The sequence below is a fragment of the Hypanus sabinus genome, chromosome X2 (genome assembly GCF_030144855.1).
Source record: "Hypanus sabinus isolate sHypSab1 chromosome X2, sHypSab1.hap1, whole genome shotgun sequence".
NCBI classification, from domain to species: domain Eukaryota; kingdom Metazoa; phylum Chordata; class Chondrichthyes; order Myliobatiformes; family Dasyatidae; genus Hypanus; species Hypanus sabinus.
This window is the reverse complement of record NC_082739.1, coordinates 20,931,623-21,003,711: the sequence shown is the minus strand read 5'-3', so window position 1 is coordinate 21,003,711 and position 72,089 is coordinate 20,931,623.

Below are 72,089 nucleotides of genomic sequence, written 5' to 3'. Positions count from 1 at the left end.
CGCCCTTGTTGGAGGTTAATGGTTCCAAGTGAATGGGGTTAACTGTCTACATTTCTGAGAAAGTTTGAGTTTGGCCATTAATGACACTGACCCACACACAATCAATGCAAGATTTGAAAGCAAATTTCATACTGTGCCATAGAGAGCACTCATGTTAGCTTGGAGTAAACATGATTAACACAGACTGATACCAGAGTTTTAAATTAGTATTGTTGGATGGGAGACAAGTAAACAGCGTGCCCATAAATCTTTAGAAGCATAAAATTAGGTAGATAAATTGCAAGGTACTTAACTGCTGTGCATTAAATGTAACACGATTATTAAATCACAAAATACCTTCTATCTTTTCAATTCAATGAACAAAGTAAATGAACACTGGCAAGACAAAGACTAATCGAGTTCAAGAATTTTAAATTATTGAACAACTAATCCACAGAGCTGCCTTACCCAGCAGTTCAAACCATTCATTACTTTTGTTACGTACTCGTGACATGTGACAGTGGTACCCTTGTCACATGACTGGGGTTGAAGCTGTACTGGACGAGGTAATGGTTTTGTGATGGTGGAGTGATGTCATTTTCCCGCCAGTAGAGGTCATGTGACAGGTTTTTTTTACAGGGTATAAAAGGAGGACCCCTCCCTGTGAGGGGGGGGCAGTTCGTGGCTGCATTTGCCATGTTGACTTCATGCCACTGCGTGATTTAATGTGATGACGTAGTTTAGTTGAAAGATGAAGTTTTATCTAATGCCTAAAGTTTAAAAGGTCATTGCCAGCAGTTTCTTTACAATGTTGCTAGTTGAGAATCAGTGGAGAGTGAAGATTGGAGTTCGGGAGTTAAAGATCGAGGAGAATCGATTTCAACGGTGAAACGGGTTTGACCTTGTTCGGTCCTTATTCAGAAGGAATTCGTTGACTGTTCTCGTGGTAATCCCTGCGAAATAGCAGAAAGTATTGAGGATAGTGTGGTAAAGGAAAGGTCAGTGCCTTTAAGCTGTTTCTTTTCATAAATTCTTCGTGGGAAAAGTTCGATTTTGGGAACCGAAGCAACATGACGTGAAAGAGAATTTAAATCGTCTTAAAAAGTCTCTCCCTTAAATGGACTGTGAACATTTTAAACTTTTGGCAATACTACTTTAAAGAACCATTTTTGCAACATCGCTTTAAGAACTGTAAGCTTCATTGCTTTAAGAACAGTCTAAGCTGCCGCACAGCAGCTGATTTCCGGTTACATTAGTGATTTGTTTACTTTATGGGGGTTTGTTTTCAGTGTTTAATAAACATGTTATTTGTTATAAAAACCCTTGCCTAACTCATATATTTGTTGTTGCTTGAATCCGTAACACTTTGCTTTCCAGGAGATTATTCATTCATTCATTCATCCATTTATTTGTTTGTTTGTTTGTTTGTTTATTTATTTACTAGTCCAATCACTTGAATCGTATACAATATTCTCCTGAGGGTTGTCTATTGGATCCAGGATGTTACGGTGGTTTTCCTCAATGAAGAATGCCTGTGCATGACTTTGTTTAACATGGGAAGGCTGCTGCATGGGCAGTCCTTGACAGATCGAGGTCAGGGACCAGTGACATGGAATGCAAGACATCTGGCGATCCTTCACTGCTGTGTGATGCATCATCATCTTCCAGCAGCTCCACTCTTGAGCTATTGATTGGATTTCCCTTTGTCTGGAACTTCTTCCTTCACCTCGGGTGACCCTACCAGGAGCTAAGTGGCAGATGGCTAAACTTTGGGTGGCTCACTCTCAGGATCTCAGCAACTTACAACCTCTCCATGAAGAACAAGATGATGAACTTTGGGGTAAGTCTTTTAGGCTAAATTCCTTTCATCTGAACTCATTTCATCTTCATCTTCCTTAGTCACTCCCTCTTCTCTCTCTTGCCTTCAAAGAGAAGATATAGGAGATTGAAAGTCTGAATCTGCAGACTCAAAAAAAGTTTTGTGCATGCAGCTGTACTTATTGTTGTTTATTTATTTACTTATTTAAAGACACAGCAGTGAAGCAGACCCTCTCAACCCAATGATACCCAGGTTGTCCCTCCCTACTCAATTATACCCATGTGGCAATGTATGAAAACTGTGTGTCTTTGTAAAGTTGGAGAAAAATGGAGCCCCTGGAGGAACTGATGTCTGTTTGAATGCAGAAGAAAGAAAAGGGAGTGACTCCAGACCACTAATCCAGAGGAAAGAGAAGATACATTGAGTCTGGACAAAGGAACTTGACTGTTCATTTCCTTCAGTAGATGATGCCTGACAGGCTGAGTTTCCCCAGAACTTATTGAGTTCGTCCACATTCCAGTTTCTGTAGTTTCTGGTATCTGCCTATCATAACAAACTCCTTACAGACAACAGCAGAGTTAAAACCACGTTGCTGAAGCTGGAAAAGGTAAAGGAAACTGACAGGAGAGGAGAAGAGAGTGGACTGAGGGAGAAAGGGAAGGAGAAAGGGACCCAAGGGGAAGAGACAGACAGGTGAGAAGAGGTAAAAAGACCATGAGGAGGACATAGTCTGACATGGCGGAATGGCAAAGGGAATTAAAATGTTTCGCCATCAGGAAAATCTGCTTTCATTGGATGGAACAGAAGTGCTTGAGGAAGCAGTGCCCCAATGTACGATGGATCTAACTAATGTAGAGGAGGCCACAACAGGAAGACCAGACACAATAGATGACCATTGCAGATTCGCAGGTGATGTGTTGCCTCATGTGGAAGGATGGTTTGGGACCCTGCATGGAGCTGAGGGAGGTGGTGCTGGGGAAGTTGTAGCACTTTGGCCATGCGTAGGGATCAATGCAAGGAGGGAGATTATTGGGGAAGGATGGATGGACAAGAAAATCGTACAAGGAGTGATCACTGCAGAAAGCAGTGAGAGGGGGGTTAAAGATATATTTGGTGGTAGGATCCCAATGGAGATGCTGGAAGTTCTGGAGGATGATATGTTAGATGGGTTAGATGATAGGTTGGATGTGGAGGATGATGTGTTGGATGAGCAAAATGATGTGTTGGATGCGGATATGATGCATTCTTTGTAGTAGATGGAGTGTTGAATGCAGAGGATAATATGTTGGATGTGTAGGTTGATAGGGTGGATATGGAGGATGATGTGTTGGATCTGGAAGATGTGTTGGATGAGAAGGACGATGTGTTGGATGTGAAGGATGATGTGTTGGATGTGAAGGATGATGTGTTGGACGTGCAATATGATCTGTTTGAAGCAGAAGATGTTGTGTTTGATGTGAAGGATGACATGTTGGATGCAGCGGATGAAGTGTTGGATTTGGAGATGTGTTGGATATGGTAGATGATGTGTTGAATGCAGAGGGTGATGTGTTGGATCTGGAGGATGATAAGCTGGATGCGCTAAATGATGTGTTGGATGCAATGGATGACAGTGTGGATGCAGTGGATGATGCATTGTATGCGGAGGATGATGTGTTGGATTTGTTGGATGATGCATTGGATGTGGTAGATGATGTATTGGATGCAGACGATCATGTGTTGTACGTGCAGGATGATGTGATGGATTTGGAGGGTGATGTGTTGTATGAGAAGGATGATGTGTTAGATGTGGAGGATGAGGAGTTGGATGCAGAGGACGATGTGTTGGATGTGGAGGATTATGTGCTGGATGTGGAGGATGATAAGATGGACGTGTCAAATGATGTGTTGGATGCAGAGGATGAAAACGTGAATGTCAAGGTGAAGGGAAGTGGAGGTTTGTAGGGCGGATGTGGAGGATGATGTGTTGGATGTGAACGATGAAGTGTTGGATGCGGAGATGATGTGTTGGATGTGAAAGATGTGTTAAATGTGGAGGATGATGTGTTGGATTTGGTAGATGATGTATTGGATGTGGTAGATGATGTATTGGATGTGGAGGATGATGTGTTGTACTGCAGGATGATGTGTTGGATGTAGAAGATGATCTGTTGGAAGCAAGAATGACATGTCATTTGCAGCAGATCACATGCTGGATGTGGAAGATGATGTATTGGATGAGGAGGATTTTGTGTTGGATGCGAAGGATGAAGTGTTGTTTGCTGAAGTGATGTGTTGGATGTGGTTGCTGATGTGTTCAATGCAGATGATGATGTGTTGTATGTGCGGTTTGATAGGGCGGATCTGGAAGATGATGTTTTGGATATGGAAGATGATGTGTTGGATGCGGAGGCTGATGTGTTGGCTGAGAAGTATTTTGTGTTGGGTATAGAGAATGACGTGTTGTTTGTGGAGGATGATGTTTTTGATGCGCAGGATGATGGTTTGGATGTGCAGGATGATGTGTTGGATGTAAAGTATGTTCAGTTGGATGTGAAAGATGATGTATTGGATATTGTGGGTGATGTGTTAGATGCGGAGGATGTGCTGGTTGTGAAGGATGTTCGTTTGGGTGCATGATGTGTTGGATGCGAAGGAAGATGTGCTGGATGCGCAGGATGAAGTGTTGGATATGGAGGATGATGTTTTGGATGCGCAGAATAAGATTTTGGAGTTGCAGGATGATGTGCTGGATGCGCATGATGATGTGTTAGTTGTGGAGGATGACGTGTTGGATGTGGAGGATGATCATTTTGATGCGCAAGATAATGCTTTGGATGCGCAGGATGATGTGCTGGATGTGGAGGATGATGTTTTTGATGCACAGGATGATGGTTTGGATGTGCAGGATGATGTGTTGGATGTGCAGGATGATCTGTTGAATGTGGAGGCTGATGTGCTGGATGCGCAGGATGAGGTGTTGGATGCGGAGAATGATGTTTTGGATCCGCAGGATGATGTTTTGGATGCGCAGGATGATGTGTTGGATTTGTTGGATGATGCGCAGGATGATGTGTTGGATTTGTTGGATGATGCATTGGATGTGGTAAATGATGTATTGGATGCAGACGACCATGTGTTGTACGTGCAGGATGATGTGTTGGATGTAGACGATGATGTGATGGATTTGGAGGGTGACGTGTTGTATGAGAAGGATGATGTGTAAGATGTGGAGGATGAGGACTTGGATGCAGAGGATGATGTGTTGGATGTGAACGATAATGTATTGGATGTGGAGGATGATCTGTTGGAAGCAAGCATGACATGTCATTTGCAGCAGATCACATGCTGGATGTGGAGGATGATGTATTGGATGTGGAGGATTTTGTGTTGGATGCGAAGGATGAAGTGTTGTTTGCTGAAGTGATGTGTTGGATGTGGTTGCTGACGTGTTCAATGCAGATGATGATGTGTTGTATGTGGGGGTTGATAGGGCGGATCTGGACGATGATGTTTTGGATATGGTAGATGATGTGCTGGATGCAGAGGCTGATGTGTTGGCTGAGAAGTATTTTGTGTTGGGTACAGAGGATGATGTGTTGGATGGGAGGGATGTTGGTTTGTATGCGAAGGCTGATGTGTTGGATGTAAAGTATGTTCAGTTGGATGCGAAAGATGATGTATTGGATATTGAGGGTGATGGGTTAGATGCGGCGGATGTGCTGGTTGTGAAGGATGTTCGTTTGGGTGCATGATGTGTTGGATGCGAAGGAAGATGTGTTGGATGCGCAGGATGATGTGTTGGATGTGGAGGATGATGTTTTGGATGCGCAGAATAATATTTTGGATTTGCAGGATGATTTGTTGGATGTGGAGATGATGTGCTGGATGGGCATGATGATGTGTTAGTTGTGGAGGATGACGTGTTGGATGTGGAGGATGATCATTTCGATGCGCAGGATGACGTGTTGGATGCGCAGGATGATGTGTCGGATGTGGGGAATGATGTTTTGGATGCGCAGGATGATGTGTTGGATGTGGTGGAAGATATTTTGGATGCGTATGATGATGTTCTGGATGCGAAGGATGATGAGTTGGATGCGAATAATGATGTGTTGGATGTGGGGGATGATGTTTTGGATGCGCAGGATTATGTGTTGGATGTGCAGGATAATGTGTTGGATGTGGAGGATGATGGTTTGGATGCGCAGGATGATGTGAAGGATATGGAGGATGATGTTTTGGATGTGCAGGATGATGTGAAGGATATGGAGGATGATGTTTTGGATGCACATGATGATGTGATAGATGTGGGGGAAAACGTGTAGGATGTGGAGGATAATGTTTTTGATGCGCAGGATGATGGGTTGGAGGTGCAGGATGATGTGTTGGATGTGGAGGATGATGTTTTGGATGTGTAGGATGAAGTGTTTGATGTGCAGGATGATCTGTTGGATGTGGAGGCTGATGTGCTGGATGCGCAGGATGATGTGTTGGATGCGGAGAATGATGTTTTGGATCCGCAGGATGATGTTTTGGATGCGCAGGATGATGTGTTGGATGTTGAGGAAGATATTTTGGATGCGCATGATGATGTTTTGGATGCGTAGGATGATGAGTTGGATGCGAAAAATGAGGTGTTGGATGTGGAGGATGATGTATTGGATGTGCAGGATGATGTGTTGGATGTGCAGGATAATGTGTTGGATGTGGAGGATGATGTGTTAGATGCGCAGGATGATGTTCTGGACGTGGAGAATGATGTGCTGGATGCGCATGATGATGTGTTGGATGTGGGGATTGATGATTTGGATGTGGCGGATGATGTGTTGGATTCTCAGGATGATGTGTTGGATGTGGAGGAAGATATTTTGGATGCGTATGAAGATGTTTTCGATGCGTGAGATGATGTGTTGAATGTGGAGGATGATGATTTGGATGTGGAGGATGATGTTTTGGATCCGTATGATGCTGTATTGAAGTAATGAATGTGGAGGATTATGTGTTGAATGAGGAGGAGGATGTGTTGGACGTGCAGGATGATGTGAAGGATGTTGAGGATGACGTTTTGGATACGCATGATGATGTTTTTGATGCGCAGGATGATGGTTTGGATGTGCAGGGTGATGTGTTGGATGTGGAGGATGATGTTTTGGCTGCGCAGGATGATGTGTTGGATGTGGAAGCTGATGTGCTGGATACGCAGGATGATGTGTTGGATGCGGAGAATGATGTTTTGGATCCACAGGATGATGTTTTGGATGCGCAGGATGCCGTGTTGGATTTGTTGGATGATGCGCAGGATGATGCGTTGGATTTGTTGGATGATGCATTGGATGTGGTAGATGATGTATTGGATGCAGACGACCATGTGTTATACGTGCAGGATGATGTGTTGGATGCGGAGAATGATGTTTTGGATCCGCAGGATGATGTTTTGGATGCGCAGGATGATGTGTTGGATGTTGAGGAAGATATTTTGGATGCGCATGATGATGTTTTGGATGCGTAGGATGATGAGTTGGATGCGAAAAATGAGGTGTTGGATGTGGAGGATGATGTATTGGATGTGCAGGATGATGTGTTGGATGTGCAGGATAATGTGTTGGATGTGGAGGATGATGTGTTAGATGCGCAGGATGATGTTCTGGACGTGGAGAATGATGTGCTGGATGCGCATGATGATGTGTTGGATGTGGAGGAAGATATTTTGGATGCGTATGATGATGTTTTCGATGCGTGAGATGATGTGTTGAATGTGGAGGATGATGATTTGGATGTGGAGGATGATGTTTTGGATCCGTATGATGCTGTATTGAAGTAATGAATGTGGAGGATTATGTGTTGAATGAGGAGGAGGATGTGTTGGACGTGCAGGATGATGTGAAGGATGTTGAGGATGACGTTTTGGATATGCATGATGATGTTTTTGATGCGCAGGATGATGGTTTGGATGTGCAGGGTGATGTGTTGGATGTGGAGGATGATGTTTTGGCTGCGCAGGATGATGTGTTGGATGTGCAGGATGATCTGTTGGATGTGGAAGCTGATGTGCTGGATACGCAGGATGATGTGTTGGATGCGGAGAATGATGTTTTGGATCCGCAGGATGATGTTTTGGATGCGCAGGATGCCGTGTTGGATTTGTTGGATGATGCGCAGGATGATGCGTTGGATTTGTTGGATGATGCATTGGATGTGGTAGATGATGTATTGGATGCAGACGACCATGTGTTATACGTGCAGGATGATGTGTTGGATGCGGAGAATGATGTTTTGGATCCGCAGGATGATGTTTTGGATGCGCAGGATGATGTGTTGGATGTTGAGGAAGATATTTTGGATGCGCATGATGATGTTTTGGATGCGTAGGATGATGAGTTGGATGCGAAAAATGAGGTGTTGGATGTGGAGGATGATGTATTGGATGTGCAGGATGATGCGTTGGATTTGTTGGATGATGCATTGGATGTGGTAGATTATGTATTGGATGCAGACGACCATGTGTTATACGTGCAGGATGATGTGTTGGATGTAGACGATGATGTGATGGATTTAGAGGGTGATGTGTTGTATGAGAAGGTTGATGTATTAGATGTGGAGGATGTGGAGTTGGATGCAGTCGATGATGTGTTGTACTGCAGGATGATGTGTTGGATGTAGAGGATGATCTGTTGGAAGCAAGGATGACATGTCATTTGCAGCAGATCACATGCTGGATGTGGAGGATGATGTATTGGATGTGGAGGATTTTGTGTTGGATGCGAAGGATGAAGTGTTGTTTGCTGAAGTGATGTGTTGGATGTGGTTGCTGATGTGTTCAATGCAGATGATGATGTGTTGTATGTGGGGGTTGATAGGGCGCATCTGGAAGATGATGTTTTGGATACGGTAGATGATGTGCTGGATGCGGAGGCTGATGTGTTGGCTGAGAAGTATTTTGTGTTGGGTACAGAGGATGATGTGTTGGATGTGAGGGATGTTGTGTTGGATGCGAAGGATGATATGTTGGATGTAAAGTATGTTCAGTTGGATGTGAAAGATGATGTATTGGAGATTGTGGGTGATGTGTTAGATGCGGAGGATGTGCTGGTTGTGAAGGATGTACGTTTGGGTGCATGATGTGTTGGATGTGAAGAATGATGTGTTTGGGTGCATGATGTGTTGGATGCGCAGGATGAAATGTTGGATGCGGAGGATGATGTTTTGGATGCGCAGAATAATATTTTGGATTTGCAGGATGATGTGTTGGATGTGGCGATGATGTGCTGGATCCGGATGATGATGTGTTAGTTGTGGAGGATGACATGTTGGATGTGGAGGATGATCATTTCGATGTGCAGGATGATGTGTTGGATGCGCAGGATGATGTGTTGGATGTGGGGAATGATGAATTGGATGCGCATGATGATGTGTTAGATGCGCAGGATGATGTTCTGGATGTGGAGAATGATGTACCGGATGCGCATGATGATGTGTTGGATGTGGGGGATGATGTTTTGGATGCGCAGGATGATGTTTTGGATGCGCAGGATGATGTGTTGGATTTGTTCGATGATGCATTGGATGTGGTAGATGATGTATTGGATGCAGACGACCATGTGTTGTACGTGCAGGATGATGTGTTGGATGTAGACGATGATGTGATGGATTTAGAGGGTGATGTGTTGTATGAGAAGGTTGATGTATTAGATGTGGAGGATGAGGAGTTGGATGCAGTCGATGATGTGTTGTACCTCAGGATGATGTGTTGGATGTAGAGGATGATCTGTTGGACGCAAGAATGACATGTCATTTGCAGCAGATCACATGCTGGATGTGGAGGATGATGTATTGGATGTGGAGGATTTTGTGTTGGATGCGAAGGATGAAGTGTTGTTTGCTGAAGTGATGTGTTGGATGTGGTTGCTGATGTGTTCAATGCAGATGATGATGTGTTGTATGTGGGGGTTGATAGGGCGCATCTGGAAGATGATGTTTTGGATACGGTAGATGATGTGCTGGATGCGGAGGCTGATGTGTTGGCTGAGAAGTATTTTGTGTTGGGTACAGAGGATGATGTGTTGGATGTGAGGGATGTTGTGTTGGATGCGAAGGATGATATGTTGGATGTAAAGTATGTTCAGTTGGATGTGAAAGATGATGTATTGGAGATTGTGGGTGATGTGTTAGATGCGGAGGATGTGCTGGTTGTGAAGGATGTACGTTTGGGTGCATGATGTGTTGGATGTGAAGAATGATGTGTTGGATGTGAAGGAAGATGTGTTGGATGCGCAGGATGAAATGTTGGATGCGGAGGATGATGTTTTGGATGCGCAGAATAATATTTTGGATTTGCAGGATGATGTGTTGGATGTGGCGATGATGTGCTGGATCCGGATGATGATGTGTTAGTTGTGGAGGATGACATGTTGGATGTGGAGGATGATCATTTCGATGCGCAGGATGATGTGTTGGATGCGCAGGATGATGTGTTGGATGTGGGGAATGATGAATTGGATGCGCATGATGATGTGTTAGATGCGCAGGATGATGTTCTGGATGTGGAGAATGATGTACCGGATGCGCATGATGATGTGTTGGATGTGGGGGATGATGTTTTGGATGCGCAGGATGATGTTTTGGATGCGCAGGATGATGTGTTGGATTTGTTCGATGATGCATTGGATGTGGTAGATGATGTATTGGATGCAGACGACCATGTGTTGTACGTGCAGGATGATGTGTTGGATGTAGACGATGATGTGATGGATTTAGAGGGTGATGTGTTGTATGAGAAGGTTGATGTATTAGATGTGGAGGATGAGGAGTTGGATGCAGTCGATGATGTGTTGTACCTCAGGATGATGTGTTGGATGTAGAGGATGATCTGTTGGACGCAAGAATGACATGTCATTTGCAGCAGATCACATGCTGGATGTGGAGTATGATGTATTGGATGTGGAGGATTTTGTGTTGGATGCGAAGGATGAAGTGTTGTTTGCTGAAGTGATGTGTTGGATGTGGTTGCTGATGTGTTCAATGCAGATGATGATGTGTTGTATGTGGGGGTTGATAGGGCGCATCTGGAAGATGATGTTTTGGATACGGTAGATGATGTGCTGGATGCGGAGGCTGATGTGTTGGCTGAGAAGTATTTTGTGTTGGGTACAGAGGATGATGTGTTGGATGTGAGGGATGTTGAGTTGGATGCGAAGGATGATGTGTTGGATGTAAAGTATGTTCAGTTGGATGTGAAAGATGATGTATTGGATATTGTGGGTGATGTGTTAGATGCGGCGGATGTGCTGGTTGTGAAGGATGTACGTTTGGGTGCATGATGTGTTGGATGTGAAGAATGATGTGTTGGATGTGAAGGAAGATGTGTTGGATGCGCAGGATGAAATGTTGGATGCGGAGGATGATGTTTTGGATGCGCAGAATAATATTTTGGATTTGCAGGATGATGTGTTGGATGTGGCGATGATGTGCTGGATCCGGATGATGATGTGTTAGTTGTGGAGGATGACGTGTTGGATGTGGAGGATGATCATTTCGATGCGCAGGATGATGTGTTGGATGCGCAGGATGATGTGTTGGATGTGGGGAATGATGTTTTGTATGCGTAGGATGATGGGTTGGATGCGAAAAGTGATGTGTTGTATGTGGAGGATGATGTATTGGATGCGCAGGATGATGTGTTGGATGTGCAGGATAATGTGTTGGATGTGGAGCATGATGTGTTAGATGCGCAGGATGATGTTCTGGATGTGGAGAATGATGTACCGGATGCGCATGATGATGTGTTGGATGTGGGGGATGATGTTTTGGATGCGCAGGATGATGTGTTGGATTTGTACCATGATGCATTGGATGTGGTAGATGATGTATTGGATGCAGACGACCATGTGTTGTACGTGCAGGATGATGTGTTGGATGTAGAGAATGATCTGTTGGAAGCAAGGATGACATGTCATTTGCAGCAGATCACATGCTGGATGTGGAGGATGATGTATTGGATGTGGAGGATTTTCTGTTGGATGTGAAGGATGAAGTGTTGTTTGCTGAAGTGATGTGTTGGATGTGGTTGCTGATGTGTTCAATGCAGATGATGATGTGTTGTATGTGGGGGTTGATAGGGCGCATCTGGAAGATGATGTTTTGGATATGGTAGATGATGTGCTGGATGCGGAGGCTGATGTGTTGGCTGAGAAGTATTTTGTGTTGGGTACCGAGGATGATGTGTTGGATGTGAGGGATGTTGAGTTGGATGCGAAGGATGATGTGTTGGATGTAAAGTATGTTCAGTTGGATGCGAAAGATGATGTATTGGAGATTGTGGGTGATGTGTTAGATGCGGAGGATGTGCTGGTTGTGAAGGATGTACGTTTGGGTGCATGATGTGTTGGATGTGGAGGATGATGTTTTGGATGCGCAAAATAATATTTTGGATTTGCAGGATGATGTGTTGGATGTGGAGATGATGTGCTGGATCCGCATGATGATGTGTTAGTTGTGGAGGATGACGTGTTGGATGTGGAGGATGATCATTTTGATGCGCAGGATGATGTGTTGGATGTGGGGAATGATGAATTGGATGCGCATGATGATGTTTTGGATGCGCAGGATGATGTGTTGGATGTGGGGAATGATGTTTTGGATGCGTACGATGATGAGTTGGATGCGAAATATTATCTGTTGGATGTGGAGGATGATGTGTTAGATGCGCAGGGTGATGTTCTGGATGTGGAGAATGATGTACTGGATGCGCATGATGATGTGTTGGATGTGGGGGATGATGTTTTGGATGTGGCGGATGATGTGTTGGATTCTCAGGATGATGTGTTGGATGTGGTTGCTGATGTGTTCAATGCAGATGATGATGTGTTGTTTGTGGGGGTTGATAGGGCGGTTCTGGAAGATGATGTTTTAGATATGGTAGATGATGTGCTGGATGCGGAGGCTGATCATTTTGATGCGCAGGATGATGTATTGGATGCGCAGGATGATGTGTTGGATGTGGGGAATGATGAATTGGATGCGCATGATGATGTTTTGGATGCGCAGGATGATGTGTTGGATGTGGGGAATGATGTTTTGGATGCGTAGCATGATGAGTTGGATGCGAAAAATTATCTGTTGGATGTGGAGGATGATGTGTTAGATGCGCAGGATGTTGTTCTGGATGTGGAGAATGATGTACTGGATGCGCATGATGATGTGTTGGATGTGGGGGATGATGTTTTGGATGTGGCGGATGATGTGTTGGATTCTCAGGATGATGTATTGGATGTGGAGGAAGATATTTTGTATGCGTATGATGATGTTTTCGATGCGTGAGATGATGTGTTGAATGTGGAGGATGATGTTTTCGATGCGTGAGATGATGTGTTGAATATGGAGGATGATGTTTTGGATGTGGCGGATTTTGTGTTGGATGAGAAGGATGAAGTGTTGTTTGCTGAAGTGATGTGTTGGATGTGGTTGCTGATGTGTTCAATGCAGATGATGATGTGTTGTTTGTGGGGGTTGATAGGGCGGTTCTGGAAGATGATGTTTTAGATATGGTAGATGATGTGCTGGATGCGGAGGCTGATCATTTTGATGCGCAGGATGATGTGTTGGATGCGCAGGATGATGTGTTGGATGTGGGGAATGATGAATTGGATGCGCATGATGATGTTTTGGATGCCCAGGATGATGTGTTGGATGTGGGGAATGATGTTTTGGATGCGTAGGATGATGAGTTGGATGCGAAAAATTATCTGTTGGATGTGGAGGATGATGTATTGGATGCGCAGGATGATGTGTTGGATGCGAAGGATGAAGTGTTGTTTGCTGAAGTGATGTGATGGATGTGGTTGCTGATGTGTTCAATGCAGATGATGATGTGTTGTATGTGGGGGTTGATAGGGCGCATCTGGAAGATGATGTTTTGGATACGGGAGATGATGTGCTGGATGCGGAGGCTGATGTGTTGGCTGAGAAGTATTTTGTGTTGGGTACAGAGGATGATGTGTTGGATGTGAGGGATGTTGAGTTGGATGCGAAGGATGATGTGTTGGATGTAAAGTATGTTCAGTTGGATGCGAAAGATGATGTATTGGAGATTGTGGGTGATGTGTTAGATGCTGGTTGTGAAGGATGTACGTTTGGGTGCATGATGTGTTGGATGTGAAGAATGATGTGTTGGATGTGAAGGAAGATGTGTTGGATGCGCAGGATGAAATGTTGGATGCGCACAATGTTGTGTTGGATGTGAAGGATGATATGATGGATGTCAAGGGTGATGTGTTGATTGTGAAGGATGTTGTACTGTACGCGCAGGATGATGTGTTGGATATGCAGGCTGATGTGTTGAATGTGGAGGATGATGTTTCCGATGCCGAAGATGACGTGTTGGATGCGCATGTTGATGTATTAGTTGTGGAGCAATACGTGTTTGGTGTGGAGGATGATATGTTGGATGGGAAGGGTGACGTGTTGAATGTGTAGGTTGTCGTGTTGGATGCGCAGGATGACATGTTGGATGTGGGGGATGATGTTTTGGATGTGAAGGATGATGTGTTGGATGCGCAGGATGATGTGTTGGATGTGCAGGATGATCTGTTGGATGTGGAGGCTGATGTGCTGGATGCGCAGGATGATGTGTTGGATGTGGAGAATGATGTTTTGGATCCGCAGGATGAGGTTTTGGATGCGCAGGATAGTGTGTTGGATTTGTTGGATGATGCGCAGGATGATGTGTTGGATTTGTTGGATGATGCATTGGATGTGGTAGATGATGTATTGGATGCAGACGACCATGTGTTGTACGTCCAGGATGATGTGTTGGATGTAGACGATGATGTGATGGATTTGGAGGGTGATGTGTTGTATGAGAAGGATGATGTATTAGATGTGGAGGATGAGGAGTTGGATGCAGACGATGATGTGTTGTACTGCAGGATGATGTGTTGGATGTAGAGGACGATCTGTTGGAAGCAAGGATGACGTGTCTTTCTTTCTTTCTTTCTTTTTCAATCTTTTTATTAAATTTCATATATAAAAAAAACAACACAAAATAATGAATAGATTACAGATTCAATAAACTTGAGATTACATTAGTAATAGGATAATAATATCCTATTAAAACATCCATCAACAAAAGGTGCATAAATCAATCAAGTCTATGTAAATATATATGAAAAACAAAAATAATCGTCAAAAAAAGAAAAAAAAATTGAAATTATATATGAGAAAAAATATATAATGAAAAAAAATACTAAACTAACACTAACATGGGCAATAATAACACTTTATAAATATATAAAGGTGTCAAGAAAAGAACTCCAGAACTCCATACCTGAACAAGTATAAGTAGAGAAAAGGATCTGAAATAAGCCAAATTAATTCATATGAAAGTGTCGAATAAATGGTCCCCAGGTTTCTTCAAATTTAATTGAAGAATCAAAGATAGTGCTTCTGATTTTTTCCAAACTCAAATAAGAAATAGTTTGGGAGAACCACTGAAATGTAGTAGGAGGATTTACTTCTTTCCAGTTTTGTAATATAGACCTTCTGGCAATTAATGTTACAAAGGCAATCATTCGTCTGATTGAAAGGGAAAGTTGATTGCCATCTTCATTTGGTATACCGAAAATTGCAGTAATAAAATGGGGTTGTAAATCGATATTCCATACTGAGGAAATGACATCAAAAATGTCCTTCCAATAGTTATGTAAAGTGGGACATGTCCAAAACATGTGAGTCAATGAAGCCACTTCTAAGTGACATCTGTCACCTTGAGGATTGATATGCGAATAAAATCGGGCAAGTTTATCTTTAGACATATAAGCTCTATGTACAATTTTAAATTGTATTAAAGCATGTTTAGCACAAATAGAGGAGGAATTAACCATTTGTAAAATTTTTTCCCATTTATCTGTTGATATATTACATCGAAGTTCTTTTTCCCATTCTTGTCTAATTCTATCCGATATTTCTGGCTGTATCTTCATAATCATGTTATAAATAAAAGCTACAAATCCCTTCTGACAAGGATTAAAAGTAAAAATCAAATCTGAAAAATCCGATGGAGTTGAATTAGGAAAAGATGGAAGAATTTTATGTAAGAAATTTCTAATTTGTAAGTATCTAAAAAAATTAGATTTAGGTAATTCAAATTTGTTGGATAGTTGATCAAAAGACATCAAAGTACCTTCAAAAAAAAGATCACGAAAACATTTTATACCTTTCCTTTTCCATATACTAAAAGCTTGATCTGTCAATGAAGGTTTAAAAAAAAAATTACATAAAATAGGACTGTCCAAAGCAAAGTTTTTCAGATTAAAGAATTTGCGAAATTGAAACCAAATTCGTAGTGTATGTTTAACAACAGGGTTAGATATCTGTTTATTGAATTTGGCTAAATCAATAGGAAGAAAAGAACCAAGAACGGAAAATATAGAATATCCCTTAACCTCACTACATTCCAAATTTACCCACTGTGGGCACACAGGTGAATCCAAATCTAGTTTCCAGTACATTAGGTTACGAATATTATTCGCCCAATAATAAAATCTAAAGTTAGGTAAAGCTAGACCACCATCTTTTTTAGACTTTTGTAATTGCCTTTTGCTTAACCTAGGATTTTTATTTTGCCAAACAAATGAGGAAATCTTTGAATCAATATTATCAAAAAAAGATTTAGGAATAAAAATTGGTAAAGCTTGGAATAAATATAAAAATTTCGGTAAATTGCGCAGGATGATGTGTTGGATGTTGAGGAAGATATTTTGGATGCGCATGATGATGTTTTGGATGCGTAGGATGATGAGTTGGATGCGAAAAATGAGGTGTTGGATGTGGAGGATGATGTATTGGATGTGCAGGATGATGTGTTGGATGTGCAGGATAATGTGTTGGATGTGGAGGATGATGTGTTAGATGCGCAGGATGATGTTCTGGACGTGGAGAATGATGTGTTGGATTCTCAGGATGATGTGTTGGATGTGGAGGAAGATATTTTGGATGCGTATGATGATGTTTTCGATGCGTGAGATGATGTGTTGAATGTGGAGGATGATGATTTGGATGTGGAGGATGATGTTTTGGATCCGTATGATGCTGTATTGAAGTAATGAATGTGGAGGATTATGTGTTGAATGAGGAGGAGGATGTGTTGGACGTGCAGGATGATGTGAAGGATGTTGAGGATGACGTTTTGGATACGCATGATGATGTTTTTGATGCGCAGGATGATGGTTTGGATGTGCAGGGTGATGTGTTGGATGTGGAGGATGATGTTTTGGCTGCGCAGGATGATGTGTTGGATGTGCAGGATGATCTGTTGGATGTGGAAGCTGATGTGCTGGATACGCAGGATGATGTGTTGGATGCGGAGAATGATGTTTTGGATCCGCAGGATGATGTTTTGGATGCGCAGGATGCCGTGTTGGATTTGTTGGATGATGCGCAGGATGATGTGTTGGATTTGTTGGATGATGCATTGGATGTGGTAGATGATGTATTGGATGCAGACGACCATGTGTTGTACGTCCAGGATGATGTGTTGGATGTAGACGATGATGTGATGGATTTGGAGGGTGATGTGTTGTATGAGAAGGATGATGTATTAGATGTGGAGGATGAGGAGTTGGATGCAGACGATGATGTGTTGTACTGCAGGATGATGTGTTGGATGTAGAGGACGATCTGTTGGAAGCAAGGATGACGTGTCATTTGCAGCAGATAACATGCTGGATGTGGAGGATGATGTATTGGATGTGGAGGATTTTGTGTTGGATGCGAAGGATGAAGTGTTGTTTGCTGAAGTGATGTGTTGGATGTGGTTGCTGATGTGTTCAATGCAGATGATGATGTGTTGTATGTGGAGGTTGATAGGGCGGATCTGGAAGATGATGTTTTGGATATGGTAGATGATGTGCTGGATGCGGAGGCTGATGTGTTGGCTGAGAAGTATTTTGTGTTGGGTATAGAGGATGATGTGTTGGATGTAAAGTATGTTCAGTTGGATGCGAAAGATGATGTATTGGATATAGTGGGTGATGTGTTAGATGCGGAGGATGTACTGGTTGTGAAGGATGTACGTTTGGGTGCATGATGTGTTGGATGTGAAGGATGATGTGTTGGATGTGAAGGAAGATGTGTTGGATGCGCAGGATGAAATGTTGGATGTGGAGGATGATGTTTTGGATGCGCAGAATAATATTTTGGATTTGCAGGATGATGTGTTGGATGTGGAGATGATGTGCTGGATCCGCATGATGATGTGTTAGTTGTGGAGGATGACGTGTTGGATGTGGAGGATGATCATTTCGATGCGCAGGATGATGTGTTGGATGCGCAGGATGATGTGTTGGATGTGGGGAATGATGAATTGGATGCGCATGATGATGTTTTGGATGCGCAGGATGATGTGTTGGATGTGGGGAATGATATGTTGGATGCGTAGGATGACGGGTTGGATGCGAAAAATGATGTGTTGGATGTGGAGAATGATGCTTTTTATGCGCAAGCTGACCTTTTGGATTGAAGGATGTTGTGTTGAATGAGAAGCATGTTCTGTTGGCTGTGGAGGATGATATGATGGATTTGTAGGGTGATGTGGTGATTGTGTAGGATGTTGTATTGTATTCGCAGGATGATGTGATGGATGTGTAGAATGATGTTTTGGAGGCAACGGATGATGTTTTGGATGCGCAGGATGATGTGTTGAATGTGGGGAATGATATGTTGGCTGGGAAGGGTGACGTGTTGAATGTGAAGGTTGTGTTGGATGCAGAGGACGATGATTTGAATCAGGAGGATGATGCATTCCATATGAAGTATAATGTGCTGGATGCGCAGGATGACATGTTGGATGTTGGGGATGATGTTGTGGATGTGAAGGATGATGTTTCAGATGCGCAGGATGATGAGTTGGATGTGCAGGATGATTTGTCGGATGTGGAGGCTGATGCTTTGGATGCGCAGGATGATGTGTTGGATGTGGGGAATGATGTTTTGGATGCGCAGGATGATGCATTGAATGCGCAGGATGATGGGTTGGATGCGCAGGATGACATGTTGGATGTTGGGGATGATGTTGTGGATGTGAAGGATGATGTTTCGGATGCGCAGGATGATGTTTTGGATGTGGAGGATGATGTGTTGAATGTGAAGCATGTTGTGTTGGATGTGGAGGATGATATGATGGATGTCAAGGGTGATGTGTTGGTTGTGAAGGATGTTGTACTGTATGCGCAGGATGTGGTGTTGGATATGCAGGCTGATGTGTTGAATGTGGAGGATGATGTTTCCGATGCCGAAGATGACGTGTTGGATGCGCATGATGATGTATTAGTTGTGGAGCAATACATGTTTGGTGTGGAGGATGATATGTTGGATGCGCAGGATGACATGTTGGATGTGGGGGATGATGTTTTGGATGTGAAGGATGATGTGTTGGATGCGCAGGATGATGTGTTGGATGTGCAGGATGATGTGCTGGATGTGGGGGATGATGTTTTGGATGTGCTGGAAGATGATTTGGATGAGGAGGAAGATGTTTTGGATGCGTATGATGAGGTTTTGGATGCGCAGGATGAAGTGTTGGATGTGGAGGATGACGTTTTGGATGCGCAGAATAATATTTTGGATGTGGAGGATGATGTTTTGGTTGCAAAGGATGATGTTTTGGATGTAGAGAAAGATGTTTTGTATGCGTATGATGCTGTATTGGATGCGCCGGATGACGTGATGGATGTGGAGGATTATGAGTTGTTTGAGGAGGATGATGTGTTGGATGTGAAGAATGATGCGTTGGATGTGAAGGATGATGTGTTGAATAAGGCGGATGATGTTTTGTATGCGCAGGATGATGTGTTAGGTATGGAGGATGACGTGTTGGATGTGGAGGATGATGTTTTTGATTCGCAGGGTGATGTGCTGGATGTGCAGGATGATGTGTTGGATGTGGAGGATGATGTTTCGGATGCGCAGGATGATGTGTTGCATGCGCAGGTTGATGTGTTGAATGTGAAGGAAGTTGTGTTGGAGATAGAGGATGGTGTGCTGAATGAGGAGGATGATGTGTTCGATGTGAAGGATGATGTGTTGAATGCAGAGGATGATGTTTTGGATGCGCAGGATGACATGATGGATGTGGGGATGATGTATTGGATGTGAAGGATGATGTGTTGGATTCGCAGGATGATGAGTTGGACGTGGTGGAAGATATTTTGGATGCTTATGATGTGTTTTGGATGTGTGGGATGATGTGTGGATGCGCATAATGATGGAGATGTGGAGGATGATGATTAGTTGGATCTGGAGGCAGATGTGTTGGATGTGCAGGATGATGTGCTGGATGTGAGGGATGATATGGTGGATACGCATAATGATGTTTTGGATGCTCAGGATGAGGTGTTGGATGTTGAGGAAGATGTGCTGAATGTGAATCATGTTGTGTTGGATGTGGAGGACGATAGGTTGGATGTGAAGGGTGATGTGTTGAATGTGAAGGATGTTGTATTGTATGTGCTGGATGATCTGTTGGCCGGGCAAACTGATCTGTTGGATGTGGAGGATGATGTTTTCGATGCGCAGGATGATGTGTTGGATGTGGAGAATGATGTTTTGGATGCGCAGGATGAAGAGTGGATGGGCAGGATGATGTGTTGGATGTGGAGAATGATGTTTTGGATGCGCAGGATGATGTGTGGATGCGCAGGATGATGTGTTGGATGTGGACGATGAACAGTTGAATGTTGAGAATGATATGCTGGATGTGAAGGATGATGTGTTGGATACGCAGTATTATGTGCTGGATATGGAGGAAGATATTTTGTATGCGTATAATGATGTTTTGGATGCGAGGGATGATGTGTTGGATGTGATGTGTGATGTGTTGGATGCAAAGGATGATGTGTTGAATGCGCAGGATGATGTGTTTGGCGTGCAGGATGATGTGTTGGATGTGAAGGATGATGTATTGGATGCGCAGAATAATATTTTGGATGTGCAGGATGATGTGTTGGATGAGGAGGCCAATGTGCTGGATGCGCATGATGATATGTTGCATGTGGGTAATGATGATTTGAATGCGCAGGATGATGTTTTGGATGCGCAGGAGGATATGTTGGATGCGCAGGATGATCTGTTGGATGTGGGGAATGATGTTGTGCATGCGCAGGATGATGTGTTCGATGTGAAGGATGATGTGTTGAATGCGGAGGATGATGTTTTGGATGCGCAGGATGACATGTTGGATGTGGGGATGATGTTTTGGATGTGAAGGATGATGTATTGGTTTCGCAGGATGATGAGTTGGATGTGGTGGAAGATATTTTGGATGCGTATGATGTGTTTTGGATGTGTAGGATGATATGTGGATGCGCATAATGATTTGTTGTATGTGGAGGATGACGTTTTGGATGCGCAGGATGATGTGTTGGATGTGCAGGATGATGTGTTGGATGTGAGGGATGAGGTGTTGGATGCGCATAATGATGTTTTGGATGCGCAGGATGATGTTTTGGATGCGTAGGATGATGTGTTTGATGTGAGCGATGATTTCTTAGATGTGCATAATGATGTTTTGGACTGAAGTATGATGTGTTGGAGGCGCAGTATGATGTGTTGGATGTGGACGATGAAGTGTTGTATGTTGAGAATGATACGTTGGATGGGAAGGGTGACGTATTGAATGTGTAGGTTTTTGTGTAGGATGCGCAGGATGACATGTTGGATGTGGGGGATGATGCTTTGGATGTGCAGGATGATGTGTTCGATGTGAGGGATGATGTGTTGGATACGCTGGATGATGTTTTGGATGTGGAGGAAGAAGTTTTGAATGCGTATGATGATGTTTTGGATGCGCAGAATAATATTTTGGAAATGCAGGATGATATGTGGGATGTGAGGGATGTTGTGTTGGATGCGCAATATGATGTGTTGAATGTGCAGGATGATGTGTTGGATGTGGAAGAAGATGTTTTGGATGCGCTAGATGAAGTTTTGGATGCCCAGGATGAAGTGTTGAATGTGGAGGATGATGTTTTGGATGCGCAGAATAATATCTTGGATGCGCAGGATGTTGTGTTGTGCGTGGAGTATGATGTGTTGGATGGGCATGATGATGTGTTAGTTGTGGAGGATGACATGGTGGATGTGCAGGATGTTATGCTGGATGGGAAGGGTGACGTGTTGAATGTGTAGGTTGTTGTGTTGGATGCGCAGGATGACATGTTGGATGTGGAGGATGCTGCTCTGGATGCGCAGGGTGATGTGTTAGATGTAGAGGAAGATGTTTTGGATGCATATGATGATGTTTTGGATGCGCAGGATGACGTGACGGATGTGGGGGATTATGTGTTGAATGAGGAGGATGATGTTTTTGATGCGAATGATGATGTGTAGGATGTGAAGGATGATGTTTTGGATGCGGAGAATAATATTTGGATGTGCAGGATGATGTGTTGGATGTGGAGCAAGATGTTTTGGATGCGCTGGATGATGTTTTGGATGCGCAGGATGAAGTGTTGGAGATAGAGGATGGTGTGCTGAATGAGGAGGATGAAGTTTTGGATGCGCAGGATGAAAAGTTGGATGTGGTGGAAGAAATTTTGGATGCGTATGATGTGTTTTGGATGCGCATATGGAATTGTTGGATGTGGAGGATGACTAGCTGGAAGTGGAGGATGATGTTTTGGATGCGCAGAAGAATATTTTGAATGTGCAGGATGATGTGTTGGATGTGGTGGATGACATTGTGGATACGTATGATGATGTTTTGGATGCGTAGGATGATGTTCTGGATGCGCAGAATAATATTTTGGATGCGCAGGATGATGTGTTAGATGTGGAGGATGATGTGTTGGATGCGCATGCTGATGTGTTAGTTGTGGAGGATGACGTGTTGGAAGTGGAGGATGATGTGTTGGATGCGCAGGATGATGTGTTGTGTGTGGTGTATGATGTGTTGGATGCGCATGATGATGTGTTAGTTGCGGAGGATGACGTGTTGGATGTGGAGGATCATAAGTGGGATGGGAAGGGTGACGTGTTGAATGTGTAGGTTGTTGTGTTGGATGCGCAGGATGACATGTTGGATGTGGAGGATGCTGTTCTGGATGCGTAGGGTGATGTGATGGATGTAGAGGAAGATGCTTTGGATGCATATGATGAAGTTTTGGATGCACAGGATGATGTGTTGGATGTGTAGCAAGATGTTTTGGATGCGCTGGATGATGCTTTGGATGTGGAGGAAGATGTTTTGGATGCGTATGATGATGTTTCGGATGCGCAGGATGAAGTGTTGGATGTGGAGGATGATATTTTTGATGCGCAGAATAATATTTTGGATGTGCAGGATGATGTGTTGGATGTGAGGGATGATGTGTTGAATGCGCTGGATGATGTGTTGGGTGTGCAGGATGATGTGTTGGATGCGCTAGATGAAGTTTTGGATGCCCAGGATGAAGTGTTGAATGTGGAGGATGATGTTTTGGATGCGCAGAATAATATCTTGGATGCGCAGGATGTTGTGTTGTGCGTGGAGTATGATGTGTTGGATGGGCATGATGATGTGTTAGTTGTGGAGGATGACATGGTGGATGTGCAGGATGTTATGCTGGATGGGAAGGGTGACGTGTTGAATGTGTAGGTTGTTGTGTTGGATGCGCAGGATGACATGTTGGATGTGGAGGATGCTGCTCTGGATGCGCAGGGTGATGTGTTAGATGTAGAGGAAGATGTTTTGGATGCATATGATGATGTTTTGGATGCGCAGGATGACGTGACGGATGTGGGGGATTATGTGTTGAATGAGGAGGATGATGTTTTTGATGCGAATGATGATGTGTAGGATGTGAAGGATGATGTTTTGGATGCGGAGAATAATATTTGGATGTGCAGGATGATGTGTTGAATGTGGAGCAAGATGTTTTGGATGCGCTGGATGATGTTTTGGATGCGCAGGATGAAGTGTTGGAGATAGAGGATGGTGTGCTGAATGAGGAGGATGAAGTTTTGGATGCGCAGGATGAAAAGATGGATGTGGTGGAAGAAATTTTGGATGCGTATGATGTGTTTTGGATGCGCATATGGAATTGTTGGATGTGGAGGATGACTAGCTGGAAGTGGAGGATGATGTTTTGGATGCGCAGAATAATATTTTGGATGCGCAGGATGATGTGTTAGATGTGGAGGATGATGTGTTGGATGCGCATGCTGATGTGTTAGTTGTGGAGGATGACGTGTTGGATGTCGAGGATGATGTGTTGGATGCGCAGGATGATGTGTTGTGTGTGGTGTATGATGTGTTGGATGCGCATGATGATGTGTTAGTTGCGGAGGATGACGTGTTGGATGTGGAGGATCATAAGTGGGATGGGAAGGGTGACGTGTTGAATGTGTAGGTTGTTGTGTTGGATGCGCAGGATGACATGTTGGATGTGGAGGATGCTGTTCTGGATGCGTAGGGTGATGTGATGGATGTAGAGGAAGATGCTTTGGATGCATATGATGAAGTTTTGGATGCACAGGATGATGTGTTGGATGTGTAGCAAGATGTTTTGGATGCGCTGGATGATGCTTTGGATGTGGAGGAAGATGTTTTGGATGCGTATGATGATGTTTCGGATGCGCAGGATGAAGTGTTGGATGTGGAGGATGATATTTTTGATGCGCAGAATAATATTTTGGATGTGCAGGATGATGTGCTTCATGTGGGGAACGATGTTTTGCATGCGCAGGATGATGTTTTCGATGCGCAGGATGATGCGTTGAATGTGAAGGAAGTTGTGTTGGAGATAGAGGATGGTGTGCTGAATGAGGAGGATGAAGTTTTGGATGCGCAGGATGAAATGTTGGATGTGTGGATCATGTTTTGGATGTGAAGGATGATGTGATGGATTCGCAGGATGATGAGTTGGATGTGGTGGAAGATATTTTGGATGCGTATGATGTGATTTGGATGCGCATATGGAATTGTTGGATGTGGAGGATGACTTGCTGGAAGTGGAGGATGATGTTTTGGATGTGCAGAAGAATATTTTGAATGTGCAGGATGATGTGTTGGATGTGGTGGATGACATTGTGGATACGTATGATGATGTTTTGGATGCGCAGGATGATGTTTTGGATGCGTAGGATGATGTGTTTGATGTGAGCGATGATTTCTTAGATGTGCATAATGATGTTTTGGACTGAAGTATGATGTGTTGGAGGCGCAGTATGATGTGTTGGATGTGGACGATGAAGTGTTGTATGTTGAGAATGATACGTTGGATGGGAAGGGTGACGTATTGAATGTGTAGGTTTTTATGTAGGATGCGCAGGATGACATGTTGGATGTGGGGGATGATGCTTTGGATGTGCAGGATGATGTGTTCGATGTGAGGGATGATGTGTTGGATACGCTGGATGATGTTTTGGATGTGGAGGAAGAAGTTTTGAATGCGTATGATGATGTTTTGGATGCGCAGAATAATATTTTGGAAATGCAGGATGATATGTGGGATGTGAGGGATGTTGTGTTGGATGCGCAATATGATGTGTTGAATGTGCAGGATGATGTGTTGGATGTGGAAGAAGATGTTTTGGATGCGCTAGATGAAGTTTTGGATGCCCAGGATGAAGTGTTGAATGTGGAGGATGATGTTTTGGATGCGCAGAATAATATCTTGGATGCGCAGGATGTTGTGTTGTGCGTGGAGTATGATGTGTTGGATGGGCATGATGATGTGTTAGTTGTGGAGGATGACATGGTGGATGTGCAGGATGTTATGCTGGATGGGAAGGGTGACGTGTTGAATGTGTAGGTTGTTGTGTTGGATGCGCAGGATGACATGTTGGATGTGGAGGATGCTGCTCTGGATGCGCAGGGTGATGTGTTAGATGTAGAGGAAGATGTTTTGGATGCATATGATGATGTTTTGGATGCGCAGGATGACGTGACGGATGTGGGGGATTATGTGTTGAATGAGGAGGATGATGTTTTTGATGCGAATGATGATGTGTAGGATGTGAAGGATGATGTTTTGGATGCGGAGAATAATATTTGGATGTGCAGGATGATGTGTTGGATGTGGAGCAAGATGTTTTGGATGCGCTGGATGATGTTTTGGATGCGCAGGATGAAGTGTTGGAGATAGAGGATGGTGTGCTGAATGAGGAGGATGAAGTTTTGGATGCGCAGGATGAAAAGTTGGATGTGGTGGAAGAAATTTTGGATGCGTATGATGTGTTTTGGATGCGCATATGGAATTGTTGGATGTGGAGGATGACTAGCTGGAAGTGGAGGATGATGTTTTGGATGCGCAGAAGAATATTTTGAATGTGCAGGATGATGTGTTGGATGTGGTGGATGACATTGTGGATACGTATGATGATGTTTTGGATGCGTAGGATGATGTTCTGGATGCGCAGAATAATATTTTGGATGCGCAGGATGATGTGTTAGATGTGGAGGATGATGTGTTGGATGCGCATGCTGATGTGTTAGTTGTGGAGGATGACGTGTTGGAAGTGGAGGATGATGTGTTGGATGCGCAGGATGATGTGTTGTGTGTGGTGTATGATGTGTTGGATGCGCATGATGATGTGTTAGTTGCGGAGGATGACGTGTTGGATGTGGAGGATCATAAGTGGGATGGGAAGGGTGACGTGTTGAATGTGTAGGTTGTTGTGTTGGATGCGCAGGATGACATGTTGGATGTGGAGGATGCTGTTCTGGATGCGTAGGGTGATGTGATGGATGTAGAGGAAGATGCTTTGGATGCATATGATGAAGTTTTGGATGCACAGGATGATGTGTTGGATGTGTAGCAAGATGTTTTGGATGCGCTGGATGATGCTTTGTATGTGGAGGAAGATGTTTTGGATGCGTATGATGATGTTTCGGATGCGCAGGATGAAGTGTTGGATGTGGAGGATGATATTTTTGATGCGCAGAATAATATTTTGGATGTGCAGGATGATGTGTTGGATGTGAGGGATGATGTGTTGAATGCGCTGGATGATGTGTTGGGTGTGCAGGATGATGTGTTGGATGCGCTAGATGAAGTTTTGGATGCCCAGGATGAAGTGTTGAATGTGGAGGATGATGTTTTGGATGCGCAGAATAATATCTTGGATGCGCAGGATGTTGTGTTGTGCGTGGAGTATGATGTGTTGGATGGGCATGATGATGTGTTAGTTGTGGAGGATGACATGGTGGATGTGCAGGATGTTATGCTGGATGGGAAGGGTGACGTGTTGAATGTGTAGGTTGTTGTGTTGGATGCGCAGGATGACATGTTGGATGTGGAGGATGCTGCTCTGGATGCGCAGGGTGATGTGTTAGATGTAGAGGAAGATGTTTTGGATGCATATGATGATGTTTTGGATGCGCAGGATGACGTGACGGATGTGGGGGATTATGTGTTGAATGAGGAGGATGATGTTTTTGATGCGAATGATGATGTGTAGGATGTGAAGGATGATGTTTTGGATGCGGAGAATAATATTTGGATGTGCAGGATGATGTGTTGAATGTGGAGCAAGATGTTTTGGATGCGCTGGATGATGTTTTGGATGCGCAGGATGAAGTGTTGGAGATAGAGGATGGTGTGCTGAATGAGGAGGATGAAGTTTTGGATGCGCAGGATGAAAAGATGGATGTGGTGGAAGAAATTTTGGATGCGTATGATGTGTTTTGGATGCGCATATGGAATTGTTGGATGTGGAGGATGACTAGCTGGAAGTGGAGGATGATGTTTTGGATGCGCAGAATAATATTTTGGATGCGCAGGATGATGTGTTAGATGTGGAGGATGATGTGTTGGATGCGCATGCTGATGTGTTAGTTGTGGAGGATGACGTGTTGGATGTCGAGGATGATGTGTTGGATGCGCAGGATGATGTGTTGTGTGTGGTGTATGATGTGTTGGATGCGCATGATGATGTGTTAGTTGCGGAGGATGACGTGTTGGATGTGGAGGATCATAAGTGGGATGGGAAGGGTGACGTGTTGAATGTGTAGGTTGTTGTGTTGGATGCGCAGGATGACATGTTGGATGTGGAGGATGCTGTTCTGGATGCTTAGGGTGATGTGATGGATGTAGAGGAAGATGCTTTGGATGCATATGATGAAGTTTTGGATGCACAGGATGATGTGTTGGATGTGTAGCAAGATGTTTTGGATGCGCTGGATGATGCTTTGGATGTGGAGGAAGATGTTTTGGATGCGTATGATGATGTTTCGGATGCGCAGGATGAAGTGTTGGATGTGGAGGATGATATTTTTGATGCGCAGAATAATATTTTGGATGTGCAGGATGATGTGCTTCATGTGGGGAACGATGTTTTGCATGCGCAGGATGATGTTTTCGATGCGCAGGATGATGCGTTGAATGTGAAGGAAGTTGTGTTGGAGATAGAGGATGGTGTGCTGAATGAGGAGGATGAAGTTTTGGATGCGCAGGATGAAATGTTGGATGTGTGGATCATGTTTTGGATGTGAAGGATGATGTGATGGATTCGCAGGATGATGAGTTGGATGTGGTGGAAGATATTTTGGATGCGTATGATGTGATTTGGATGCGCATATGGAATTGTTGGATGTGGAGGATGACTTGCTGGAAGTGGAGGATGATGTTTTGGATGTGCAGAAGAATATTTTGAATGTGCAGGATGATGTGTTGGATGTGGTGGATGACATTGTGGATACGTATGATGATGTTTTGGATGCGTAGGATGATGTTCTGGATGCGCAGAATAATATTTTGGATGCGCAGGATGATGTGTTAGATGTGGAGGATGATGTGTTGGATGCGCATGCTGATGTGTTAGTTGTGGAGGATGACGTGTTGGAAGTGGAGGATGATGTGTTGGATGCGCAGGATGATGTGTTGTGTGTGGTGTATGATGTGTTGGATGCGCATGATGATGTGTTAGTTGCGGAGGATGACGTGTTGGATGTGGAGGATCATAAGTGGGATGGGAAGGGTGACGTGTTGAATGTGTAGGTTGTTGTGTTGGATGCGCAGGAAGACATGTTGGATGTGGAGGATGCTGTTCTGGATGCGTAGGGTGATGTGATGGATGTAGAGGAAGATGCTTTGGATGCATATGATGAAGTTTTGGATGCACAGGATGATGTGTTGGATGTGGAGCAAGATGTTTTGGATGCGCTGAATGATGCTTTGTATGTGGAGGAAGATGTTTTGGATGCGTATGATGATGTTTCGGATGCGCAGGATGAAGTGTTGGATGTGGAGGATGATATTTTTGATGCGCAGAATAATATTTTGGATGTGCAGGATGATGTGTTGGATGTGAGGGATGATGTGTTGAATGCGCTGGATGATGTGTTGGGTGTGCAGGATGATGTGTTGATTGTGAAGGAAGTTGTGTTGGAGATAGAGGATGGTGTGCTGAATGAGGAGGATGATGTGTTCGATGTGAAGGTTGATGTGTTGGATGCGCAGGATGATGTTTTCGATTTGGAGGATGATGTGTTGGATGTGGAGGATCATATATTGGATGGGAAGGGTGACGTGTTGAATGTGTAGGTTGGTGTGTTGGATGCGCAGGATGACATGTTGGATGTGGAGGATGCTGTTCTGGATGCGTAGGGTGATGTGTTGGAAGTAGACGAAGATGTTTTGGATGCATATGATGATGTGTTGGATGCGCAGGATGATGTGTTGGATGTGGAGCAAGATGTTTTGGATGCGCTGGATGATGCTTTGTATGTGGAGGAAGATGTTTTGGATGCGTATGATGATGTTTCGGATGCGCAGGATGAAGTGTTGGATGTGGAGGATGATATTTTTGATGCGCAGAATAATATTTTGGATGTGCAGGATGATGTGTTGGATGTGAGGGATGATGTGTTGAATGCGCTGGATGATGTGTTGGGTGTGCAGGATGATGTGTTGATTGTGAAGGAAGTTGTGTTGGAGATAGAGGATGGTGTGCTGAATGAGGAGGATGATGTGTTCGATGTGAAGGTTGATGTGTTGGATGCGCAGGATGATGTTTTGGATGCGCAGGATGATGTGTTGCATGTGGGTAATGATGTTTTGAATGCGCAGGATGATGTTTTGGATGCGCAGGATGATGTGTTGCATGTGGGTAATGATGTTTTGAATGCGCAGGATGATGTTTTGGATGTGGGGAATGATGTTTCGCATGCGCAGGATGATGTTTTCGATGCACAGGCTGATGTGTTGGATGTGAAGCAACATGTTTCGGATGCGCTGGATGATGATTTGGATGTGGAGGAAGATGTTTTGGATGCATATGATGATGTTTTCGATTCGCAGGATGAAGTGTTGGATGTGGAGGATGATATTTTGGATGCGCAGAAAAATATTTTGGATGTGCAGGATGATGTGTTGGATGTGAGGGATGATGTGTTGAATGCGCTGGATGATGTGTTGGGTGTGCAGGATGATGTGTTGGATGTGAAGGAAGTTGTGTTGGAGATAGAGGATGGTGTGCTGAATGTGAAGGATGATGTGTTGGATGCGCAGGATGATGTTTTCGATTTGGAGGATGATGTGTTGGATGTGGAGGATCATATATTGGATGGGAAGGGTGACGTGTTGAATGTGTAGGTTGGTGTGTTGGATGCGCAGGATGACATGTTGGATGTGGAGGATGCTGTTCTGGATGCGTAGGGTGATGTGTTGGAAGTAGACGAAGATGTTTTGGATGCATATGATGATGTGTTGGATGCGCAGGATGAATTGTTGGATGTGGAGGATGATATTTTTGATGCGCAGAATAATATTTTGGATGTGCAGGATGATGTGCTTCATGTGGGGAACGATGTTTTGCATGCGCAGGATGATGTTTTCGATGCGCAGGATGATGTGTTGAATGTGAAGGAAGTTGTGTTGGAGATAGAGGATGGTGTGCTGAATGAGGAGGATGAAGTTTTGGATGCGCAGGATGAAATGTTGGATGAGGGGATCATGTTTTGGATGTGAAGGATGATGTGATGGATTCGCAGGATGATGAGTTGGATGTGGAGGATGACTTGATGGAAGTGGAGGATGATGTTTTGGATGCGCAGAAGAATATTTTGAATGTGCAGGATGATGTGTTGGATGTGATTGTGGCTGCGTATGATGATGTTTTGGATGCACAGGCTGATGTGTTGGATGTGGAGCAACATGTTTTGGTTGCGCTGGATGATGTTTTGGATGCGCAGGATGAAGTGTTGGATGTGGAGGAGGATATTTTGGATGCGCAGAATAATATTTTGGATGTGCAGGATGATGTGTTGGATGTGAGGGATGATGTGTTGGATGCGCTGGATGATGTGTTGGATGTGGAGGATGATGTGTTGGATGCGCATGGTGATGTTTTGGATGCGCAGGATGTCGTGTTGTGCGTGGAGTATGATGTGTTGGATGGGCATGATGATCTGTTAGTTGTGAAGGATGACATGGTGGATGTGCAGGATGTTATGCTGGATGGGAAGGGTGACGTGTTGAATGTGTAGGTTGTTCTGTTGGATGCGCAGCATGACATGTTGGATGTGAAGGATGCTGTTCTGGATGCGCAGGGTGATGTGCTGGATGTAGAGGAAGATGTTTTGGATGCATATGATGATGTTTTGGATGCACAGGATGACGTGATGGATGTGGGGGATTATGTGTTGAATGAGGAGGATGATATTCTTGATGCGAATGATGATGTGTTAGATGTGAAGGATGATGTTTTGGATGCGCCGAATAATATTTTGGATGCGCTGGATGATGTGTTAGTGGTGAGGATGACATGTTGGATCTGGAGGATGATGTTTTTGATGCGCGGATGATGTGTTGAATGTGCAGGATGATGTGTTGCATGTGTGTAATGATGTTTTGACTGCGCAGGATGATGTTTTGGATGCGCAGGATGATGTGTTGGGTGCGCAGGATGATGTGCTGGATGTGGGGGATGATGTTTTGCATGCGCAGGATGATGTGTTGAATGTGAAGGAAGTTGTGTTGGAGATAGAGGATGGTGTGCTGAATGAGGAGCATGATGTGTTCGATGTGAAGGATGATGTGTTCAATGCAGAGGATGATGTTTTGGATGCGCAGGATGACATGTTGGATGTGGGGATGATGTTTTGGATGTGAAGGATGATGTGTTGGATTCGCAGGATGATGGGTTGGATGTGGTGGAAGATACTTTGGATGCGTATGATGTGTTTTGGAAGCGAAGGATGCTGTGTGGATGCGCATATAGATTTGTTGGACGCGCAGGATGACATGTTGGATGTGGAAGATGATGTTTTGGATGCGCAGAATAAAATTTTCAATGTGCAGGAGGCTGTGTTGGAGGTGGTGGATGACATTGTGGATGCGTATGATGATGTTTTGGATGCGTAGGATGATGTTCTGGATGCGCAGAATAATATTTTGGATGCGCAGAATGATGTTTTGGATGTGGAGGATGATGTGTTGGATGCGCAGAATAAAATTTTCAATGTGCAGGAGGCTGTGTTGGAGGTGGTGGATGACATTGTGGATGCGTATGATGATGTTGTGGATGCGTAGGATGATGTTCTGGATGCGCAGAATAATATTTTGGATGCGCAGGCTGATCTGTTGGATGTGGAGGACGATGTGTTGGATGCGCATGCCGATGTGTTAGTTGTGGAGGATGACGTGTTGGATGTGTAGGATGATGCGTTGGATGCGCAGGATGATCTGTTGTGTGTGGTGTATGATGTGTTGGATGCGCATGATGATGTGTTAGTGGCGGAGGATGACGTGTTGGATGTGGAGGATCATATGTTGGATGGGAAGGGTGACGTGTTGAATGTGTAGGTTGTTGTGTTGGATGCGCAGGATGACATGTTGGATGTGGAGGATGCTGTTCTGGATGCGCAGGGTGACGTGTTGGATGTAGAGGAAGATGTTTTGGATGCATATGATGATGTTTTGAATGCACAGGATGATGTGTTGGATGTGATGTGTGATGTGTTGGATGCAAAGGATGATGTGTTGAATGCGCAGAATGATGTGTTTGGCGTGCAGGAGGATGAGTTGGATGTGAAGTATGATGTATTGGATGCGCAGAATAATATTTTGGATGTGCAGGATGATGTGTTGGATGAGGAGGCCAATGTGTTGGATGCGCATGATGATATGTTGCATGTGGGTAATGATGATTTGAATGCACAGGATGATGTTTTGGATGCGCAGGAGGATATGTTGGATGCGCAGGATGATGTGTTCGATGTGAAGGATGATGTGTTGAATGCAGAGGATGATGTTTTGGATGCGCAGGGTGACATGTTGGATGTGGGGATGATGTTTTGGATGTGAAGGATAATGTATTGGTTTCGCAGGATGATGAGCTGGATGTGGTGGAAGATATTTTGGATGCGTATGATGTGTTTTGGATGTGTAGGATGATATGTGGATGCGCATAATGATTTGTTGTATGTGGAGGATGACGTTTTGTATGCACAGGCTGATGTGTTGGATGTGAAGCAAAATGTTTTGGATGCGCTGGATGATGCATTGGATGTGGAGGAAGATGTTTTGGATGCGTATGATGATGTTTTGGATTCGCAGGATGAAGTGTTGGATGTGGATGATGATATTTTGGATGCGCAGAATAATATTTTGGATGTGCAGGATGATGTGTTGGATGTGAGGGATGATGTGTTGAATGCGCTGGATGATGTGTTGGGTGTGCAGGATGATGTGTTGATTGTGAAGGAAGTTGTGTTGGAGATAGAGGATGGTGTGCTGAATGAGGAGGATGATGTGTTCGATGTGAAGGTTGATGTGTTGGATGCGCAGGATGATGTTTTGGATGCGCAGGATGATGTGTTGCATGTGGGTAATGATGTTTTGAATGCGCAGGATGATGTTTTGGATGCGCAGGATGATGTGTTGCATGTGGGTAATGATGTTTTGAATGCGCAGGATGATGTTTTGGATGTGGGGAATGATGTTTTGCATGCGCAGGATGATGTTTTCGATGCACAGGCTGATGTGTTGGATGTGAAGCAACATGTTTTGGATGCGCTGGATGATGATTTGGATGTGGAGGAAGATGTTTTGGATGCATATGATGATGTTTTCGATTCGCAGGATGAAGTGTTGGATGTGGAGGATGATATTTTGGATGCGCAGAAAAATATTTTGGATGTGCAGGATGATGTGTTGGATGTGAGGGATGATGTGTTGAATGCGCTGGATGATGTGTTGGGTGTGCAGGATGATGTGTTGGATGTGAAGGAAGTTGTGTTGGAGATAGAGGATGGTGTGCTGAATGTGAAGGATGATGTGTTGGATGCGCAGGATGATGTTTTCGATTTGGAGGATGATGTGTTGGATGTGGAGGATCATATATTGGATGGGAAGGGTGACGTGTTGAATGTGTAGGTTGGTGTGTTGGATGCGCAGGATGACATGTTGGATGTGGAGGATGCTGTTCTGGATGCGTAGGGTGATGTGTTGGAAGTAGACGAAGATGTTTTGGATGCATATGATGATGTGTTGGATGCGCAGGATGAATTGTTGGATGTGGAGGATGATATTTTTGATGCGCAGAATAATATTTTGGATGTGCAGGATGATGTGCTTCATGTGGGGAACGATGTTTTGCATGCGCAGGATGATGTTTTCGATGCGCAGGATGATGTGTTGAATGTGAAGGAAGTTGTGTTGGAGATAGAGGATGGTGTGCTGAATGAGGAGGATGAAGTTTTGGATGCGCAGGATGAAATGTTGGATGAGGGGATCATGTTTTGGATGTGAAGGATGATGTGATGGATTCGCAGGATGATGAGTTGGATGTGGAGGATGACTTGATGGAAGTGGAGGATGATGTTTTGGATGCGCAGAAGAATATTTTGAATGTGCAGGATGATGTGTTGGATGTGATTGTGGCTGCGTATGATGATGTTTTGGATGCACAGGCTGATGTGTTGGATGTGGAGCAACATGTTTTGGTTGCGCTGGATGATGTTTTGGATGCGCAGGATGAAGTGTTGGATGTGGAGGAGGATATTTTGGATGCGCAGAATAATATTTTGGATGTGCAGGATGATGTGTTGGATGTGAGGGATGATGTGTTGGATGCGCTGGATGATGTGTTGGATGTGGAGGATGATGTGTTGGATGCGCATGGTGATGTTTTGGATGCGCAGGATGTCGTGTTGTGCGTGGAGTATGATGTGTTGGATGGGCATGATGATCTGTTAGTTGTGAAGGATGACATGGTGGATGTGCAGGATGTTATGCTGGATGGGAAGGGTGACGTGTTGAATGTGTAGGTTGTTCTGTTGGATGCGCAGCATGACATGTTGGATGTGGAGGATGATGTGTTAGATGTGGAGGATGATGTGTTGGATGCGCATGCTGATGTGTTAGTTGTGGAGGATGACGTGTTGGAAGTGGAGGATGATGTGTTGGATGCGCAGGATGATGTGTTGTGTGTGGTGTATGATGTGTTGGATGCGCATGATGATGTGTTAGTTGCGGAGGATGACGTGTTGGATGTGGAGGATCATAAGTGGGATGGGAAGGGTGACGTGTTGAATGTGTAGGTTGTTGTGTTGGATGCGCAGGATGACATGTTGGATGTGGAGGATGCTGTTCTGGATGCGTAGGGTGATGTGATGGATGTAGAGGAAGATGCTTTGGATGCATATGATGAAGTTTTGGATGCACAGGATGATGTGTTGGATGTGGAGCAAGATGTTTTGGATGCGCTGGATGATGCTTTGTATGTGGAGGAAGATGTTTTGGATGCGTATGATGATGTTTCGGATGCGCAGGATGAAGTGTTGGATGTGGAGGATGATATTTTTGATGCGCAGAATAATATTTTGGATGTGCAGGATGATGTGTTGGATGTGAGGGATGATGTGTTGAATGCGCTGGATGATGTGTTGGGTGTGCAGGATGATGTGTTGATTGTGAAGGAAGTTGTGTTGGAGATAGAGGATGGTGTGCTGAATGAGGAGGATGATGTGTTCGATGTGAAGGTTGATGTGTTGGATGCGCAGGATGATGTTTTGGATGCGCAGGATGATGTGTTGCATGTGGGTAATGATGTTTTGAATGCGCAGGATGATGTTTTGGATTCGCAGGATGATGTGTTGCATGTGGGTAATGATGTTTTGAATGCGCAGGATGATGTTTTGGATGTGGGGAATGATGTTTTGCATGCGCAGGATGATGTTTTCGATGCACAGGCTGATGTGTTGGATGTGAAGCAACATGTTTTGGATGCGCTGGATGATGATTTGGATGTGGAGGAAGATGTTTTGGATGCATATGATGATGTTTTCGATTCGCAGGATGAAGTGTTGGATGTGGAGGATGATATTTTGGATGCGCAGAAAAATATTTTGGATGTGCAGGATGATGTGTTGGATGTGAGGGATGATGTGTTGAATGCGCTGGATGATGTGTTGGGTGTGCAGGATGATGTGTTGGATGTGAAGGAAGTTGTGTTGGAGATAGAGGATGGTGTGCTGAATGTGAAGGATGATGTGTTGGATGCGCAGGATGATGTTTTCGATTTGGAGGATGATGTGTTGGATGTGGAGGATCATATATTGGATGGGAAGGGTGACGTGTTGAATGTGTAGGTTGGTGTTCTGGATGCGTAGGGTGATGTGTTGGAAGTAGACGAAGATGTTTTGGATGCATATGATGATGTGTTGGATGCGCAGGATGAATTGTTGGATGTGGAGGATGATATTTTTGATGCGCAGAATAATATTTTGGATGTGCAGGATGATGTGCTTCATGTGGGGAACGATGTTTTGCATGCGCAGGATGATGTTTTCGATGCGCAGGATGATGTGTTGAATGTGAAGGAAGTTGTGTTGGAGATAGAGGATGGTGTGCTGAATGAGGAGGATGAAGTTTTGGATGCGCAGGATGAAATGTTGGATGAGGGGATCATGTTTTGGATGTGAAGGATGATGTGATGGATTCGCAGGATGATGAGTTGGATGTGGAGGATGACTTGATGGAAGTGGAGGATGATGTTTTGGATGCGCAGAAGAATATTTTGAATGTGCAGGATGATGTGTTGGATGTGATTGTGGCTGCGTATGATGATGTTTTGGATGCACAGGCTGATGTGTTGGATGTGGAGCAACATGTTTTGGTTGCGCTGGATGATGTTTTGGATGCGCAGGATGAAGTGTTGGATGTGGAGGAGGATATTTTGGATGCGCAGAATAATATTTTGGATGTGCAGGATGATGTGTTGGATGTGAGGGATGATGTGTTGGATGCGCTGGATGATGTGTTGGATGTGGAGGATGATGTGTTGGATGCGCATGGTGATGTTTTGGATGCGCAGGATGTCGTGTTGTGCGTGGAGTATGATGTGTTGGATGGGCATGATGATCTGTTAGTTGTGAAGGACGACATGGTGGATGTGCAGGATGTTATGCTGGATGGGAAGGGTGACGTGTTGAATGTGTAGGTTGTTCTGTTGGATGCGCAGCATGACATGTTGGATGTGGAGGATGATGTGTTAGATGTGGAGGATGATGTGTTGGATGCGCATGCTGATGTGTTAGTTGTGGAGGATGACGTGTTGGAAGTGGAGGATGATGTGTTGGATGCGCAGGATGATGTGTTGTGTGTGGTGTATGATGTGTTGGATGCGCATGATGATGTGTTAGTTGCGGAGGATGACGTGTTGGATGTGGAGGATCATAAGTGGGATGGGAAGGGTGACGTGTTGAATGTGTAGGTTGTTGTGTTGGATGCGCAGGATGACATGTTGGATGTGGAGGATGCTGTTCTGGATGCGTAGGGTGATGTGATGGATGTAGAGGAAGATGCTTTGGATGCATATGATGAAGTTTTGGATGCACAGGATGATGTGTTGGATGTGGAGCAAGATGTTTTGGATGCGCTGGTTGATGCTTTGTATGTGGAGGAAGATGTTTTGGATGCGTATGATGATGTTTCGGATGCGCAGGATGAAGTGTTGGATGTGGAGGATGATATTTTTGATGCGCAGAATAATATTTTGGATGTGCAGGATGATGTGTTGGATGTGAGGGATGATGTGTTGAATGCGCTGGATGATGTGTTGGGTGTGCAGGATGATGTGTTGATTGTGAAGGAAGTTGTGTTGGAGATAGAGGATGGTGTGCTGAATGAGGAGGATGATGTGTTCGATGTGAAGGTTGATGTGTTGGATGCGCAGGATGATGTTTTGGATGCGCAGGATGATGTGTTGCATGTGGGTAATGATGTTTTGAATGCGCAGGATGATGTTTTGGATGCGCAGGATGATGTGTTGCATGTGGGTAATGATGTTTTGAATGCGCAGGATGATGTTTTGGATGTGGGGAATGATGTTTTGCATGCGCAGGATGATGTTTTCGATGCACAGGCTGATGTGTTGGATGTGAAGCAACATGTTTTGGATGCGCTGGATGATGATTTGGATGTGGAGGAAGATGTTTTGGATGCATATGATGATGTTTTCGATTCGCAGGATGAAGTGTTGGATGTGGAGGATGATATTTTGGATGCGCAGAAAAATATTTTGGATGTGCAGGATGATGTGTTGGATGTGAGGGATGATGTGTTGAATGCGCTGGATGATGTGTTGGGTGTGCAGGATGATGTGTTGGATGTGAAGGAAGTTGTGTTGGAGATAGAGGATGGTGTGCTGAATGTGAAGGATGATGTGTTGGATGCGCAGGATGATGTTTTCGATTTGGAGGATGATGTGTTGGATGTGGAGGATCATATATTGGATGGGAAGGGTGACGTGTTGAATGTGTAGGTTGGTGTGTTGGATGCGCAGGATGACATGTTGGATGTGGAGGATGCTGTTCTGGATGCGTAGGGTGATGTGTTGGAAGTAGACGAAGATGTTTTGGATGCATATGATGATGTGTTGGATGCGCAGGATGAATTGTTGGATGTGGAGGATGATATTTTTGATGCGCAGAATAATATTTTGGATGTGCAGGATGATGTGCTTCATGTGGGGAACGATGTTTTGCATGCGCAGGATGATGTTTTCGATGCGCAGGATGATGTGTTGAATGTGAAGGAAGTTGTGTTGGAGATAGAGGATGGTGTGCTGAATGAGGAGGATGAAGTTTTGGATGCGCAGGATGAAATGTTGGATGAGGGGATCATGTTTTGGATGTGAAGGATGATGTGATGGATTCGCAGGATGATGAGTTGGATGTGGAGGATGACTTGATGGAAGTGGAGGATGATGTTTTGGATGCGCAGAAGAATATTTTGAATGTGCAGGATGATGTGTTGGATGTGATTGTGGCTGCGTATGATGATGTTTTGGATGCACAGGCTGATGTGTTGGATGTGGAGCAACATGTTTTGGTTGCGCTGGATGATGTTTTGGATGCGCAGGATGAAGTGTTGGATGTGGAGGAGGATATTTTGGATGCGCAGAATAATATTTTGGATGTGCAGGATGATGTGTTGGATGTGAGGGATGATGTGTTGGATGCGCTGGATGATGTGTTGGATGTGGAGGATGATGTGTTGGATGCGCATGGTGATGTTTTGGATGCGCAGGATGTCGTGTTGTGCGTGGAGTATGATGTGTTGGATGGGCATGATGATCTGTTAGTTGTGAAGGATGACATGGTGGATGTGCAGGATGTTATGCTGGATGGGAAGGGTGACGTGTTGAATGTGTAGGTTGTTCTGTTGGATGCGCAGCATGACATGTTGGATGTGGAGGATGATGTGTTAGATGTGGAGGATGATGTGTTGGATGCGCATGCTGATGTGTTAGTTGTGGAGGATGACGTGTTGGAAGTGGAGGATGATGTGTTGGATGCGCAGGATGATGTGTTGTGTGTGGTGTATGATGTGTTGGATGCGCATGATGATGTGTTAGTTGCGGAGGATGACGTGTTGGATGTGGAGGATCATAAGTGGGATGGGAAGGGTGACGTGTTGAATGTGTAGGTTGTTGTGTTGGATGCGCAGGATGACATGTTGGATGTGGAGGATGCTGTTCTGGATGCGTAGGGTGATGTGATGGATGTAGAGGAAGATGCTTTGGATGCATATGATGAAGTTTTGGATGCACAGGATGATGTGTTGGATGTGGAGCAAGATGTTTTGGATGCGCAGAATAATATTTTGGATGTGCAGGAAGATGTTTTGGATGCGTATGATGATGTTTCGGATGCGCAGGATGAAGTGTTGGATGTGGAGGATGATATTTTTGATGCGCAGAATAATATTTTGGATGTGCAGGATGATGTGTTGGATGTGAGGGATGATGTGTTGAATGCGCTGGATGATGTGTTGGGTGTGCAGGATGATGTGTTGATTGTGAAGGAAGTTGTGTTGGAGATAGAGGATGGTGTGCTGAATGAGGAGGATGATGTGTTCGATGTGAAGGTTGATGTGTTGGATGCGCAGGATGATGTTTTGGATGCGCAGGATGATGTGTTGCATGTGGGTAATGATGTTTTGAATGCGCAGGATGATGTTTTGGATGCGCAGGATGATGTGTTGCATGTGGGTAATGATGTTTTGAATGCGCAGGATGATGTTTTGGATGTGGGGAATGATGTTTTGCATGCGCAGGATGATGTTTTCGATGCACAGGCTGATGTGTTGGATGTGAAGCAACATGTTTTGGATGCGCTGGATGATGATTTGGATGTGGAGGAAGATGTTTTGGATGCATATGATGATGTTTTCGATTCGCAGGATGAAGTGTTGGATGTGGAGGATGATATTTTGGATGCGCAGAAAAATATTTTGGATGTGCAGGATGATGTGTTGGATGTGAGGGATGATGTGTTGAATGCGCTGGATGATGTGTTGGGTGTGCAGGATGATGTGTTGGATGTGAAGGAAGTTGTGTTGGAGATAGAGGATGGTGTGCTGAATGTGAAGGATGATGTGTTGGATGCGCAGGATGATGTTTTCGATTTGGAGGATGATGTGTTGGATGTGGAGGATCATATATTGGATGGGAAGGGTGACGTGTTGAATGTGTAGGTTGGTGTGTTGGATGCGCAGGATGACATGTTGGATGTGGAGGATGCTGTTCTGGATGCGTAGGGTGATGTGTTGGAAGTAGACGAAGATGTTTTGGATGCATATGATGATGTGTTGGATGCGCAGGATGAATTGTTGGATGTGGAGGATGATATTTTTGATGCGCAGAATAATATTTTGGATGTGCAGGATGATGTGCTTCATGTGGGGAACGATGTTTTGCATGCGCAGGATGATGTTTTCGATGCGCAGGATGATGTGTTGAATGTGAAGGAAGTTGTGTTGGAGATAGAGGATGGTGTGCTGAATGAGGAGGATGAAGATTTGGATGCGCAGGATGAAATGTTGGATGAGGGGATCATGTTTTGGATGTGAAGGATGATGTGATGGATTCGCAGGATGATGAGTTGGATGTGGAGGATGACTTGATGGAAGTGGAGGATGATGTTTTGGATGCGCAGAAGAATATTTTGAAAGTGCAGGATGATGTGTTGGATGTGATTGTGGCTGCGTATGATGATGTTTTGGATGCACAGGCTGATGTGTTGGATGTGGAGCAACATGTTTTGGTTGCGCTGGATGATGTTTTGGATGCGCAGGATGAAGTGTTGGATGTGGAGGAGGATATTTTGGATGCGCAGAATAATATTTTGGATGTGCAGGATGATGTGTTGGATGTGAGGGATGATGTGTTGGATGCGCTGGATGATGTGTTGGATGTGGAGGATGATGTGTTGGATGCGCATGGTGATGTTTTGGATGCGCAGGATGTCGTGTTGTGCGTGGAGTATGATGTGTTGGATGGGCATGATGATCTGTTAGTTGTGAAGGATGACATGGTGGATGTGCAGGATGTTATGCTGGATGGGAAGGGTGACGTGTTGAATGTGTAGGTTGTTCTGTTGGATGCGCAGCATGACATGTTGGATGTGGAGGATGATGTGTTAGATGTGGAGGATGATGTGTTGGATGCGCATGCTGATGTGTTAGTTGTGGAGGATGACGTGTTGGAAGTGGAGGATGATGTGTTGGATGCGCAGGATGATGTGTTGTGTGTGGTGTATGATGTGTTGGATGCGCATGATGATGTGTTAGTTGCGGAGGATGACGTGTTGGATGTGGAGGATCATAAGTGGGATGGGAAGGGTGACGTGTTGAATGTGTAGGTTGTTGTGTTGGATGCGCAGGATGACATGTTGGATGTGGAGGATGCTGTTCTGGATGCGTAGGGTGATGTGATGGATGTAGAGGAAGATGCTTTGGATGCATATGATGAAGTTTTGGATGCACAGGATGATGTGTTGGATGTGGAGCAAGATGTTTTGGATGAGCTGGATGATGCTTTGTATGTGGAAGAAGATGTTTTGGATGCGTATGATGATGTTTCGGATGCGCAGGATGAAGTGTTGGATGTGGAGGATGATATTTTTGATGCGCAGAATAATATTTTGGATGTGCAGGATGATGTGTTGGATGTGAGGGATGATGTGTTGAATGCGCTGGATGATGTGTTGGGTGTGCAGGATGATGTGTTGATTGTGAAGGAAGTTGTGTTGGAGATAGAGGATGGTGTGCTGAATGAGGAGGATGATGTGTTCGATGTGAAGGTTGATGTGTTGGATGCGCAGGATGATGTTTTGGATGCGCAGGATGATGTGTTGCATGTGGGTAATGATGTTTTGAATGCGCAGGATGATGTTTTGGATGTGGGGAATGATGTTTTGCATGCGCAGGATGATGTTTTCGATGCACAGGCTGATGTGTTGGATGTGAAGCAACATGTTTTGGATGCGCTGGATGATGATTTGGATGTGGAGGAAGATGTTTTGGATGCATATGATGATGTTTTCGATTCGCAGGATGAAGTGTTGGATGTGGAGGATGATATTTTGGATGCGCAGAAAAATATTTTGGATGTGCAGGATGATGTGTTGGATGTGAGGGATGATGTGTTGAATGCGCTGGATGATGTGTTGGGTGTGCAGGATGATGTGTTGGATGTGAAGGAAGTTGTGTTGGAGATAGAGGATGGTGTGCTGAATGTGAAGGATGATGTGTTGGATGCGCAGGATGATGTTTTCGATTTGGAGGATGATGTGTTGGATGTGGAGGATCATATATTGGATGGGAAGGGTGACGTGTTGAATGTGTAGGTTGGTGTGTTGGATGCGCAGGATGACATGTTGGATGTGGAGGATGCTGTTCTGGATGCGTAGGGTGATGTGTTGGAAGTAGACGAAGATGTTTTGGATGCATATGATGATGTGTTGGATGCGCAGGATGGAATTGTTGGATGTGGAGGATGATATTTCTGATGCGCAGAATAATATTTTGGATGTGCAGGATGATGTGCTTCATGTGGGGAACGATGTTTTGCATGCGCAGGATGATGTTTTCGATGCGCAGGATGATGTGTTGAATGTGAAGGAAGTTGTGTTGGAGATAGAGGATGGTGTGCTCAATGAGGAGGATGAAGTTTTGGATGCGCAGGATGAAATGTTGGATGAGGGGATCATGTTTTGGATGTGAAGGATGATGTGATGGATTCGCAGGATGATGAGTTGGATGTGGAGGATGACTTGATGGAAGTGGAGGATGATGTTTTGGATGCGCAGAAGAATATTTTGAATGTGCAGGATGATGTGTTGGATGTGATTGTGGCTGCGTATGATGATGTTTTGGATGCACAGGCTGATGTGTTGGATGTGGAGCAACATGTTTTGGTTGCGCTGGATGATGTTTTGGATGCGCAGGATGAAGTGTTGGATGTGGAGGAGGATATTTTGGATGCGCAGAATAATATTTTGGATGTGCAGGATGATGTGTTGGATGTGAGGGATGATGTGTTGGATGCGCTGGATGATGTGTTGGATGTGGAGGATGATGTGTTGGATGCGCATGGTGATGTTTTGGATGCGCAGGATGTCGTGTTGTGCGTGGAGTATGATGTGTTGGATGGGCATGATGATCTGTTAGTTGTGAAGGATGACATGGTGGATGTGCAGGATGTTATGCTGGATGGGAAGGGTGACGTGTTGAATGTGTAGGTTGTTCTGTTGGATGCGCAGCATGACATGTTGGATGTGGAGGATGCTGTTCTGGATGCGCAGGGTGATGTGCTGGATGTAGAGGAAGATGTTTTGGATGCATATGATGATGTTTTGGATGCACAGGATGACGTGATGGATGTGGGGGATTATGTGTTGAATGAGGAGGATGATATTCTTGATGCGAATGATGATGTGTTAGATGTGAAGGATGATGTTTTGGATGCGCCGAATAATATTTTGGATGCGCTGGATGATGTGTTAGTGGTGAGGATGACATGTTGGATCTGGAGGATGATGTTTTTGATGCGCGGATGATGTGTTGAATGTGCAGGATGATGTGTTGCATGTGTGTAATGATGTTTTGACTGCGCAGGATGATGTTTTGGATGCGCAGGATGATGTGTTGGATGCGCAGGATGATGTGCTGGATGTGGGGGATGATGTTTTGCATGCGCAGGATGATGTGTTGAATGTGAAGGAAGTTGTGTTGGAGATAGAGGATGGTGTGCTGAATGAGGAGCATGATGTGTTCGATGTGAAGGATGATGTGTTCAATGCAGAGTATGATGTTTTGGATGCGCAGGATGACATGTTGGATGTGGGGATGATGTTTTGGATGTGAAGGATGATGTGTTGGATTCGCAGGATGATGGGTTGGATGTGGTGGAGGATACTTTGGATGCGTATGATGTGTTTTGGAAGCGAAGGATGCTGTGTGGATGCGCATATAGATTTGTTGGACGCGCAGGATGACATGTTGGATGTGGAAGATGATGTTTTGGATGCGCAGAATAAAATTTTCAATGTGCAGGAGGCTGTGTTGGAGGTGGTGGATGACATTGTGGATGCGTATGATGATGTTTTGGATGCGTAGGATGATGTTCTGGATGCGCAGAATAATATTTTGGATGCGCAGAATGATGTTTTGGATGTGGAGGATGATGTGTTGGATGCGCAGAATTAAATTTTCAATGTGCAGGAGGCTGTGTTGGAGGTGGTGGATGACATTGTGGATGCGTATGATGATGTTGTGGATGCGTAGGATGATGTTCTGGATGCGCAGAATAATATTTTGGATGCGCAGGCTGATCTGTTGGATGTGGAGGACGATGTGTTGGATGCGCAGGATGATCTGTTGTGTGTGGTGTATGATGTGTTGGATGCGCATGATGATGTGTTAGTGGCGGAGGATGACGTGTTGGATGTGGAGGATCATATGTTGGATGGGAAGGGTGACGTGTTGAATGTGTAGGTTGTTGTGTTGGATGCGCAGGATGACATGTTGGATGTGGAGGATGCTGTTCTGGATGCGCAGGGTGACGTGTTGGATGTAGAGGAAGATGTTTTGGATGCATATGATGATGTTTTGAATGCACAGGATGATGTGTTGGATGTGATGTGTGATGTGTTGGATGCAAAGGATGATGTGTTGAATGCGCAGAATGATGTGTTTGGCGTGCAGGAGGATGTGTTGGATGTGAAGTATGATGTATTGGATGCGCAGAATAATATTTTGGATGTGCAGGATGATGTGTTGGATGAGGAGGCCAATGTGTTGGATGCGCATGATGATATGTTGCATGTGGGTAATGATGATTTGAATGCACAGGATGATGTTTTGGATGCGCAGGAGGATATGTTGGATGCGCAGGATGATGTGTTCGATGTGAAGGATGATGTGTTGAATGCAGAGGATGATGTTTTGGATGCGCAGGGTGACATGTTGGATGTGGGGATGATGTTTTGGATGTGAAGGATAATGTATTGGTTTCGCAGGATGATGAGCTGGATGTGGTGGAAGATATTTTGGATGCGTATGATGTGTTTTGGATGTGTAGGATGATATGTGGATGCGCATAATGATTTGTTGTATGTGGAGGATGACGTTTTGTATGCACAGGCTGATGTGTTGGATGTGAAGCAACATGTTTTGGATGCGCTGGATGATGCATTGGATGTGGAGGAAGATGTTTTGGATGCGTAGAATAATATTTTGGATGTGCAGGATGATGTGTTGGATGTGAGGGATGATGTGTTGAAAGCGCTGGATGATGTGTGGGGTGTGCAGGATGATGTGTTGGATGTGAAGGAAGTTGTGTTGGAGATAGAGGATGGTGTGCTGAATGAGGAGGATGATGTGTTCGATGTGAAGGTTGATGTTTTGAATGCGCAGGATGATGTTTTGGATGTGGGGAATGATGTTGTGCCTGCGCAGGATGATGCGTTGAATGTGAAGGAAGATACCTTGGATGCGTATGATGTGTCTTGGAAGCGTAGGATGATGTGTGGATGCGCATATAGATTTGTTGGATGTGGAGGATGACTTGTTGGATGTGGAGGATGATGTTTTGGATGCGCAGAATAAAATTTTCAATGTGCAGGATGATGTGTTGGAGGTGGTGGATGACATTGTGGATGCGTATGATGATGTTTTGGATGCGTAGGATGATGTTCTGGATGCGCAGAAGAATATTTTGAATGTGCAGGATGATGTGTTGGATGTGGTGGATGATGTTTTGGATGCGTAGGTTGATGTTTTGGATGCACAGGCTGATGTGTTCGATGTGGAGCAACATGTTTTGGATGCGCTGGATGATGTTTTGGATGGGCAGGATGAAGTGTTGGATGTGGAGGAGGATATTTTGGATGCACAGAATAATATTTTGGATGTGCAGGATGATGTGCTTCATGTGGGGAACGATGTTTTGCATGCGCAGGATGATGTTTTCGATGCACAGGATGATGTGTTGAATGTGAAGGAAGTTGTGTTGGAGATAGAGGATGGTGTGCTGAATGAGGAGGATGATGTGTTCGATGTGAAGGATGATGTGTTGGATGCGCAGAATGATGTTTTCGATTTGGAGGATGATGTGTTGGATGTGGAGGATCATATATTGGATGGGAAGGGTGACGTGTTGAATGTGTAGGTTGGTGTGTTGGATGCGCAGGATGACATGTTGGATGTGGAGGATGCTGTTCTGGATGCGTAGGGTGATGTGTTGGAAGTAGACGAAGATGTTTTGGATGCATATGATGATGTGTTGGATGCGCAGGATGAATTGTTGGATGTGGAGGATGATATTTTTGATGCGCAGAATAATATTTTGGATGTGCAGGATGATGTGCTTCATGTGGGGAACGATGTTTTGCATGCGCAGGATGATGTTTTCGATGCGCAGAAGAATATTTTTGAATGTGCAGGATGATGTGTTGGATGTGGTGGATGACATTGTGGATGCGTATGATGATGTTTTGGATGCGTAGGATGATGTTTTGGATGCACAGGCTGATGTGTTGGATGTGGAGCAACATGTTTTGGTTGCGCTGGATGATGTTTTGGATGCGCAGGATGAAGTGTTGGATGTGGAGGAGGATATTTTGGATGCGTAGAATAATATTTTGGATGTGCAGGATGATGTGTTGGATGTGAGGGATGATGTGTTGGATGCGCTGCATGATGTGTTGGATGTGGAGGATGACGTGTTGGATGCGCATGGTGATGTTTTGGATGCGCAGGATGTTGTATTGTGCGTGGAGTATGATGTGTTGGATGATGATCTGTTAGTTGTGGAGGATGACATGGTGGATGTGCAGGATGTTATGCTGGATGGGAAGGGTGACGTGTTGAATGTGTCGGTTTTGTGTTGGATGCGCAGGATGACATGTTGGATGTGGAGGATGCTGCTCTGGATGCGCAGGATGATGTTTTCGATGCGCAGAAGAATATTTTTGAATGTGCAGGATGATGTGTTGGATATGGTGGATGACATTGTGGATGCGTATGATGATGTTTTCGATGCGTAGGATGATGTTTTGGATGCACAGGCTGATGTGTTGCATGTGGAGCAACATGTTTTGGTTGCGCTGGATGATGTTTTGGATGCGCAGGATGAAGTGTTGGATGTGGAGGAGGATATTTTGGATGCGTAGAATAATATTTTGGATGTGCAGGATGATGTGTTGGATGTGAAGGATGATGTGTTGGATGCGCATGCCGATGTGTTAATTGTGGAGGATGACGTGTTGGATGTGGAGGATGATGTGTTGGATGCGCAGGATGATGTGTTGTGTGTGGTGTATGATGTGTTGGATGTGGAGGATCATATGTTGGATGGGAAGGGTGACGTGTTGAATGTGTCGGTTTTGTGTTGGATGCGCAGGATGACATGTTGGATGTGGAGGATGCTGCTCTGGATGCGCAGGGTGATGTGTTGGATGTAGAGGAAGATGTTTTGGATGCATATGATGATGTTTTGGATGCGCAGGATGACGTGATGGATGTGGGGGATTATGTGTTGAATGAGGAGGATGATGTTTTTGATGCGAATGATGATGCGTTGGATCTGGAGGATGATGCTTTTGATGCGCGGATGATGTGTTGGATGTGCAGGATGATGTGTTGCATGTGGGTAATGATGTTTTGAATGCGCAGGATGATGTTTTGGATGCGCAGGATGATGTGTTGCATGTGGGTAATGATGTTTTGAATGCGCAGGATGATGTTTTGGATGTGGGGAATGATGTTTTGCATGCGCAGGATGGTGTGTTGAATGCGAAGGAAGTTGTGTTGGAGACTGAGGATGGTGTGCTGAATGAGGAGGATGATGTGTTCGATGTGAAGGATGATGTGTTGAATGCGGAGGATGATGTTTCGGATGCGCAGGATGACATGTTGGATGTGGGGATGATGTTTTGGATGTGAAGGATGATGTGTTGGATTCGCAGGATGATGGGTTGGATGTGGTGGAAGATACTTTGGATGCGTATGATGTGTTTTGGATGCGCATATGGAATTGTTGGATGTGGAGGATGACTTGTTGGATGTGGAGGATGATGTTTTGGATGCGCAGAAGAATATTTTGAATGTGCAGGATGATGTGTTGGATGTGGTGAATGACATTGTGGATGCGTATGATGATGATTTGGATTCGTAGGATGATGTTTTGGATGCGCAGGATGGAGTGTTGGATGTGGGGGTGATGTTTTGGATGTGAAGGATGATGTGTTGGATGCACAGAATAATATTTTGAATGTGCAGGATGATGTGTTGGAGGTGGTGGATGACATGGTGGATGCGTATGATGATGTTTTGGATGCGTAGGATGATGTTCTGGATGCGCAGAATAATATTTTGGATGCGCCGGATGATGTGTTGGATGTGGAGGATGATTTGTTGGATGCACATGCGGATGTGTTAGTTGTGGAGGAAGACGTGTTGGATGTGGAGGATGATGTGTTGGATGCGCAGATTAATATTTTGGATGCGCAGGATGATGTGGTGTATGATGTGTTGGATGCGCATGATGATGTGTTAGTTGCGGAGGATGATGTGTTGGATGTGGCGGATCATATGCTGGATGGGAAGGGTGACGTGTTGAATGTGTAGGTTGTTGTGTTGGATGCGCAGGATGACATGTTGGATGTGGAGTATGCTGTTCTGGATGCGCAGGGTGATGTGTTGGATGTAGATGAAGATGTTTTGGATGCATATGATGATGTTTTGGATGCACAGGATGATGTATTGGATGAGGAGCAAGCTGTTTCGGATGCGCTGGATGATGTGTTGGGTGTGCAGAATGATGTGTTGGATGTGGAGGAAGAAGTTTTGGATGCGCAGAATAATATTTTGGAAGTGCAGGATGATATGTGGGATGTGAGGGATGTTGTGTTGGATGCGCCAGATGATGTGTTGGATGCGCAGGTTGAAGTGTTGAATGTGGAGGATGATGTTTTGGATGCGCAGAATAATATCTTGGATCTGCAGGATGATGTGTTGGATGTGGAGGATGACGTGCTGGATGTGCATGGTGATGTTTTGGATGCGCAGGACGTTGTGTTGTGCGTCGGGTATGATGTGTTGGATGGGCATGATGATGTGTTATTTGTGGAGGATGACATGGTGGATGTGCAGGATGTTATGCTGGATGGGAATGCAGACGTGTTGAATGTGTTGGTTGTTGTGTTGGATGCGCAGGATGACATGTTAGATGTGGAGGATGCTGTTCTGGATGCGCAGGGTGATGTGTTGGATGTAGAGGAAGATGTTTTGGATGCATATGATGATGTTTTCGATGCACAGGATGACGTGATGGATGTGGGGGATTATGTGTTGAATGAGCAGGATGATGTTTTTGATGCGAATGATGATGTTTTGGATGTGAAGGATGATGTTTTGGATGCGCAGAATAATATTTTGGATGCGCAGGATGATGTGTTAGTTGTGAGGATGACATGTTGGATCTGGAGGATGATGTTTTTGATATGCGGATGATGTGTTGTATGTGCAGGATGATGTGTTGCGTGTGGGTAATGATATTTTGAATGCGCAGGATGATGTTTTGGATGCGCAGGATGATGTGTTGGATGTGCAGGATGATGTGTTGCATGTGGGTAATGATGTTTTCAATGCGCAGGATGATGTTTTGGATGCGCAGGATGATGTGTTGGATGTGCAGGATGATGTGTTGCATGTGGGTAATGATGTTGTGAATGCGCAGGATGATGTTTAGGATGCGCAGGACGATGTGTTGCATGTGGGTAATGATATTTTGAATGCGCAGGATGATGTTTTGGAAGCGTAGGATGATGTGTGGATGCCCATATAGATTTGTTGGATGTGGAGGATGACTTGTTGGATGTGGAGCAAGATGTTTTGGATGCGCTGAATGATGCTTTGTATGTGGAGCAAGATGTTTTGGATGCGCTGGATGATGCTTTGGGTGTGGAGGAAGATGTTTTGGATGCGTATGATGATGTTTTGTATGCGCAGGATGAAGTGTTGGATGTGGAAGATGATATTTTGGATGCGCAGAATAATATTCTGGATGCGCTGGATGATGTGTTGGGTGTGCAGGATGATGTGTTGGATGTGGGGGATTATGTGTTGAATGTGGAGTATGATGTTTTTGATGCAAATGATGAAGTGTTGGATGTGAAGGATGATGTTTTGGATGCGCAGAATAATATTTTGGATGCGCAGGATGATGTGTTGGATGCTCATGCTGATGTGTTAGTCGTGGAGGATGACATGTTGGATGTGGAGCATGATGTTTTTGATGCGAGGATAATGTGTTGGATGTGCAGGATGATGTGTTGGATGAGGAGGCCGATGTGTTGGATGCGCAGGATGATGGGTTGCATGTGGGTAATGTTGTTTTGAATGCGCAGGATGATGTTTTGGATGCGCAGGATGATGTGTTGGATACGCAGGATGATGTGTTGGATGTGGGGAATGATGTTTTGCATGCGCAGGATGATGTGTTGGATACGCAGGATGATGTGCTGGATGTGGGGAATGATGTTCTGCATGCGCAGGATGATGTTTTCGATGCGCAGGATGATGTGTTGAATGTGAAGGAAGTTGTGTTGGAGATAGAGGATGGTGTGCTGAATGAGGAGGATGAAGTTTTGGATGCGCAGGATGAAATGTTGGATGTGTGGATCATGTTTTGGATATGAAGGATGATGTGATGGATTCGCAGGATGATGAGTTGGATGTGGTGGATGATGTTTTGGATGCGTAGGATGATGTTTTGGATGCACAGGCTGATGTGTTCGATGTGGAGCAACATGTTTTGGATGCGCTGGATGATGTTTTGGATGGGCAGGATGAAGTGTTGGAAGTGGAGGAGGATATTTTGGATGCACAGAATAATATTTTGGATGTGCAGGATGATGTGCTTCATGTGGGTAACGATGTTTTGCATGCGCAGGATGATGTTTTCGATGCACAGGATGATGTGTTGAATGTGAAGGAAGTTGTGTTGGAGATAGAGGATGGTGTGCTGAATGAGGAGGATGATGTGTTCGATGTGAAGGATGATGTGTTGGATGCGCAGGATGATGTTTTCGATTTGGAGGATGATGTGTTGGATGTGGAGGATCATATATTGGATGGGAAGGGTGACGTGTTGAATTTGTAGGTTGGCGTGTTGGATGCGCAGGATGACATGTTGGATGTGGAGGATGCTGTTCTGAATGCGTAGGGTGATGTGTTGGAAGTAGACGAAGATGTTTTGGATGCATATGATGATGTGTTGGATGCGCAGGATGAATTGTTGGATGTGGAGGATGATATTTTTGATGCGCAGAATAATATTTTGGATGTGCAGGATGATGTGCTTCATGTGGGGAACGATGTTTTGCATGCGCAGGATGATGTTTTCGATGCGCAGGATGATGTGTTGAATGTGAAGGAAGTTGTGTTGGAGATAGAGGATGGTGTGCTGAATGAGGAGGATGAAGTTTTGGAAGCGCAGGATGAAATGTTGGATGTGGGGATCATGTTTTGGTTGTGAAGGATGATGTGATGGATTCGCAGGATGATGAGTTGGATGTGGAGGATGACTTGATGGAAGTGGAGGATGATGTTTTGGATGCGTAGGATGATGTTTTGGATGCACAGGCTGATGTGTTGGATGTGGAGCAACATGTTTTGGTTGCGCTGGATGATGTTTTGGATGCGCAGGATGAAGTGTTGGATGTGGAGGAGGATATTTTGGATGCGCAGAATAATACTTTGGATGTGCAGGATGATGTGTTGGATGTGAGGGATGATGTGTTGGATGCGCTGGATGATGTGTTGGATGTGGAGGATGACGTGTTGGATGCGGATGGTGATGTTTTGGATGCGCAGGATGTTGTATTCTGCGTGGAGTATGATGTGTTGGATGGGCATGATGATCTGTTAGTTGTGGAGGATGACATGGTGGATGTGCAGGATGTTATGCTGGATGGGAAGGGTGACGTGTTGAATGTGTAGGTTGTTCTGTTGGATGCGCAGCATGACATGTTGGATGTGGAGGATGCTGTTCTGGATGCGCAGGGTGATGTGCTGGATGTAGAGGAAGATGTTTTGGATGCATATGATGATGTTTTGGATGCGCAGGATGACGTGATGGATGTGGGGGATTATGTGTTGAATGAGGAGGGTGATGTTTTTGATGCGAATGATGATGTGTTGGATCTGGAGGATGATGTTTTTGATGCGCGGATGATGTGTTGGATGTGGGTAATGATGTTTTGAATGCGCAGGATGATGTTTTGGATGTGGGGAATGATGTTTTGAATGCGCAGGATGATGTTTTGGATGCGCAGGATGATGTGTTGCATGTGGGTAATGATGTTTTGAATGCGCAGGATGATGTTTTGGATGTGGAGAATGATGTTTTGCATGCGCAGGATGGTGTGTTGAATGTGAAGGAAGTTGTGTTGGAGACTGAGGATGGTGTGCTGAATGAGAAGGATGATTTGTTCGATGTGAAGGATGATGTGTTGAATGCGGAGGATGATGTTTCGGATGCGCAGGATGACATGTTGGATGTGGGGATGATGTTTTGGATGTGAAGGATGATGTGTTGGATTCGCAGGATGATGGGTTGGATGTGGTAGAAGATACTTTGGATGCGTATGATGATGTTTTGGATGCGTAGGATGATGTTCTGGATGCGCAGAATAATATTTTGGATGCGCAGGATGATGTTTTGGATGTGGAGGATGATGTGTTGGATGCGCATGCCGATGTGTTAGTTGTGGAGGATGACGTGTTGGATGTGGAGGATGATGTGTTGGATGCGCAGGATGATGTATTGTGTGTGGTGTATGATGTGTTGGATGCGCATGATGATGTGTTAGTTGCGGAGGATGATGTGTTGGATGTGGAGGATCATATGTTGGATGGGAAGGGTGACGTGTTGAATGTGTCGGTTTTGTGTTGGATGCGTAGGATGACATGTTGGATGTGGAGGATGCTGCTCTGGATGCGCAGGGTGATGTGTTGGATGTAGAGGAAGATGTTTTGGATGCATATGATGATGTTTTGGATGCGCAGGATGACATGATGGATGTGGGGGATTATGTGTTGAATGAGGAGGGTGATGTTTTTGATGCTAATGATGATGTGTTGGATCTGGAGGATGATGTTTTTGATGCGCGGATGATGTGTTGGATGTGCAGGATGATGTGTTGCATGTGGGTAATGATGTTTTGAATGCGCAGGATGATGTTTTGGAGGCGCAGGATGATGTGTTGCATGTGGGTAATGATGTTTTGCATGCGCAGGATGGTGTGTTGAATGTGAAGGAAGTTGTGTTGGAGACTGAGGATGGTGTGCTGAATGAGAAGGATGATTTGTTCGATGTGAAGGATGATGTGTTGAATGCGGAGGATGATGTTTCGGATGCGCAGGATGACATGTTGGATGTGGGGATGATGTTTTGGATGTGAAGGATGATGTGTTGGATTCGCAGGATGATGGGTTGGATGTGGTGGAAGATACTTTGGATGCGTATGATGTGTTTTGGATGCGCATATGGAATTGTTGGATGTGGAGGATGACTTGTTGGATGTGGAGGATGATGTTTTGGATGCGCAGAAGAATATTTTGAATGTGCAGGATGATGTGTTGGATGTGGTGGATGACATTGTGGATGCGTAGGATGATGATTTGGATTCGTAGGATGATGTTTTGGATGCGCAGGATGGAGTGTTGGATGTGGGGATGATGTTTTGGATGTGAAGGATGATGTGTTGGATTCACAGGATGATGGGTTGGATGTGGAGGATGATGTGTTGGATGCACAGAATAATATTTTGAATGTGCACGATGATGTGTTGGATGTGGTGGATGACATGGTGGATGCGTATGATGATGTTTTGAATGCGTAGGATGATGTTCTGGATGCGCAGAATAATATTTTGGATGCGCCGGATGATTTGGATGTGAAGGATGATGTGATGGATTCACAGGATGATGAGTTGGATGTGGAGGATGATGTTTTGGATGCGCAGAAGAATATTTTGAATGTGCAGGATGATGTGTTGGATGTGGTGAATGACATTGTGGATGCGTATGATGATGTTTTGGATGCGTAGGATGATGTTTTGGATGCACAGGCTGATGTGTTGGATGTGGAGCAACATGTTTTGGTTGCGCTGGATGATGTTTTGGATGCGCAGGAAGAAGTGTTGGATGTGGAGGAGGATATTTTGGATGCGCAGGATGTTGTATTGTGCGTGGAGTATGATGTGTTGGATGGGCATGATGATCTGTTAGTTGTGGAGGATGACATGGTGGATGTGCGGGATGTTATGCTGGATGGGAAGGGTGACGTGTTGAATGTGTAGGTTGTTCTGTTGGATGCGCAGCATGACATGTTGGATGTGGACAATGCTGTTCTGGATGCGCAGGGTGATGTACTGAATGTAGAGGAAGATGTTTTGGATGCATATGATGATGTTTTGGATGCGCAGGATGACGTGATGGATGTGGGGGATTATGTGTTGAATGAGGAGGATGATGTTTTTGATGCGAATGATGATGGGTTGGATGTGGTGGAAGATACTTTGGATGCGTATGATGTGTTTTGGAAGCATAGCATGATGTGTGGATGCGCATATAGATTTGTTGGATGTGGAGGATGACTTGTTGGATGTGGAGGATGATGTTTTGGATGCGCAGAATAAAATTTTCAATGTGCAGGATGATGTGTTGGAGGTGGTGGATGACATTGTGGATGCATATGATGATGTTTTGGATGCGTAGGATGATGTTCTGGATGCGCAGAATAATATTTTGGATGCGCAGGATGATGTTTTGGATGTGGAGGATGATGTGTTGGATGCGCATGCCGATGTGTTAGTTGTGGAGGATGACGTGTTGGATGTGGAGGATGATGTGTTGGAAGCGCAGGATGATGTGTTGTGTGTGGTGTATGATGTGTTGGATGCACATGATGATGTGTTAGTTGCGGAGGATGATGTGTTGGATGTGGAGGATCATATGTTGGATGGGAAGGGTGACGTGTTGAATGTATCGGTTTTGTGTTGGATGCGCAGGATGATGTGCTGCATGTGGGTAATGATGTTTTGAATGCGCAGGATGATGTTTTGGATGCGCAGGATGATGTGTTGCATGTGGGTAATGATGTTTTGAATGCGCAGGATGATGTTTTGGATGTGGGGAATGATGTTTTGCATGCGCAGGATGGTGTGTTGAATGTGAAGGAAGTTGTGTTGGAGACTGAGGATGGTGTGCTGAATGAGAAGGATGATTTGTTCGATGTGAAGGATGATGTGTTGAATGCGGAGGATGATGTTTCGGATGCGCAGGATGACATTTTGGATGTGGGGATGATGTTTTGGATGTGAAGGATGATGTGTTGGATTCGCAGGATGATGGGTTGGATGTGGTGGAAGATACTTTGGATGCGTATGATGTGTTTTGGATGCGCATATGGAATTGTTGGATGTGGAGGATGACTTGTTGGATGTGGGGATGATGTTTTGAATGTGAAGGATGATGTGTTGGATTCGCAGGATGATGGGTTGGATGTGGAGGATGATGTGTTGGATGCACAGAATAATATTTTGAATGTGCAGGATGATGTGTTGGAGGTGGTGGATGACATGGTGGATGCGTATGATGATGTTTTGGATGCGTAGGATGATGTTCTGGATGCGCAGAATAATATTTTGGATGCGCCGGATGATGTGTTGGATGTGGAGGATGATTTGTTGGATGCGCATGCGGATGTGTTAGTTGTGGAGGATGACGTGTTGGATGTGGAGGATGATGTGTTGGATTCGCAGATTAATATTTTGGATGCGCAGGATGATGTGGTGGATGATGTGTTGGATGCGCATGATGATGTGTTAGTTGCGGAGGATGATGTGTTGGATGTGGAGTATGCTGTTCTGGATGCGCAGGGTGATGTGTTGGATGTAGAGGAAGATGTTTTGGATGCATATGATGATGTTTTGGATGCACAGGATGATGTATTGGATGAGGAGCAAGCTGTTTTGGATGCGCTAGATGATGGTTTGGATGTGGAGGAAGATGTTTTGGATGCGTATGCTGATGTTTTGGATGCGCAGGATGAAGTGTTGGATGTGGAGGATGATATTTTGGATGCGCAGAATAATATTTCGGATGCGCTGGATGATGTGTTGGGTGTGCAGGATGATGTGTTGGATGTGGAGGAAGAACTTTTGGATGCGCAGAATAATATTTTGGAAGTGCAGGATGATATGTGGGATGTGAGGGATGTTGTGTTGGATGCGCCAGATGATGTGTTGGATGCGCAGGTTGAAGTGTTGAATGTGGAGGATGATGTTTTGGATGCGCAGAATAATATCTTGGATCTGCAGGATGATGTGTTGGATGTGGAGGATGACGTGCTGGATGTGCATGGTGATGTTTTGGATGCGCAGGATGTTGTGTTGTGCGTCGGGTATGATGTGTTGGATGGGCATGATGATGTGTTAGTTGTGGAGGATGACATGGTGGATGTGCAGGATGTTATGCTGGATGGGAAGGCAGACGTGTTGAATGTGCTGGTTGTTGTGTTGGATGCGCAGGATGACATGTTAGATGTGGAGGATGCTGTTCTGGATGCGCAGGGTGATGTGTTGGATGTAGAGGAAGATGTTTTGGATGCATATGATGATGTTTTCGATGCACAGGATGTCGTGATAGATGTGGGGGATTATGTGTTGAATGAGAAGGATGATGTTTTTGATGCGAATGATGATGTTTTGGATGTAAAGGATGATGTTTTGGATGCGCAGAATAATATTTTGGATGCGCAGGATGATGTGTTAGTTGTGAGGATGACATGTTGGATCTGGAGGATGATGTTTTTGATATGCGGATGATGTGTTGGATGTGCAGGATGATGTGTTGCGTGTGGGTAATGATGTTTTGAATGCGCAGGATGATGTTTTGGATGCGCAGGATGATGTGTTGCATGTGGGTAATGATATTTTGAATGCGCAGGATGATGTTTTGGATGCGCAGGATGATGTGTTGGATGTGCAGGATGATGTGTTGCATGTGGGTAATGATGTTTTGAATGCGCAGGATGAAGTGTTGGATGTGGAGGATGATATTTTGGATGCGCAGAATAATATTTTGGATGCGCTGGATGATGTGTTGGGTGTGCAGGATGATGTGTTGGATGTGGGGGATTATGTGTTGAATGAGGAGTATGATGTTTTTGATGCAAATGATGAAGTGTTGGATGTGAAGGATGATGTTTTGGATGCGCAGAATAATATTTTGGATGCGCAGGATGATGTGTTGGATGTATAAGATGATGTGTTGGATGCTCATGCTGATGTGTTAGTCGTGGAGGATGACATGTTGGATGTGGAGCATGATGTTTTTGATGCGAGGATGATGTGTTGGATGTGCAGGATGATGTGTTGGATGAGGAGGCCGATGTGTTGGATACGCAGGATGATGTGTTGGATGTGGGGAATGATGTTTTGCATGCGCAGGATGATGTGTTGGATACGCAGGATGATGTGCTGGATGTGGGAAATGATGTTTTGCATGCGCAGGATGATGTTTTTGATGCGCAGGATGATGTGTTGAATGTGAAGGAAGTTGTATTGGAGATAGAGGATGGTGTGCTGAATGATGAGGATGAAGTTTTGGATGCGCAGGATGAAATGTTGGATGTGTGGATCATGTTTTGGATGTGAAGGATGATGTGATGGATTCGCAGGATGATGAGTTGGATGTGGTGGAAGATATTTTGGATGCGTATGATGTGATTTGGATGCGCATATGGAATTGTTGGATGTGGAGGATGACTTGCTGGAAGTGGAGGATGATGTTATGGATGTGCAGAAGAATATTTTGAATGTGCAGGATGATGTTTTAGATGCGTAGGATGATGTGTTGGATACGCATAATGATGTTTTGAATGCGCAGGATGATGTTTTGGATGCGCAGGATGATGTGTTGGATACGCAGGATGATGTGCTGGATGTGGGGAATGATGTTTTGCATGCACAGGATGATGTTTTCGATGCGCAGGATGATGTGTTGAATGTGAAGGAAGTTGTGTTGGAGATAGAGGATAGTGTGCTGAATGAGGATGACGATGTGTTCGATGTGCAGGATGATGTGTTGAATGCGGAGGATGATGATTTGGATGCGCAGGATGACATGTTGGAAGTGGGGATGATATTTTGGATGTGAAGGATGATGTGTTGTATGTGGTGGATGACATTGTTGATGCGTATGATGATGTTTTCGAAGCGTAGGATGATGTGTTGGATGCGCATAATGACTTGTTGGATGTGGAGGATGACTTGTTGGATGTGGAGGATGATGAGTTGGATTTGCAGGATGATGTGCCGGATGTGAGGGATGATGTGATGGATACGCATAATAATGTTTTGGATGCTCAGGACGAGGCGTTGGCTGTTGAGGATGATGTGATGAATGTGAATCATGTTGTGTTGGATGTGGAAGATGATATGTTGGATGTGAAGAGTGATGTGTTGAATGTGAAGGATATTGTATTGAATGCGCAGGATGATCTGTTGGCCGGGCAAGCTGATGTGTTGGATGTGGAGGATGATGTTTTGGATGCGCAGGATGATGTGTGGATGCGCAGGATGATGTGTTGGATGTGGACGATGAACAGTTGAATGTTGAGAATGATTTGCTGGATGGGAAGGGTAACGTGTTGAATGTGCAGGTTGTTGTGTTGGATGCGCAGGAGGTCATGTTGTATGTGGGGGATGATGTTTTGGATGCACAGAATAATATTTTGGATGTGCAGGATGATGTGTTCGATGTGAGGGATGATGTGTTGGATGCGCAGGATGATGTGTTGGGTGTGCAGGATGATGTGTTGGATGTGGAGGATGATGTATTGGATGCGCAGAATAATATTTTGGATGGGCAGGATGATGTGTTGTGTGTGGTGTATGATGAGTTGGATGCGCATGATGATGTGTTAGTTGCAGAGGATGATGTGTTGGATGCGCAGGAGGTCATGTTGTATGTGGGGGATGATGTTTTGGATGCACAGAATAATATTTTGGATGTGCAGGATGATGTGTTCGATGTGAGGGATGATGTGTTGGATGTGGAGGATGATGTGTTGGATGTGCATGCCGATGTGTTAGTTGTGGAGGATGACGTGTTGGATGTGGAGGATGATGTGTTGGATGCGCAGGATGATGTGTTGTGTGTGGTGTATGATGAGTTGGATGCGCATGATGATGTGTTAGTTGCAGAGGATGATGTGTTGGATGTGGAGGATCATATGTTGGATGGGAAGGGTGACGTGTTGAATGTGTAGGTTGTTGTGTTGGATGCGCAGGATGACATGTTGGATGTGGAGGAAGCTGTTCTGGATGTGCAGGGTGATGTGTTGGATGAGGAGGCCGATGTGTTGGATACGCAGGATGATGTGTTGGATGTGGGGAATGATGTTTTGCATGCGCAGGATGATGTGTTGGATGCACAGAATAATATTTTGGATGTGCAGGATGATGTGTTGTGTGCGGAGTATGATGTGTTGGATGCACATGATGATGTGTTACTTGCGGAGAATGACGTGTTGGATGTGTAGGATCATATGTTAGATGGGAAGGGTGACGTGTTGAAAGTGTAGGTTGTTGTGTTGGATGCGCAGGATGACATGTTGGATGTGGAGGATGCTGCTCTGGATGCGCAGGGTGATGTGTTGGATGTAGAGGAAGATGTTTTGTATGCATATGATGAAGTTTTGGATGCACAGGATGATGTGCTGGATGTGGAGGAAGATGTTTTGGATGCATATGATGATGTTTTGGATGCGCAGGATGAAGTGTTGGATGTGGAGGATGATGTTTTGGATGCTCAGAATAATATTTTGGATGCGCAGGATGATGTGTTGGATGTATAAGATGATGTGTTGGATGCTCATGATGATGTGTTAGTCGTGGAGGATGACATGTTGGATGTGGAGCATGATGTTTTTGATGCGAGGATGATGTGTTGGATGTGCAGGATGATGTGTTGGATGAGGAGGCCGATGTGTTGGATACGCAGGATGATGTGTTGGATGTGGGGAATGATGTTTTGCATGCGCAGGATGATGTGTTGGATACGCAGGATGATGTGCTGGATGTGGGAAATGATGTTTTGCATGCGCAGGATGATGTTTTTGATGCGCAGGATGATGTGTTGAATGTGAAGGAAGTTGTGTTGGAGATAGAGGATGGTGTGCTGAATGATGAGGATGAAGTTTTGGATGCGCAGGATGAAATGTTGGATGTGTGGATCATGTTTTGGATGTGAAGGATGATGTGATGGATTCGCAGGATGATGAGTTGGATGTGGTGGAAGATATTTTGGATGCGTATGATGTGATTTGGATGCGCATATGGAATTGTTGGATGTGGAGGATGACTTGCTGGAAGTGGAGGATGATGTTATGGATGTGCAGAAGAATATTTTGAATGTGCAGGATGATGTTTTTGATGCGTAGGATGATGTGTTGGATACGCATAATGATGTTTTGAAAGCGCAGGATGATGTTTTGGATGCGCAGGATGATGTGTTGGATACGCAGGATGATGTGCTGGATGTGGGGAATGATGTTTTGCATGCACAGGATGATGTTTTCGATGCGCAGGATGATGTGTTGAATGTGAAGGAAGTTGTGTTGGAGATAGAGGATAGTGTGCTGAATGAGGATGACGATGTGTTCGATGTGCAGGATGATGTGTTGAATGCGGAGGATGATGTTTTGGATGCGCAGGATGACATGTTGGAAGTGGGGATGATATTTTGGATGTGAAGGATGATGTGTTGTATGTGGTGGATGACATTGTTGATGCGTATGATGATGTTTTCGAAGCGTAGGATGATGTGTTGGATGCGCATAATGACTTGTTGGATGTGGAGGATGACTTGTTGGATGTGGAGGATGATGAGTTGGATTTGCAGGATGATGTGCCGGATGTGAGGGATGATGTGATGGATACGCATAATAATGTTTTGGATGCTCAGGACGAGGCGTTGGCTGTTGAGGATGATGTGATGAATGTGAATCATGTTGTGTTGGATGTGGAAGATGATATGTTGGATGTGAAGAGTGATGTGTTGAATGTGAAGGATATTGTATTGAATGCGCAGGATGATCTGTTGGCCGGGCAAGCTGATGTGTTGGATGTGGAGGATGATGTTTTGGATGCGCAGGATGATGTGTGGATGCGCAGGATGATGTGTTGGATGTGGACGATGAACAGTTGAATGTTGAGAATGATTTGCTGGATGGGAAGGGTAACGTGTTGAATGTGCAGGTTGTTGTGTTGGATGCGCAGGAGGTCATGTTGTATGTGGGGGATGATGTTTTGGATGCACAGAATAATATTTTGGATGTGCAGGATGATGTGTTCGATGTGAGGGATGATTTGTTGGATGCGCAGGATGATGTGTTGGGTGTGCAGGATGATGTGTTGGATGTGGAGGATGATGTATTGGATGCGCAGAATAATATTTTGGATGGGCAGGATGATGTGTTGTGTGTGGAGTATGATGTGTTGGATGCACATGATGATGTGTTACTTGCGGAGAATGACGTGTTGGATGTGTAGGATCATATGTTAGATGGGAAGGGTGACGTGTTGAAAGTGTAGGTTGTTGTGTTGGATGCGCAGGATGACATGTTGGATGTGGAGGATGCTGCTCTGGATGCGCAGGGTGATGTGTTGGATGTAGAGGAAGATGTTTTGGATGCATATGATGAAGTTTTGGATGCGCAGGATGATGTGCTGGATGTGGAGGATGATGTGTTGGATGCGCAGAATAATATTTTGAATGTGCAGGATGATGTGTAGGAGTTGGTGGATGACATTGTGGATGCGCATAATGATGTTTTGTATGCTTAGGATGATGTTCTGGATGCGCAGGATAATATTTTGGATGTGGAGGATGATGTGTTGGATGTGCATGCCGATGTGTTAGTTGTGGAGGATGACGTGTTGGATGTGGAGGATGATGTGTTGGATGCGCAGGGTGATGTGTTTGATGTAGAGGAAGATGTTTTGGATGCATATTATGATGCTTTGGATGCGCAGAATGACATGATGGATGTGGAGGATTATGTGTTGAATGAGGAGGATGACGTTTTTGATGCGAATGATGATGTGTTGGATGTGAAGGATGATATGTTGCGTGTGCAGGATGATGTGTTGGAACTGGAGGATGATGTATTGGATGCACAGAATAATATTTTGGATGTGCAGGATGATGTGTTGTGTGCGGAGTATGATGTGTTGGATGTGCATGATGATGTGTTAGTTGTGGAGGACGACGAGTTGGATATGGAGGATCATATGTTGGATGGGAAGGGTGCCGTGTTCAATATGTAGTTTGTTGTGTTGGATGCGCAGGATGACATGTTGGATGTGGAGGATGCTGCTCCGGATGCGCAGGGTGATGTGTTGGATGTAGAGGAAGATGTTTCGGATGCAAATGATGATGTTCTGGATGCGCAGGATGATGAGTTGGATCTGCAGGATGATGTGTTGGATGTAGAGGAAGATGTTTTGGATGCGCAGAATGACATGATGGATGTGGAGGATTATGTGTTGAATAAGGAGGATGATGTTTTTGATGCGAATGATGATGTGTTGGATGTGAAGGATGATTTTTTGGATGCGCCAAATAATATTTTGGATGTGCAGGATGATGTGAGGGATGATGTGTTGGATGCGCAGGATGATATGTTGCGTGTGCAGGATGATGTGTTGGATCTGCAGGATGATGTATTGGATGCACAGAATAATATTTTGGATGTGCAGGATGATGTGTTGTGTGCGGAGTATGATGTGTTGGATGCACATGATGATGTGTTACTTGCGGAGAATGACGTGTTGGATGTGCAGGATCATATGTTAGATGGGAAGGGTGACGTGTTGAAAGTGTAGGTTGTTGTGTTGGATGCGCAGGATGACATGTTGGATGTGGAGGATGCTGCTCTGGATGCGCAGGGTGATGTGTTGGATGTAGAGGAAGATGTTTTGGATGCATATGATGAAGTTTTGGATGCACAGGATGATGTGCTGGATGTGGAGGAAGATGTTTTGGATGCATATGATGATGTTTTGGATGCGCAGGATGAAGTGTTGGATGTGGAGGATGATATTTAGATGCGCTGGATGATGGTTTGGATGTAGAGGAAGATGTTTTGGATGCATATGATGAAGTTTTGGATGCGCAGGATGATGTGCTGGATGTGGAGGATGATGTGTTGGATGCGCAGAATAATATTTTGAATGTGCAGGATGATGTGTAGGAGTTGGTGGATGACATTGTGGATGCGCATAATGATGTTTTGGATGCGTAGGATGATGTTCTGGATGCGCAGGATAATATTTTGGATGCGCAGGATGATGTGTTGTGTGTGGTGTATGATGAGTTGGATGCGTATGATGATGTGTTAGTTGCGGAGGATGACGTGTTGGATGTGGAGGATCATATGTTGGATGGGAAGGGTGACGTGTTGAATGTGTCGGTTTTGTGTTGGATGCGCAGGATGACATGTTGGATGTGGAGGAAGTTGTTCTGGATGCGCAGGGTGATGTGTTGGATGTAGAGGAAGTTGTTTTGGATGCATATGATGATGTTTTGGATGCGCAGGATGACGTGATGGATGTGGGGGATTAAGTGTTGAATGAGGAGGATGATGTTTTTGATGCGAATGATGATGTGTTGAATGTGAAGGATGATGTTTTGGATGCGCAGAATAATATTTTGGATGCGCAGGATGATGTGTTAGTTGTGAGGATGACATGTTGGATCTGGAGGATGATGTTTTTGATGCGCGGATGATGTTTTGGATGTGCAGGATGATCTGTTGCATGTGGGTAATGATGTTTTGAATGCGCAGGATGATGTTTTGGATGCGCCGCATGATGTGTTGCATGTGGGTAATGATGTTTTGAATGCGCAGGATGGTGTTTTGGATGCGCAGGATGATGTATTGGATGCGTAGGATGATGTACCGGATGTGGGGAATGAGGTTTTGCATGCGCAGGATGATGTGATGAATGTGAAGGAAGTTGTGTTGGAGACAGAGGATGGTGTGCTGAATGAGGAGGATGATGTGTTCGATGTGAAGGTTGATGTTTTGAATGCACAGGATGATGTTTTGGATGCGCAGGATGATATGTTGGATGTGGGGATGATGTTTTGGATGTGGAGGATGATGTGTTGGATGCGCAGGATGATGTGTTGTGTGTTGAGTATGATGTGTTGGATGCACATGATGATGTGTTACTTGTGGAGGATGACGTGGTGGATGTGTAGGATCATATGTTAGATGGGAAGGGTGACGTGTTGAAAGTGTAGTTTGTTGTGTTGGATGCGCAGGATGACATGTTGGATGTGGAGGATGCTGTTTTGGATGCGCAGGGTGATGTGTTGAATGTGAAGGATGATGTTTTGGATGCGCAGAATAATATTTTGGATGCGCAGGATGATGTGTTAGTTGTGAGGATGACATGTTGGATCTGGAGGATGATGTTTTTGATGCGAATGATGATGTGTTGAATGTGAAGGATGATGTTTTGGAGACAGAGGATGGTGTGCTGAATGAGATTGATGATGTGTTCGATGTGAAGGTTGATGTTTTGAATGCACAGGATGATGTTTTGGATGCGCAGGATGACATGTTAGATGTGGGGATGATGTTTTGGTTTTGAAGGATGATGTGTTGGATTCGCAGGATGATGGGTTGGATGTGGTGGAAGATATTTTGGATGCGTATGATGTGTTTTGGAAGCGTAGGATGATGTGTGGATGCCCATATAGATTTGTTGGATGTGGAGGATGACTTGTTGGATGTGGAGCAAGATGTTTTGGATGCGCTGGATGATGCTTTGTATGTGGATCAAGATGTTTTGGATGCGCAGGATGAAGTGTTGGATGTGGAGGATGATGTGTTGGATGTGGGGGATTATGTGTGGATGCGCAGGATGATGTGTGGATGCGCAGGATGATGTGTTGGATGTGGACGATGAACAGTTGAATGTTGAGAATGATTTGCTGGATGGGAAGGGTAACGTGTTGAATGTGCAGGTTGTTGTGTTGGATGCGCAGGAGGTCATGTTGTATGTGGGGGATGATGTTTTGGATGCACAGAATAATATTTTGGATGTGCAGGATGATGTGTTCGATGTGAGGGATGATGTGTTGGATGCGCAGGATGATGTGTTGGGTGTGCAGGATGATGTGTTGGATGTGGAGGATGATGTATTGGATGCGCAGAATAATATTTTGGATGGGCAGGATGATGTGTTGTGTGTGGTGTATGATGTGTTGGATGCACATGATGATGTGTTACTTGTGGAGAATGACGTGTTGGATGTGTAGGATCATATGTTAGATGGGAAGGGTGACATGTTGAAAGTGTAGGTTGTTGTGTTGGATGCACAGGATGACATGTTGGATGTGGAGGATGCTGTTTTGGATGCACAAGGAGATGTGTTGGATGTAGAGGAAGATGTTTTGGATGCATATGATGAAGTTTTGGATGCACAGGATGATGTGCTGGATGTGGAGGAAGATGTTTTGGATGCGTATGATGATGTTTTGGATGCGCAGGATGAAGTGTTGGATGTGGAGGATGATATTTTGGATGCGCTGGATGATGGTTTGGATGTAGAGGAAGATGTTTTGGATGCATATGATGAAGTTTTGGATGCACAGGATGACATGTTGGATGTGGAGGATGCTGTTTTCGATGCGCAAGGTGATGTGTTGGATGTAGAGGAAGATGTTTTGGATGCATATGATGAAGTTTTGGATGCACAGGATGATGTGCTGGATGTGGAGGAAGATGTTTTGGATGCGTATGATGATGTTTTGGATGCGCTGGATGATGCTTTGTATGTGGATCAAGATGTTTTGGATGCGCTGGATGATGCTTTGGATGTAGAGGAAGATGTTTTGGATGCGTATGATGATGTTTTGTATGCGCAGGATGAAGTGTTGGATGTGGAGGATGATGTGTTGGATGTGGGGGATTATGTGTGGATGCGCAGGATGATGTGTGGATGCGCAGGATGATGTGTTGGATGTGGACGATGAACAGTTGAATGTTGAGAATGATTTGCTGGATGGGAAGGGTAACGTGTTGAATGTGCAGGTTGTTGTGTTGGATGCGCAGGAGGTCATGTTGTATGTGGGGGATGATGTATTGGATGCGCAGAATAATATTTTGGATGGGCAGGATGATGTGTTGTGTGTGGAGTATGATGTGTTGGATGCACATGATGATGTGTTACTTGTGGAGAATGACGTGTTGGATGTGTAGGATCATATGTTAGATGGGAAGGGTGACATGTTGAAAGTGTAGGTTGTTGTGTTGGATGCACAGGATGACATGTTGGATGTGGAGGATGCTGTTTTGGATGCACAAGGAGATGTGTTGGATGTAGAGGAAGATGTTTTGGATGCATATGATGAAGTTTTGGATGCACAGGATGATGTGCTGGATGTGGAGGAAGATGTTTTGGATGCGTATGATGATGTTTTGGATGCGCAGGATGAAGTGTTGGATGTGGAGGATGATATTTTGGATGCGCTGGATGATGGTTTGGATGTAGAGGAAGATGTTTTGGATGCATATGATGAAGTTTTGGATGCACAGGATGACATGTTGGATGTGGAGGATGCTGTTTTGGATGCGCAAGGTGATGTGTTGGATGTAGAGGAAGATGTTTTGGATGCATATGATGAAGTTTTGGATGCACAGGATGATGTGCTGGATGTGGAGGAAGATGTTTTGGATGCGTATGATGATGTTTTGGATGCGCAGGATGAAGTGTTGGATGTGGAGGATGATATTTTGGATGCGCTGGATGATGGTTTGGATGTGGAGGAAGATGTTTTGGATGCGTATGATGATGTTTTGGATGCGCAGGATGAAGTGTTGGATGTGGAGGATGATACTTTGGATGCGCAGAATAATATTTTGGATGTGGAGGATGATGTGCTGGGTGTGGGGAATGATGTTTTGCATGAGCAGGATGATGTTTTCGATGCGCAGGATGATATGTTGAATGTGAAGGAAGTTGTGTTGGAGATAGAGGATGGTGTGCTGAATGAGGAGGATGATCTGTTTGATGTGAAGGTTGATGTATTGAATGCGGAGGATGATGTTTTGGATGCGCAGGATGACATGTTGGATGTGGGGATCATGTTTTGGATGTGAAGGATGATGTGTTGGATTCGCAGGATGATGAGTTGTATGTGGTGGAAGATATTTTGGATGCGTATGATGTGTTTTGGATGCGCATATGGAATTGTTGGATGTGGAGGATGACTTGTTGGATGTGGAGGATGATGTTTTGGATGCGCAGAAGAATATTTTGGATGTGCAGGATGATGTGAGCGATGATGTGCTGGATGCGCAGGATGATGTGTTGGATGTGGTGGATGATGTATTGAATGCGCAGTAGAATATGACGTGTTGAATGTTGTGTTGGATGCGCAGGATGACATGTTGGATGTGGAGGATGCTGTTCTGGATGCGCAGGGTGATGTGTTGGATGTAGAGGAAGATGTTTTGCATGCATACAATGATGTTTTGGATGCGCAGGATGACATGACGGATGTGGGGGATTATGTGTTGAATGAGGATGATGTTTTTGATGCGAATGATGATGTGTTGGATGTGAAGGATGATGTTTTGGATGCGCAGAATAATATTTTGGATGCGCAGGATGATGTGTTAGTTGTGAGGATGACATGTTGGATCTGGAGGATGATGTTTTTGATGCGCGGATGATGTGTTGGATGTGCAGGATGATGTGTTCCATGTGAGTAATGATGTTTTGAATGCACAGGATGATGTTTTGGATGCGCAGGGTGATGTGTTGGATGTGCAGGATGATGTGCTGGATGTGGGGAATGATGTTTTGCATGCGCAGGATGATGTGTTGAATGTGAAGGGAGTTGTGTTGGAGATAGAGGATGGTGTGCTGAATGAGGATGATGATGTGTTTGATGTGAAGGATGATGTGTTGAATGCGGAGGTTGATGTTTTGGATGCGCAGTATGACATGTTGGATGTGGGTATAATGTTTTGGTTGTGAATGATGATGTGTTGGATTCGCAGGATGATGGGTTGGATGTGGTGGAAGATACTTTGGGTGCGTATGATGTGTTTTGGAAGCGTAGGATGATGTCTGGATGCGCATATAGATTTGTTGGATGTGGAGGATGACTTGTTGCATGTGGAGGATGATGTTTTGGATGCACAGAATAATATTTTAAATGTGCAGGATGATGTGTTGGAGGTGCTGGATGACATTGTGGATGCATATGATGATGTTTTGGATGCCTAGGATGATGTTCTGGATGCGCAGAATAATATTTTGGATGCACAGGATGATGAGCTGGATGTGGAGGATGATTTGTTGGATGCGCATGGCGATGTGTTAGTTGTGGAGGATGACGTGTTGGACGTCGAGGATGATGTGTTGGATGTGCAGACTAATATTTTGGATGCACGGGATGATGTGTTTTGTGTGGTGTATGATGTGTTGGATGCGCATGATGATGTGTTACTTGCGGAGGATGACGTGTTGGATGTGGAGGATCATATGTTGGATGGGAAGGGTTACGTGTTGAATGTGTAGGTTGTTGTGTTGGATGCGCAGGATGACATGTTGGATGTGGAGGATGCTGTTCTGGATGCACAGTGTGATGTGTTGGATGTAGAGGAAGATGTTTTGGATGCATATGATGATGTTTTGGATGCACAGGATTGTGTGTTGGATGTGAGGCAAGATGTTTTGGATGCGCTGGATGATGCTTTGGATGTGGAGGAAGATGTTTTGGATGCGTATGATGATGTTTTGGATGCGCAGGATGAAGTGTTGGATGTGGTGGAAGATACTTTGGATGCGTATGATGTGTTTTGTAAGCGTAGGATGATGTGTGGATGCGCATATAGATTTCTTGGATGTGGAGGATGACTTGTTGCATGTGGAGGATGATGTTTTGGATGCGCAGAATAATATTTTGAATGTGCAGGATGATGTGTTGGAGGTGCTGGATGACATTGTGGATGCATATGATGATGTTTTGGATGCCTAGGATGATGTTCTGGATGCGCAGAATAATATTTTGGATGCGCAGGATGATGTGTTAGTTGTGAGGATGACATGTTGGATCTGGAGGATGATGTTTTTGATGCGCGGATGATGTTTTGGATGTGCAGGATGATCTGTTGCATGTGGGTAATGATGTTTTGAATGCGCAGGATGATGTTTTGGATGCGCCGCATGATGTGTTGCATGTGGGTAATGATGTTTTGAATGCGCAGGATGGTGTTTTGGATGCGCAGGATGATGTATTGGATGCGTAGGATGATGTACCGGATGTGGGGAATGAGGTTTTGCATGCGCAGGATGATGTGATGAATGTGAAGGAAGTTGTGTTGGAGACAGAGGATGGTGTGCTGAATGAGGAGGATGATGTGTTCGATGTGAAGGTTGATGTTTTGAATGCACAGGATGATGTTTTGGATGCGCAGGATGATATGTTGGATGTGGGGATGATGTTTTGGATGTGGAGGATGATGTGTTGGATGCGCAGGATGATGTGTTGTGTGTTGAGTATGATGTGTTGGATGCACATGATGATGTGTTACTTGTGGAGGATGACGTGGTGGATGTGTAGGATCATATGTTAGATGGGAAGGGTGACGTGTTGAAAGTGTAGTTTGTTGTGTTGGATGCGCAGGATGACATGTTGGATGTGGAGGATGCTGTTTTGGATGCGCAGGGTGATGTGTTGAATGTGAAGGATGATGTTTTGGATGCGCAGAATAATATTTTGGATGCGCAGGATGATGTGTTAGTTGTGAGGATGACATGTTGGATCTGGAGGATGATGTTTTTGATGCGAATGATGATGTGTTGAATGTGAAGGATGATGTTTTGGAGACAGAGGATGGTGTGCTGAATGAGATTGATGATGTGTTCGATGTGAAGGTTGATGTTTTGAATGCACAGGATGATGTTTTGGATGCGCAGGATGACATGTTAGATGTGGGGATGATGTTTTGGTTTTGAAGGATGATGTGTTGGATTCGCAGGATGATGGGTTGGATGTGGTGGAAGATATTTTGGATGCGTATGATGTGTTTTGGAAGCGTAGGATGATGTGTGGATGCCCATATAGATTTGTTGGATGTGGAGGATGACTTGTTGGATGTGGAGCAAGATGTTTTGGATGCGCTGGATGATGCTTTGTATGTGGATCAAGATGTTTTGGATGCGCAGGATGAAGTGTTGGATGTGGAGGATGATGTGTTGGATGTGGGGGATTATGTGTGGATGCGCAGGATGATGTGTGGATGCGCAGGATGATGTGTTGGATGTGGACGATGAACAGTTGAATGTTGAGAATGATTTGCTGGATGGGAAGGGTAACGTGTTGAATGTGCAGGTTGTTGTGTTGGATGCGCAGGAGGTCATGTTGTATGTGGGGGATGATGTTTTGGATGCACAGAATAATATTTTGGATGTGCAGGATGATGTGTTCGATGTGAGGGATGATGTGTTGGATGCGCAGGATGATGTGTTGGGTGTGCAGGATGATGTGTTGGATGTGGAGGATGATGTATTGGATGCGCAGAATAATATTTTGGATGGGCAGGATGATGTGTTGTGTGTGGTGTATGATGTGTTGGATGCACATGATGATGTGTTACTTGTGGAGAATGACGTGTTGGATGTGTAGGATCATATGTTAGATGGGAAGGGTGACATGTTGAAAGTGTAGGTTGTTGTGTTGGATGCACAGGATGACATGTTGGATGTGGAGGATGCTGTTTTGGATGCACAAGGAGATGTGTTGGATGTAGAGGAAGATGTTTTGGATGCATATGATGAAGTTTTGGATGCACAGGATGATGTGCTGGATGTGGAGGAAGATGTTTTGGATGCGTATGATGATGTTTTGGATGCGCAGGATGAAGTGTTGGATGTGGAGGATGATATTTTGGATGCGCTGGATGATGGTTTGGATGTAGAGGAAGATGTTTTGGATGCATATGATGAAGTTTTGGATGCACAGGATGACATGTTGGATGTGGAGGATGCTGTTTTCGATGCGCAAGGTGATGTGTTGGATGTAGAGGAAGATGTTTTGGATGCATATGATGAAGTTTTGGATGCACAGGATGATGTGCTGGATGTGGAGGAAGATGTTTTGGATGCGTATGATGATGTTTTGGATGCGCTGGATGATGCTTTGTATGTGGATCAAGATGTTTTGGATGCGCTGGATGATGCTTTGGATGTAGAGGAAGATGTTTTGGATGCGTATGATGATGTTTTGTATGCGCAGGATGAAGTGTTGGATGTGGAGGATGATGTGTTGGATGTGGGGGATTATGTGTGGATGCGCAGGATGATGTGTGGATGCGCAGGATGATGTGTTGGATGTGGACGATGAACAGTTGAATGTTGAGAATGATTTGCTGGATGGGAAGGGTA